The sequence below is a fragment of the Mobula birostris genome, chromosome 4 (genome assembly GCF_030028105.1).
Source record: "Mobula birostris isolate sMobBir1 chromosome 4, sMobBir1.hap1, whole genome shotgun sequence".
Taxonomy (NCBI): Eukaryota; Metazoa; Chordata; class Chondrichthyes; order Myliobatiformes; family Myliobatidae; genus Mobula; species Mobula birostris.
In genome coordinates, this window is record NC_092373.1 from 177,834,635 (window position 1) to 177,906,723 (window position 72,089).

Sequence of the window (72,089 nt, forward strand, 5' to 3'; positions counted from 1 at the left end):
AATCCAGTACCTGAGCAAAGCAAAACAAAGATCAGAAGCTTGGTCTATTATAATTGGTGAAGAAATAAAAACAGAAAATTCTGGAAACATTGAGCAGTTCAGCTGGTGTCTATGAAAAGGGAGATAGAGTCAATGTTTCCGGTTGATGATACTTTTCTTCTGTTTTTATTACTTAGAGCAGGACAAGCTTCCTTGCACACTAATGTGATGGGGCCAAGTAATCTGTTTCTTTAATGTTGATTGGTTGTCTGTTGTATCTGACGAAGACAGAGAAACCTGTGTGGGAGAGTCTTTAAAATGGAAAAGCCATTGAATTGGGGAAGTTCCACTCTCTCGACCTTGGAAGTCCAGAGCTCCCAATAGTCATCACTACTGGGGTCTTCCTTGGTTGCAGTGGATGGCCATGACTTCTTCTGTGCCTTGTCATACCCTCTGCTCTCCTTAAAATGTCACAGAACCATCCTTCTTGGTCTTGGATCTCACTGTTGATCTCATCCGTCCAGTCTGCTGGAGTTGACTTTGCATGCTAGGACAGATATGTCCCTAATTCACCGGGACCTGAGGCCCACCGGCCTACCTCACCTGGTTTAGCCTACCTGTTGAAGCGGTGTACTGGGGTGTGGCCAGTGTCACGTGCAAACAGTTACTTGGAGCCATAGCTGAGAGTTGTCTGGTGAGGACGGTAAATGACCAGGATTCTGAGGACTACATTCAGCTCACCATCTGGTCTCTTGCACCTCTCTGAGAGAGCAGACAGCCTTGACTGAAGATCTCACGTGGAGATAGTGTAGCACTCTCTCAGTGCAGCAATGCAGCTGAGGGTGCCAGCACAGATAGAGCGTATCACTTCCCTTCGTTGCACTGGGAATTTGATGTTCTCAGTGACTATCTCACTACACCTGTAATCCACTTTGATCTGTGATAACTGTTTCCAGTATTCCCACAAAACAAAATATTCAGTCAGGAAGGAAATGCTCATTAAACTGCGATGTGACACGTTTTGACCCTAATCTGATAGTTTGTGGTGTGACGAGAATACAGATAAATTAAGATGTTAGCTGGCCTGTGCTGGCACCAGTGGGATCAGCAGTTGGTCTGCCACCTGTCTTCAGGAGAAAGAGAGATAAGGAAAACAATGGAGCAGCATTTGGAGATGTTAATGAAGGGACGGGAGAGAGTAACGGAAGGAGAGCTGTCAAGATCGGTTCCCCCTTTGAACCCTGAACTGTTTGAAGTGATGGACAGGCGATACCCCAGCAGGGGGAAAAAAAAGGGACAGGTTCGCTAAGGCAGGACACACACGACACCCCGAGGTAACGAGACCCTGGAAGCGGTGCGTCTCCCACAAGTTGGTGGGAAGTTTTGGACAGCTGGTCGCGGGATCAAGCCATAGACGCTCAGGGTGGAAAGGCACGATCAGCGGGAACCTGGTGTGTGTCCACCCTTGCCTGGGTGCCAGGTTCACCGCAGAGAAACGATCGTATCTGGAAACGGAGGGGTCACGGTCGGTGACCTCAGATGACATCACAAAGGGCTCGCACGAAAGCTGACTGCGAAGGTCTGTGTGGAAGCCGTTTGAATATTCATTCGTTTTGCTCTCTCTCTCCTTCCCCCACACTGTCCAACTCCCACGGCAGCAATTACTGTGAACTGAACTGAACTAAATTGAACCGAACTTTGCGTCACCTTGAAACTGGTCATTTACCCCTAGACAACGATAGAGCTTGATTGATCCTGTTATCTTAATTCTGTGTACATGTGTGTTTATCATTGCTGAACTGTTGCATTTATTATCCTTTTGATTAGAGTACTGTGTTGCTTGTTTCTTTAATAAAACTTTCATAGTTCTAGTAATCCAGACTCCAACTGAGTGATCCATTTCTGCTGGTTTGGCAACCCAGTTACAGTGTACGTAACAATGGCCAGTATGAAACAAATTTAATTAGTCAAGTAACACAGAGATTCAGAAAATATTATAGGGCAAAAGAAAAACTATCAGTCTACTAGATCTCTGAAAGACTCACAAACCCCTGCTCTTTTCCACAACTTTAATATTTTGTTTTACAGAGTTAGACTTTGTGTTTTCTACTGTTACTGTTGTTTTGGTAAAGGTTCTGAAAAGAAATTAAACTTTTCTGATTGCGTTGTTTCGCTCCTTCCTCTGATCATTGCCTCTGATTTGTGTGAATCCTAACCAGACCATCGTTCAAGTTTGTCTGTTGCACTAACCGCACGTGAAGCTAAGGCCAGTGTCTGGCCCACGCTGTCACAGCGCCCCCCCCCCCCCCCCCCCCCCCCCAGGCCTGGATATACCAGGGCCTGACCTACACTATCACTCCATCTGGGACCTGTCACGGTATGTCGACATTGAACTGAGTGCAGCCTCTGAGTGTGTGTACACACAAGTGCGATTTTTCTGGCTTTTCACTCTCCTCTCAACCATCTGGACAACACAAACTGATACTTCAGCTGCTGTTCATTGACTACAGACTGCCATTCAACACACGCATCCCATCCAAAATCATCATCGGGCTTGAAGACCTGGCACGCTGTACCTCCCTCCGCACAGTCGGAGTTCAACTCCTGTCACTGCCTGTACGTTCTTCCTGTGGGATTCCTCAGACTACTCCTGCTTCCTCCTACGTCCCAAAGGTATACAGGTTGGAGTTAGTAAGCTGTGGGCATGCTGTGTTGGCGGCAGAAGCATGCCCACACCTTCTGCCTGCTCCCAGTACATCCTCGAACTGAATTAGTCGTTAACACAAACACTTTTGTTACTGTATTCTTCCATGTTTCGATGTACATGTGACAAACAAAGTTAATCAGTCTTCCTCATCAACAGACCTCAGTCAGCGAGGTTTGGGAGCAGCATCTCCGCCGTGCTGACCATCAACACAAGTGCACCTCAAGTCTGTGTGATTAGCCCCCTGCTCTACTCTCACCACACACATGACTGTGTGGCTAAGCACACCCCCAATGCCATCTTCAAATTTGCCTATGACATTATTGTTTTTGGGTGTGTCACAGATGCTGGTGAGCCAGCTCAGCTGATTAAGTGGTGCCACAAAAAACAATATCTTGCTAAACATCGGCAAAACTAAAGAGCTGATTGTTGACTTCAGGAAGGGGAGAGGGAGAAGATCTTCCAGTCTACATTGGGTGATCAGCAGTGGAGAGAGTCAGCAACTTTAAATTCCTGGTCATTAACATATCGGATGACCTGCTCTGGGCACAGCACATAGATGCAATAGTAAGGAAAGCACTTTTTGAGGAGGTTAAGGAGGTTTTGCTTTTCTTTGGAAGCTCTAACAAGCTTCTACAGATGTACTGTTGAAAGTATCCTGACTGATTACCTCATGGTCTGGTACAGCAAGTCGAATGTGCAGGAACATCAGAAGCTGGAGAAAGTAGTGGGCTGAGCTCAATATATCATGGCTTCATCCCTCACTACCATTGGTAGTATCTACCGCTGGAAAACAATGCTGGAGAGGTAGTAATGGGGGACAAGGAAATGGTAGACGAACTGAATCAGTATTTGAGTCACTCTTTACTGAGGAAGACTTCAGCAGGGTGGTGGAAGTTCGAAGTGTCAGGGGTCATAAAGGGCGTGAAGTTACCATAACTAGAGTGAAGGTTCTTGGAAAACTGAAAGTAGATAAGTCACCTGGACCAGATGGTGCACACCCCAGGGTTCTGAAAGAGGTGGCGGAAGAGATAGTGAAGGCATTAGTAATGATCTTTCAAGAATCACTAGATTCTGGAATGGCCCTGAAAGATTGAAAAACTGCAAATGTCACTCCACACTTCAAGAATGGAGAGAGGCAGAAGAAAGGAAATTATAACTAGTTAGTCTGACCTCAATGGTTGGGAAGATGTTGGAGTCGATTGTTAAGGATATGGTTTTGGGGTACTTGGAAGCACATGATAAAATAGACTGTAGTCAGCATGGTTTCATCAAGGGAAACCATATCTGTGGAATTTGTTGCCACGAGTGGCTGTGGAGGCCAATTCATTAGGTGTATTTAAGGCAGAGATAGATAGGTTCTTGATTAGCCAGGGCATCAAAGGATATGGGGTGAAGGCAGGGGAGTGGGGATGCCTGGAAGAATTGAATCAGCCCATGATTGAATGTCAGAGCAGACTCAATGGGCTGAATGGCCTACTTCTGTTCCTATTCCTTATGGTCTTATGGAAAATCTTGCCTGACAAATCTGTTGAAATTCTTTTGTAGAAGTAACAAGCAGGATAGAAAAATGAGAATCACATACAAGAGAAAATCTACAGATGCTAGAAATAATCCTACATCAGTCCTGCCAAAGGGTCTCGGCCTGAAACGTCGACTATACTTTTTTCCATAGACCTTGCCTGGCCTGCTGAGTTCCTCCAGCATTTTGTGTGTGTTGCAAAGGAGAAGCAGTTGATGTTGTGTACTTGGACTTTCAGAAGGCCTTTAACAAAGTGCCACACACGAGGCTGCTTAACAAGCTACAAGCCCATGGTGTTACAGGAAAGATTCTAGCATGGATAAAGCCGTGGCTGATTATCAGGAGGCAAAGAGTGGGAATAAAGGGAGCCTTTCCTGACTGGTTGCCAATGACTAGTGGTATTATTATATTTCAATAACCTGGATGATGGAACTGATGGCTTTGTTGCAAGGTTTTCAGATGATATGAAGATAGGTGGAAGGGCAGGTAGTTTGGAGGAAGTAAAGAGGCTACAGAAGGACTTAGACAGATTAAGAGAATAGGCAAAGAAATGGCAGATGGAATATGGTGTCATGAAGTTTATGGCCATGCACTTTGGTACAAAAAATGAAAGGGTAGACTATTTTCTAAATGGAGAGAAAACACTAAAAACTAAAACACAAAGGAAGTCCTTGTGTAGGATTCACTCAAGGTTAATTTGCAGGTTGAGTCTGGTGAGGAAGGCAAATGTGATGTTAACATTCATTTCAAGAGGATTAGTATATAAAAGCAGAGATGTAATGTTGAGACTTTGTAAAGACCTGGTGAGGCCTCATTTGGAACATTGTGAGCAGTTTTTGGCCCCTTATCTTAGAAAGGATGTGCTGTAACTGGAGAGGGTTCAAAAGAGTTTCACAAAAATGATTTCAGGATTGAATGGCCTGTCATTTGAAGAGCATTTGATGACTCTGAGCTTGTATTCACCGGAATTCAGAAGAGTGAGGGGTGACCTCATTGTATAGTGAAAGGCCTTGATAGAGTGCATGTGGAAATGGTATTTCCTGTGGTGGGAGTGTCTAAGACCAGAGGATACAGCGGCAGAATGGAGGGGCGTCCTTTTAGAATGGAGATGAGGAGGAATTTCTTTAGCCAGAGAGTGGTGAAACTGTGGAATTCTTTGCCACAGGCAGCTGTGGAAGCCAAGTCATTATGTATATTTAAGGCAGAGGGTGATAGACTCTTGATTGGTCTGTATATGAAGAGATACGGGGAGAAGGCAGGAGACTGGGGATGAGAGGAAAATTGAATCAGCAATGATGAAATGGTGAAACAGACTTGATGGGCCAAATTCTGCTCCTACACCTTATGGTCTAATCTACATAAGGTGTTGACTTAATCAGACAACATCCCATCTATCATCAAAGGTACTCACCATCCCGACGCTTGATTCTGGCATAATCCTGGAGGACTAGAAGATTGCAAATGTCACTCCACTCCTTAGGAAAGGAGGAAGGCAAAATAAGGCAAATTATAGGCCAGTTAGCCTAACCTCAGTGGTTGGGAAAGTGTTGGAGTTCATTATTAAGGGTGAGGTTTTGGGGTACTTGGAGACTAATGATAAAATAAGTCAAAGCCAGCATGGTTTCTGTAAAGGGAAATCCTGCCTGACAAATCTGTTAGAGTTATTTGAGGAAGTAACAAGCAGGGTGGACAAGTGACAGGCAGTGGATGTCATTTATTTGGATTTTCAGAAGGCGTTTGATAAGGTGCTGCACATGACGCTGTTTAATAAGATAAAACCCTATGGCATTACAGGAAAGATACTGGCATGGATAGTAGAATGGCTGACAGGCAGGAGGCAGTGAGTTGGAATAAAAGGGTTATTTATCTGGTTAGCTGCCAGTGACAAGGAATGTTCCTCAGGGGTCAGTATTGGAACTGTTACTTTTCACATTGTTTGACAGTGATTTAGATAATGGAATTGATGGCTTTGTGGCAAAGTTTGCGGATGATACAAGAATAGGTGGGGGGTAGTTAATGCTGAGGAAGCAATGGGATTGCAGCAGGACAGACAAATTGGAAGAATAGGTGAAAATAATGGGCAGATGGAATACATTTGGGAAATGTATGATAATGCATTTCGGTAAAAGGAGCAATAGTGCAGACTATTATCTAAATGGGGAGAAGGTTCAAACATGGTGCAGAGACACAGGAGTCCTCATGCAAGACTCCCAGAAGGTTAATTTACAGGTTGAGTCTGTGGTTAAGGCAAATTCAATATTAGGATTTATTTCAGAGGGAATAGAATATGAAAGCAAGGAGATAATGCTGAGCCTGTATATGACACCAGTCAGGACACACTTGGAGTATTGTCAATAGTTTTGGGCCCCAGATCGCAGAAAAGATGTGTTGCCATTGAAGAGAGTCCAGAGGAGGTTCATGAGGATGACTCCAGGAATGAAGGGGTTAATATATGAGGAGCATTTGGGAGCTTAGAATTTAGAAGAATGTGAGGGACCGCATTGAAACCTACCGAATGTTGAAAGTACTAGATTGGGGGAAGTGGAGAGGATGTTTTCTGTGGTGGGGGTATCTAGAACTAGAGGGAACAGCCTTAAAATTGAGGGGTGACCCTTTAGAACAGAGATAAAGAGGAATATTTTTAGACAGAGAGCAGTAAATTTGTGGAATGCTCTGCCACAGACTGTGGTGGAGGCCAAGTCTGTGCGTATATTTAAGGCGGAAGTTGATCGTTTCCTGATCGAGAAGACAGGTGTATGGGGTTGAGTGGGATCTGGGATCAGCCATGATGAAATGGTGGAGCAGACTTGATGGGCAGAATGGCCTAATTCTGCTCCTATGTATTATAGTTTTATGGTCTTATGCTATCTGGTATAACCTAATGCCACCTTCAAGCACAGAAACCTGAAGTCCCATATCACTAGGCTCAAGAATAGCCTCTTCTAGCTCATGATCTTCTAGCTCTAGCTATTCATATCATGAATAACTCGTGATAAAATGGTGGAGCAGACTCGATGGGCCAAATGGCCGACTTCTGCTCCTTTGTCTTATGGTCTTCTCTTCAACCATTCAATTCTTGAACCAAATGGCAAAACCCTTATTACTACTGTTTGGCAACACTATGACCATTTTGATCACTGTGCACTAAATTGGACATTTTTTGTTCTAGCAACACACAGAAAATGCTGGAGGAACTCAGCATACCAGGCAGCATCTATGGAAAAGAGTAAACAGTTGATGATTCAGGCCAAAACCCTTCATTGGGACTGGAGAAAAAAAGATGAGAAGTCAGAGTAAGAAGGTGGGAAGGTGGGGTGGGAGGAAGAAATCACGGCAGTAGAGGAGGCCATGACCTGACATGTCAGAATGGGAGCGGGAAGAGGAATTGAAATGGGTGGCCATTGGGAGATCCCCTTTTTTCTGGCAGATGGAGCGTAGGTGCTCAGCGTAGAGCGTAGGGTCTCCCAATCTACATTGGATCTCACCGATATACAGGAGGCCACCCTGGGTGCACCAGATACAGTAGATGACACCAGAAGCACTGGATACGGTAGATGACTCGCTGGTGATGCGTTGCCTCACCTGGAAGGACTGTTTGGGGCCCTGAGTGGTAGTGAGGGAGGAGGTGTCAGGGCAGGTGTAGCACTTGTCCCACTTGCAAGGATAAGTGCTGAGAGGGAGATCAGTGATCTCCTCTACTGTCACAATGAGGCCACGCTCAGGTTGGAGGAGCAACACTTTATATTCTATCTGGGTCGTCTCCAACCTGATGGGATGAACATAGGCTCCTCGATCTTCTGGTAATGCCCCCATCCCCCACACCCCCCTCCACCATTCCTTATTCCCTCTCTCTCCTTATTTCCTTACCTGCTCATCACTTCTTTCTAGTGTTCATCCCCCTTCCCTTTCTTCCATAGCCTCTTCCTCTCCGATCAGGTTCCCCCTCGCCAGTCCTTGATCTTTTTCACCATTCAGCTTCCCAGCTCTTTACTTCCCCCCTTCCCCCCACCCCCTCCCGGTTTCTTCCTTCCCTCCCCCAATATTCTTTCTCTGACTTCATCATTTTTCTCCAGGCCTGATGAAGGGTCTCGGCTGGAACGTCAACTGTACTCTTTTCCATAGACGCTGCCTGTCCTGCTGAGTTCCTCCAGCATTTTGCGTGCGTTGCTTGGATTTCCAGCATCTGCAGATTTTCTCTTGCCAGTGATTTTTTTTTGGTTCTAATTGTTCCATTTCTCAAAGTTCAAAGTAATTTATTATCAAAATACATACGTATATGTCTCCATATACATCTCTGAGATTAATTTTCTTATGGGCATGCACAGTAAATGAACACAAAGGATTGAAAATGCACACGCGAGACCGATACATAGTACAACCAATGTGCAAAAGACAACAAACTCTGCAAATGCAAAAAGAAAAAAAACAAAAAACCATAATACTTAAGTAAGCAACAAATATCAAGAGCATGAGTCCTTGAAAATGAGCTCATAGGTTGTGGGAACATTTGAGTGTTGGGGCAAGTGAAGTTGAATGAAGTTATCCCTTCTGGTCCAAGGAACCGGTGGTTGAGAGGTAGTAACTGTTCCCGAATCTGGTGGTGTGAGTCCTAAGGCTCCTGTACCACCTTCCTGATTACAGTAGCAAGAGGAGAGCATCACCTGGGTGGTGGGGATCCCTGATGTTAGATGCTGCTTTCCTGCGGCAGTTGACAGTTCTTATAAAACTTGTGTTTAATTTATATTTATTTCCTGTTTCTTTTTGTGAATACTGTTTATATAATGCTATGCGCTTGTGTACCTGTGCTGACATCATCAAAGACTCCCACCATCCAGGTTATGCTCTCTTCTCACTGGCTCTGTCAGGAAGGAGGTACAGGAGACTTGGGTCCTATGACACCAGGTTCAGCAACCATCCAGCTGCTAAACCCCACAACCATCCGGCTCCTAAACAAGCAGGAATAATTTCATTTACCTCAACTCTGAACTGATTCCACAACCTATGGACTCACTTTCAAAGACTCTACAACTCATGTTCTCCGGTTTACTTATTTATTTGGTTTTTGCACAATTTGGATTATTTTGCATATTGGTTGTCTGTTTATGTATAGTTTTTCATTAATTCTATTGTACTTCTTTATTTTCCTGTTAATGCCTGCAAGAAACTGAATCTTTAGGTAGTGTATGGTTATATACTACCAGATCATGCTTTGATAATAAATTTACTTTGATTTGTGCAGATGGAAAGTTGACTATTACTGTGACCATTTGCACGTTGCAGCTTGACGACTATATTTGGAGTGACTTTGGTTTGGAGGGGACACAGGGAGCTGGGATAGGTTCCCATTTATCCTGTAGGATAGTTCCCCTTCAGCAGGAATCTTTTTAGAAGTGAGGTGGAGTACTGTGTGGACATATTGGATGAAGACCCAGCCCCACCTCTTCAAACAAAGACGATGTGTCTTTAAGAAGAGTTCCCTGGTACGCTTTCACCATGATTGGCATGGGATGGCTTTCCCTGGAGATGGTGATTTAGCAAATTAGCCTCCCTTTTGGCAGCGAAGCAGAGATGTACCTCCTCAAGTGCTTGGTGGCTCATTGTGCCTTGTTGACGTGCTGGCACATCTCTCGGACAGTGAGCTGAATGAGCCCGTTCCCTTCTTCAGCTCCAATTGACCAAGCACATCCTGCTGCTTCATCGCTTTCTCAATGACTTTCTTTGAATGATCTCACGGGGCTGGCCTGGTGTTGACAGGCGGGTCACTGCAGACAGCCTCGGAGTGGATGGATGTGGAACCTGGCACAGAAAGGCTGCCAAAAGGTTTACTGAAGTGCTTGTCTCGGTTGCTTCTCCTGTGGATTATTTTATATTGATTCCTTGTCTGGAGGGTGCACATATTTACTAACATCAGTAAATATTTACCACCACAATCTTCAGGAATACTTTCTAAATAAAGTCACATGAATCCTGGGCTCTTTGCTCCTTATCTATGGACTCTATCTTCCTTAGTCCACTCAACATTATATGATGCCTTAAGCAGAACCAAGCTGATTGTTGAGCAATAGATTAAAAAGGAAATAAGACATGGGAGCAGAAATAGGCCATTCAGCCCATCGAGTTGGTTCCACCTTTCCGTCATGGCTGATTCATTATCCTTCTTGACCCCATTCTTCTGACTTTTCTCTGTTTCCTTTGATGCTGTTACTGATCAAGAAACCATCAACTGCTTTAAATATACCCAAGACTTGGCTCCACAGCTGCCTGTTTCAATGAATTCCACAGATTCACCACCCTCTGGCTAAAAAAATTCCTCATTTCTATTCTGAAGGGATGTCCTTCTATTCTGGGGCTGTGCCTTCTGGTCCTAGACTCCCTCACTATTGGAAACATCCTCCCCACGTTCCATCTACCTTGGCCTTTCAATAAGTGCTGTTGATAGTACAGGCTGCAGCTACACCTTGCCCATTACTTTGAATGATTAAAGAAGCGTTAATGCTTGGAAACTAAGACAAGATCATTTGTAGCTTCCTTTTCCATTTGCCCTTCGCAGTTACGTTTCTCTATTCTTTCAAAAATTTGGTGAAATGTTTTGTGAGAGTTGGCACAAGCACTGTGGGCTGAATTACCTCATTCTGTATACCACGTGTGTCATTATATTTATCCTTCACATTCTTATGCCAGCTCCTTGAGGTAAAAGATGAACTTTTGTGACTTCTGAGTGAGAATAAATGGCTCCTTCTCAGGTCGGCAAGCTGTGGCTAGTGCAGGGATTGGTGAATGGGCCCCATATTCACAATCCACTTCAGCAGCTTGGCAGAGGGGAGCTAAGTGTCATTTTGCCAGGTTGTTTCACAACCGCAGACACTGCCGCGGATTCAGGGCGCTCTGGCAGGGTGGGCAGCTGAAAGAAGGCAGCAATCACACATGCCAGAATGCACACATTCCAGCCAATTAGCGTTTCTTTGTAACTGTATTTAACTCTCTTCCTTTTTTTTTCCAGCCTTGTCAGGTGTAGATTTGAGGCATGGTGAGAACAATGCTACCTGGTACCCTTCGTCCATGTCCCGGGAAAAAGATCAGTGATTTATGTAGGCACTGTTAAAGGAGCAGTATTAATTTAGTTCTAGATTATTGCTTCTGAGCCGTGGCGAATGCGTTATTTTTTAGTCAGTGTCATCACAGAGATTGCCAGAGTGAAGTTGTAAACAACATCAAACTGCCTTAGGGACCCCAGCTCCAGATTTCTTCCTCAGGGTTTACTCCTGAAGCCTTTCCCATGGGTGGGTATGGCCACAAGGCAGCGGAGGTTTTAAAATCAGAGTTTTCCTTCTCCTTGCACAGGTCGTACATATGTGTAAATGAAAAGCTTGCTTACAGCAACTTCACAAGCTCATAGCATTATATAAGCAGCACTCACAAGAAAAACATAAATGTGTCATAAATGATAGACAATTTTTAGGAAAAAATCACAAGCTGAATGGAAAAATAACAAAGCCTGTTCTAGTACAAGGATTGTTCAAGATTTTGCCAGTTGGTTCAATAACTGAATGGTTGAAGGGAATGAGCTGTTCTTGAATCGTGTGGTGTGGGACCTTAAGCTTCTGTACCTCCTGCCTAATAGAAGATGTGAAGGTATGGCGTGGCCTGGATGGTGGGGACATTTGAGGGATGCTACCTTTTTTTGGAAGCGATTCTTATAGATACTACTAATGGCATGGAGGCAAGTACTCGTGATGTACTGGGCAGAATCCATTATTTTCTGCAGCATTCGAATTGTTCTACCAGGCCATGATGCAACTAGCCAGGATACATTTAATAATACAACTGCAAGTTTGTTAGAGTGTTTGACAATAAAACCAGCCTCCCATGAAAATAAAGATGCTGATGTGTTTTCCTTACGAGTGCTAAGCCCAGAAGTCCAATATGTTAACACCCAGGAAATTAAACTGCTGACTCTCTCCACTGCTGATCTCACAATGTAGACTGTTGCATGTTCATCCTCCTCCCCTTTCTGACTTCAACAGTCAGCTATTCAATTGTGTTGACGCTGAGCAAGAAACTGTTGCCACACCACTCCACCAGGTGACCTACAGTAAACTGACTCATTGTCATCTGTGATTCATCCAACAACAGCACTGTCATCGGCAAATCTGAAGGTAGTATTGGGGCTTAGCCATACAGTCATGTGTGTAGAGAGTACAGCAGGGTATTAAGCATGCAGCCTTGTGGTTGAGGTCTATGCTGCTGGTCAGAGAAGAGGAGATGTTGCTACCAATCCTCACTGACTGAGGTCTGCACTGAGGGAGTTGAGTATCCAGTCGCAGAGGGAGGTACTGAAGTCCAGCTCCTGAAACTAGGTCAAGTCACTGAGTATGTAGGTGTGCCAAGCAATTAGGAAGGCTATTGTTATGCTGATTTCTATTACATGAGAAATTGAGAACAGGAGTAAAGATTACTGTGATTATGTTGGGTGTTGGTGAGGCTGCAACTGGACTAAGTAGATTCTAGATAATTGGGACACATCGGGTCCAGTACATTTTGACCCAATTAAGCGGCTGCCTCAACTAACCAAAGTTTCATGGGAATAGTTAAGACCATAAAACAAAGGAGCAGAAGTTGGCCATTCTTAAGAAGGGATTAAAAATGACAAACTACCATTTAACTGAGTAACAAATTATGTATTTAAACGAAGTACAGAACAAATTAGAGCACTACCAATACTACTGGTGGTTGTTGGTCATATCTGATAATAACAGGAAACCTGTGTGGGAGAGTTTTTTTTAAGTGGAAAAGCCATTGCACTGGAGTAGTTCTCTCCTCTTAACCTCAGAAGTCTGAGTCCTGTGGGATGTGTAGACATTACAACTGGGGTCTTCCTTGGTTGCGATGGATGACCATAACTGTGCCTTGTCATGCTCTTCACTCTCCCTGTAGTGTTGCAGAACAGAACCACCTTCCTGACCACCGGATCTCACTGTAGATCTCATCCAAACAGAAGGGTATCCTGGCTACTTTCTCGATTCAGTTTGTTCTTTAAGAGTTGTCCCAAATAAACAGCTGCTCTGATTAACTGATGGCCCAGTTAACCAAAATCCTCTGTATTTTGAACAGTTTTGCTCTCCTTACCCAACAAGAGACATCCTTGCCACAAATGGGGTGCTTTGCAGTGAAGATTACCTACAGGGATGTGAGATGATGAGGAGACGTGATTAAATTTCAGATTCATTTATTTATCGCATATACGTCAAAGCATACAGGGAAATATGCCATTTGCGTTAACAACTAACATAACCCAAGGATGTGCTGAGGGCTTGTGGGTAGCCCACAACTGTCGCCACACATTCCAGCACTAACGTAGCACGCTCAGCAAAACACCACAAGCAACAACGACACAACAACAGCAGCTGAAGAAAAACAGCAAAGCAAGTTCCTTTCCTCACCGCTAAACTCACATGTACAGACAGGTCAACCCTGGGCCTCCTGCCTCAAGTTGCCTCACAGACGATGGGTCTCTGACTTGCCCAGTGGACTCACAGATCCAGAGCTTCGGTTCTTTTGCTTCTCAAACACTTAGGTAGTGCTTGATGAATTCCATCAGGATTAAATTCTCTAACCCACATGACCATAATATAGAACATAGAATAGTACAGCACAGTACAGGCCCTTTGGCCCACAATGTTGTGCTGACCCTCAAACCCTGCCGCCCATATAACCCCCCACCTTAAATTCCTCCATATACCTGTCTAGCAGTCTCTTAAATTTCACTAATGTATCTGCCTCCACCACTGACTCAGGCAGTGTATTCCATGCACCAACTACTCTCTGAGTAAAAAATCTTCCTCTAATATCCCCCTTGAACTTCCCATCCCTTACCTTAAAGCCATGTCCCCTTGTATTGAGCAGTGGTGCCCTGGGGAAGAGGCACTGGCTTCCACTCTATCTATTCCTCTTAATATCTTGTATACCTCTATCATGTCTCTTCTCATCCCCCTTCTCTCCACATCCTTCCTATAGTGAGGCAACCAGAACTAGACACAGTACTCCAAGTGTGGCCTAACCAGAGTTTTATAGAGCTGCATCATTGCATCACGACTTTTAAACTCTATCCCTTGACTTATGAAAGCTAACACCCCATAAGATTTCTTAACTACCCTATCCCCCTGTGAGGCAACTTTCAGGGATCTGTGGACATGTATCCCCAGATCCCTCTGCTCCTCCACACTACCAAGTATCCTGCCATTTACTTTGTACTCTGCCTTGGAGTTTGTCCTTCCAAAGTGTACCACCTCACACTTCTCCGGGTTGAACTCCATCTGCCACTTCTCAACCCACTTCTGCAACCTATCAATGTCTCTCTGCAATCTTCGACAATCCTCTACACTATCTACAACACCACCAACCTTTGTGTTGTCTGCAAACTTGCCAACCCACCCTTCTACCCCCACATCCAGGTCGTTAATAAAAATCACGAAAAGTAGAGGTCCCAGAACCGATCCTTGTGGGACACCACTAGTCACAACCCTCCAATCTGAATGTACTCCCTCCACCACCACCACCCTCTGCCTTCTGCAGGCAAACCAATTCTGAATCCACCTGGCCAAGCTTCCCTGGATCCTGTGCCTACTGACTTTCTGAATAAGCCTACCGTGTGGAACCTTGTCAAATGCCTTACTAAAATCCATATAGATCACATCCACTGCACTACCCTCATCTATATGCCTGGTCATAATGCAGGGAGATGCTGGTAATCGCTTCCAATCCCAATTGTCACTATTTCCCAAATGCAATTTTACATCAATCTTACTTTTTTTAAGATAATGAAGACACGCAGTCCTCTTTTATTGTCATTTAGTAATGCACGCATTAAGAAATGATACAATATTTCCTCCGGTGTGATATCACAAAACACAGGACAGACCAAGACTGAAAAAACTGACAAAACCACATAATTATAACATATGGTTACAACAGTGTAACAATATCATAACTTGATGAAGAAGTCCATGAGCACAGTAGAAAGTTCAAAGTCTCTCAAATGTCCCACATCTCATGCAGACAGGAGAAGGACGAAAAACTCTCCCTGCCATGCCCGACCACGGTCCGTCTCTGAGTCATCCGAAAACTTCGAGCCTCTGAATCAGCTCTCTGACACCGAGTACTGAACACCATCTCTGTCCGAACGATTTGACCTCAATCTCGGTCGCCAACAGCAGGCAAAGCCAGAGACTTTCAGGCCTTCCCTCCGGAAGATTCCCGACCACGCAGTAACGACAGCAGCGAATGAGCATTTCAGAAATTTTTCCAGATGTTCCTCTGTGCTTTCACGTCCGTCTCCATCAAATCAGAATTGTCCACCGCCCCTATTTAACGGATATGATATAATTTTTCACCAGAGGGCTGCGCACGTGCGGCGCGCTGCTCTCTCTCCTCCCGCTGCTTTCTCTCTATTTCCATCTGAAATCTGCTTTCCTACCGAAGGAAACCACAATCAAAATTAAAATGCATGAAAAGGCAATTGTATGCTCCCGTATGAGAAGAATGTAAAGTTATCTCATTAAATTTACAGAATTCTCACAGGGCTCAGCAGGTTAGATGCAGAGAGGATGGTTCCTCTGGCTGAGTAATCTGGAAGCAGGAATCAGCATGTCAGGACTTTTAGGGCTGAGATGGGAGAAATCCATCCTTGCAGGCAGTGGTAATTCTTTGGAATTTTCTACCCTGGAGGGCTGTGGATGATAGAGCATTGAGTTTGTTCACAGCATAGATCAATAGATGGCTGGATATGAAGAGATACGGGAATAGTTCAGAAAGTGGTATTGAAGTGGAAGACCAGCCATGATCATGATGAATGACAGATCAGACTTGAAGGGCCAGATAATCTTCCCCTGTGTCTAATTCTTTTTTTCTGTGGAATGCTACTGAACTGGTTATCGACACAAACCCTCAGCCCTATCGTCCTCACTCCCCACCCTGCTTAAGGATATAAGCCTTAAAGTATTGATCACAGAGCTGCAGGATATTGCCAAAATCTCTTGATCAACAACCTGGCAGATGTTATCTAAAGTGGTGAGTACACTTAGCTGATGATATTTCCCTCAACTTAATTGTACAGTATTTATCTGAGAGACAAGCAGAGACCATAATCATTAGAGACAACATTATTGCGAATTTCATAGAGGGCGCTGGGAAGACCAAGTCAGTAAATTTAATTAAAAAAATAAACAAGCACAGTGCCACCCACCCCCACTTTACAAAGGGATGCAAATCTTCTTCAGTTACAAACATTCTGACTGTCAAATTGAAGCCTTCGCTAGATCAAACAGTAACAATACCAGGAAGAGTCTGAAACTTCTCTACAAGCAAACAAAAATAAAATGGAGCTGTACTTGTAACCATAGGCAACTTGAGAACCTTAACAAAGCCCACTTCTGGCCAGTGATAGAATGTTAAAGTCCTATTTGGCAGACGGTGAAGAACACCCATCTAGTGTCTCAGACAGATTCCCAAACTAACACAGAGCAGATGTTGTGAATACAGAACCACTACATTACAACATAAACCGAATATTGCTTAATATAGGTTTCAGCTTGTTGCAAACATGTAAGTGCTAGATAGTTGCCACAGTAAAAGTGACTACTGAGGTGAACTTATATTCAATCTCACTGTATTTCCCTTCTGTGCATGTGTATGTGAATTAGGTTCAGAACAAGAGGGCCAAAGGCAGAATGATTGACCATGCAGCATATGAACAGACTGACACGATAAAATTAAAGGACTTTGAATTTTGAGTGCAGGCAAAGGAACTCTTCTGTACGTATTAAGGAAAATATTATGTGCTTTGTCAATATACACTCAAGTTAAATTTTCACTGAAATTTTATTGACATTGTTACACTTTTGCAGCATAATCTGTCAATAATCAGTTATCACTTTACAAAACTGCCCTTGAATGGAGTATGAGACGGCTCCAGTTGTGATTTACGGGAGGTGGCCTATCCTCTACAAGTATATTACTATTAAGATCAGGGCTCCATCTACTGCAAGTATCTCATTAATCACCACAAATTGCTCTCAGATTTTTTGCCTAGAGAATAATTAATATCTATTTTTTCTCTCCAAAATGCCACGCCCCAAAGCACTAATCTTTTGCAAATAAAACTTTGAAAACGGTGAAGAACAAATATAAAGACTATTTATTGTAGAGTGATACTTCATTCACTCTTGCCACTATTTAACTAGCTTGCCTTTCCTGAAGGGTATTTTTCAATTCTTCTTTGGTAGATCCAGTAAGACATTATACCTTGGACCGGAGTTTGTGTTGCAGTGTGGTCCCTTAACTTGAAAGAAATCACACAAATTATTCAAAGAGTATGGTCTTCCCATAATCTATGAGCTTAGATGATTATTTGACCTAACATCAAATCTGGTGAAGGGTAGTGTCTGTTTAACATTGACAGGCACCACTTGGCTGAATAAGCCTTTCTTTTTAATGCTGTATGCTCCATCCTTTAAGGATCTTAACCTTCACTTTCCTTGGCTTCATTTAGCATAAACCAATTCCAGAATGGCCAGCAATTATCCATCCAAAATTGGATGGATCGCTAGAGTTTCTGCAGTATTAATCCAAAAATAGCAGTTCATATCCCACACTGGGAACTGGGGAAATTAAAATGAAGTTATTGAATAAACCTGGAATTTAAAGGAAAAGCATGTATCAGTAATAGCAACCAGGAATCTAATAGAAATTTTGTCCACATCGGCCTGGTTCACTAATGCCTTACTCAAAAGGAAATCTGCCATCTTTACCTGGTCTGGTCTGTACATGACCCGAGACCACCAATGTGGTTTTCTATTTATTCAGAGATATGACATGTGACCAATTAATCTATTGGCCCTTATGCCCTTGCGGGAGGGAATCAAAGCACCCAGGGAAACCCACGCAGTCATGGGGAGAAGGTACAAGCTCCTTACAGGCAGCAGAGGGAACTGAATAGGGGTCACTGGCACTGTAATAGTGCTATGCTAATCGCTATACTACAGTGTCGCCTGATGTTTAATTACCTCCGCAGTTTGAGGGTTCAAGGTTCAAAGTAAGTTTGTTATCAAAGTAATGTCACCATATACGACCCTGAGATTTGTTTTTTTTTTAAGGGCACACTCAATAAATCCAATAATCATAACAGAATCAATGAATGGCTATATCCAAAAAGGCAATCAGTGTGCAAAAGACAACAAACATAAAAGGAAAAAAGTTAATAAATAAGCAATAAATATCCAGCACATGAGATGAAGAGTCCTTAAAAGTGAGTCTATGGGTTGTGAGAACAGTTCAGTGATGGGGCAAGTGAAGTTGATTGAAGCTATCCTCTTTGGTTCAAGAACCTGATGGCTGAGGAGTTAGAGCTGTTCCTGAACCTGGTGGCGTAGTCCCTGAGGCTCCTGCACCTTCTTCCTGATGGCAGCAGTGAGAAGAGAGTATGACCTGTGTAGTGACAGTCCCTGATGATGGATGCTGCTGTCCTGCAACAACCCTCCGTGTAGATGTACGCAGTGGTGGGGAGGCCTTTTACCATGATAAACTGGGCTGTATTCATTACTTTTTGTAGGTCTTTCTATTCAAAGGTCTACACCAGACTGTGATGCTGCCAGTGAATACACCGTCCACCATACATCTATAAAAATTTGTCAAAGTTTTAAAAGCCATGCTGAATCTTTGTAAACTTCTAAGAAAGTAGAGGCTTTTTCTGTGCAATTGCAGGACAGCATGTCTAAATCTGAAGAGAGCATCACTGAAGATGCTTATTATAAATTACTATGATTGCACATTGCACATTTAGATGGAGACACAACAAAGATTTTTACTCCTCATGTATGTGAAGGATGTAAGAAATAAAGTCAATTCAGTTCAATTCAGGATTATGGGAAAATGCTTAGAATCCATTTTTTTTTCTCTGTGCCACAGCAAATGGCCATTGTAGTTCCTTTAACCCAGCGAAAATGTGTTGCTTTTCTATCCAATGTGTTTACAGTTACTTCTGCAAACATGGGGTGGTTTTGAAATTTGCATTGAACTCCTGAACCTGTTAAAGATCTCTTGAAAGGTTCTCACTGGATTCCAGAAAAATAAAGGATATTGAATGAGGTGGTCAGCATAAGCTCAGGCTATTTGAAATTCAAAGGTCAAAGTAAATTTATTATCAAAATATATATACTACCCTGAGATTAACTTTCTTTCACATCAAACTCGATGGGTATTTCAATACATTTTGTGTCATCTGCTTGGCTTGGTGGTGTCTGGGAGCACTAAAACTGAACGGCAAGATCTGAAAGTAGCTGGATAGGTGAATGAGAAGCATGATCATCTTCAATCTAAGAGAACAGATGGAGAAGCTTGTGGGCAGGGGTGGAGGAGATGTAATCTGCTTCATGAGGCACAAACTGAAACGCAAAGGGACTTGGGAGTCCTTGTGCAGGATTCCCTAAAGGTTAATTTGCAGATTGAGTCTGTGGTGAGGAAGGCAATGTGATGTTAGCATTCATTTCAAGAGGACTAGAATATAAAAGCAAGAATGTAATGTTAAGACTTTATAAAGCACTGGTGAGGTCTCACTTGGAGTATTGTGAGCCGTTAGAAAGGATGTGCTGAAACTGAAGAGGGTTCAAAGGAGGTTCATCAAAATGATTCCAGGATTGAATGGCTTGTCATGTGAAGAGCATTTGATTGCTGTGGGCCTGTATTCACTAGAATTCTGAAGAATAAGGGGGGGGGGGATCTTTTAGAAACATTAAATGTTGAATGGCCTTGATAGAGTGGATGTGAAGAGGATGCTTCCTGTGGTGGGAGAGTCTAAGACCAGAGGCACTGTCTCAGATTAGAGGAGCATCATTTTAGAACAAAGGTGAGGAGGAATTTCTGTAGCCAGAAAGTGGTGAATCTGTGGAATTCTCTGCCACAAGCAGCTGTGGAGACCAAGTCTTTATGTATATTTAAGGCAGAGGTTTATAGATTCTTGACTGGTCAGGGCAAGAAGGGATACTGGGAGGAGGCAGGAGATTGGGGCTGAGAGGAAAATTGGATCAGCCAATGATGAAATTGTGGAACAGACTTGACAGGCCAAATGGCCTAATTCTGCTCCTATACCTTATCATCTTATGGTCTATGATCTATAATTGTTTCTTTCTCTTATAATGTAAGTGGTTTTCTCAGCTCATTTTCTCTGCCAGATGTTGAAGCCATCCTAAGTTAATTTCTCTGTTCAAACCCTCTTCCATTGTAATTTAATCTGCCCCAAAATTTGTTCATTTTTTGGTGGGTTCTGGGTGTCGAGGCATTTCTGTCCATCCCATTTTGTCTTTGAGAAGCTGGAACTGAGCTGCTTCTGGAACTGTTGTAATTCTTTTGGGGAAGCTACTTCAATAATGCTGATTGGTAGGGAATTCCATTGATGATACACTACGAGTTACATTCCGTATGTAGTCTGATACCAAAAAGCACGCATTTAAGGTGAGGGAAAGGATAAGTTCAAAGGTGTTGTGGGGAGTAAGTATTTCACACAGAGAGGTGCGAGAGGTTGGAAGGTGCTGCCTGAGGTGGCGGTGGGGGAGCATTCAACAGGTCCTTAGATAGGCTAACTGTGCATGATATGGACATTGTGTAGGCTGAAGAGATTAGTGGGCACTTGACGAGTAATATATTTAGTTTGACACTGCGTTGTGGGCAGGAGCTCCTGCTCCTGTGGTCACTGTTCATTGCTTTATATTTCCGAGTCAGGTTGGTGTGACTTGGAGGGGTGGTGTTCCTCAGGCAACTCTTGTCCTTCTTGATGGCAGAGATTGTGCTCTGAGAAGTGCTGCCAGAGAAGCCCATGGGAATTACTACAGTGCACTTTGTAGATGGGACAGTGGCAGAGGGAATGAAGGTTTGGGGTTTTCCCAGACTGGGATCCACGGACACCTTGATTAGTGGTAAGGCTCCATGGCACAACAAAGGGTGGGAACCCCTGCTTTGGATAGGGGAATAGCTCTGAGGTGTCACAGAATGAATCACTTGCCAAAGGATACCCAGCCTTTGCCCTGCTCTTGTAGCCACAGTATAGTCTCCAGCTGTTGGTGGGCGATGGCAAATCCAGTCAGTTTCAAGGATAGGTGGTAATGGTCATTGTGCTTATTGTCTGAAAATCTTATGTCACAAATGTCATTTGCTATATATCAGCCCATGGGTGATTGTCGTCTGTGTCTTGATGCTTCTTTGATGAAGATTTGCAGATGGAATTGAACATAGTGAATACTTCTGATTTTATGATAGAAGAAGATTATGGAAGCTATTTGAGCCAAGGACACCACTCTGAGGAGCTCCCACAGTGATGATTAAACGCCAGTAATTAAAAACACCTTCCTGTGTCTGTAGCAAGTAATGCCCATTACTTCAGTTCTACAAAGACTCCTTAATTCCATACTCCAATATCAGGAGCAGTTGCCCTCACTTTATCATTGACATTCTTTGTGGAATTCATTGCCATAGACAGCTGTTGAGGCAAGGTCATTGGATATATTTAAGGGGGAGTTTGATAAGTTCTTGATTAGTAGGGATGTCAAAGGTTATGGGGAGAAGGCAAGAGAATGGGGTCAAGAGGGATAGTTAATCAGCCATGATGGAGTGGCGGAGGAGACTTGATGGGCCCAATGGCTTAATTCTGCTCCTACATCTTATGGTTGTATGGCATTCAGCTCTTTGGTCTACATTGGGCCAAGATCATGATGAAATCTGGAGTCAGACTGGAATCAATGATCAAGTTATTGGGTAAGTGCATCTTGATGGCATTGTCCTTGACACCGTCTGTCACTTGCTAATGGTTGAAAGCAGACTGCCTTCATGGTAATTAGCCAAACTGGATCTACTCTGCTTGATGTGAACGGGAGCTAAGCAATTTTCCACGTTGTTATGTTGATGCTATTGCTGGATCTAAAAACGAGCAACTATTTCTGGAGAGCAATTTTTCAGTATTAGAATCAGGATGTTGTGTGGTACCATAGCACAAGCTGCCAGATCCTTCACGAGTCTCTCCCACTTAGCATCACGTAATATCCGTATTGTGTGAGGGTGTATTTATTGCGGACGTTCTTTCAATAAAGTTTCAAGTACATTTATTATCAAAGAACATATAAATTGTACAACTTTGAGATTTGTCTGTTCACAAGTGGCCACAAAGCAAGAAACCCGAAAGAAAGAATAAAAATAAAAATAAAAGACCAACACTCGATGCGCAAAAGAAAGGAACAAAATACAGATCATGCAAATAATTGAAGCAAACAAAGTAGCATCACTTCTACCAAAGCATGACAGACAACTGCATCTGCAACTGGAAGATGGTTGAGGAGGCAGTCAAGTAGCTTTCAGTACCTGTCACCGAAGCAATCTTCAGCACTTGATCTATGGTGGCATCAATGAAACACTCTTGCTGATGGACACTAAAGCTCCCATACAGAACATATTCTGTGTCACGGCTCCTTTCAGTTCTGTTTCCAAGTCTTGTTCAGCATGAAAAAGAAATGATTCATCAGCTGAGAACATACAAACACACAACAAAATAGGAGCAGGAATAGGCCCCTCAGTCTGTCAAACTTCCCCAGGCATTGAATAAGATCATGGCAGATCTATCCCAGACCTCATCTCCCCATCTGTGCCAGTTCCCTGTAACCATGAATTCTCTGATCTTTATCAACATTTTTTTCCTTGAATAGCCACAGTGATTCAGGCTCCACAACTCTCCAGTGTAGATAATTCCAGAGACTCACCATCTGCTGTGAGAAGCTCCTATATATCTCAGTTTAAGATCATGCTCCATTCTTGAAGCAACGTTCCCTACTTTGAGATTCTCCCACTAGTGAAAATATCTCAATATTTACCCTACCATTCCCTCCAGAATATTTTGATAAAAAACACCCCTTATTTCTCTAAAGTCCAAAGGACCTATATCTCATTTTTTTGTCTACCTGCAGCCTTTCTCCAGAATCAGAAACAGGTCTATTATCACTGACATAAGTTGTGAAAGTTGGTGTTTTGTGGCAGAAATACAGTGTAAGACATACAAAAAAGCTGCAAGTTCCAATAAATTCTAAATAAAGATAGTGCAAAAGAGGAATAGTAGGTTCAGCATCCTTTCAGAAATCTGATGACAGAGGGAATGAATCTGTTCCTGAACCACTGAGTGTGGGTCCTCAGGCTCCTCGACCCCTTCTCTGATGTAGGAATGAGAAGAGAGCATGCCCCGGATGGTGAGGATCCTTAATGATAGCTGCCTTTACAGAAGAGCAGAGCTTCACTCTTTCCCCCATTAAACTCCATTTACCAAGTTTTTGCCAACTCACTTAACTTATCTATATCCTGTTGCAGAGACAAAATGTTCTCATGGCAATGTGCCTTCCCAGCTAATTTTGTGTCATTGGATATCTTACACACTGCCCCCTCCTCCAGGCCAATAGTGCAGATCTAAGTAACTGAGGGTCAGATCTTATCCTTGGAACATTCCACTAGTTACATCCTTGAAGCAAGAAAATAGCCCATTTGTTCTCTTTCTCTATCTTCTGTGTGGCAATTATTCTTCAATCCATGTTATCATATTTTCCCCAAATACTGCGGCTCGGGTCTTGTGCACATTGTTAAATGCCTTCTTAAAGTACATGCTATGCCTGCCTTTTTGTTGGCTTTGTGGAACAATCCATGTTCCAAGCCTATACTGGTATCTGTTCCCCACTTTTCCTTCGCTACATCAACGACTGCATTGGCACTGCTTCCTGCACGCATGCTGAGCTCGTTGACTTCATTAACTTTGCCTCCAACATTCACCCTGCCCTCAAATTTACCTGGTCCATTTCCAACATCTCCTTCCCCTTTCTTGATCTTTCTGTCTCCATCTCTGGTGACAGCTTATCTACTAACGTCTCAAATGCATCTCTCCCATTTCACGCACATCTGCTCTCACACAATCCTCCCACCACCCCACCAGGGATAGGATTCCCCTTGCCCTCAATTACTACCCCACCAGCCTCTGGATCCAACATATAATTCTCCATAACTTCTGCCACCTCCAATGGGATCCCACCACCAAGCACATCTTTCCCTCCCCACCCCCCCCCCTTTTCTGCAGGGATCGCTCCCTACGCGACTCCCTTGTCCATTCATTCCTCCCATCCCTCCCAGCACTTATCCTTGTAAGCGGAACAAGTGCTACACATGCCCATACACTTCCTCCCTCACCACCATTCAGGGCCCCCAGACAGTCCTTCCAGGTGAGGCGACACTTCACCTGTGAGTTGGCTGGGGTGATATACTGCGTCCAGTGCTCCCGATGTGGCCTTCTATATATTCGTGAGACCCAATGCAGACTGGTAGACAATTTCGCTGAACACCTACGCTCTGTCCGCCAGAGAAAGCAGGATCTCCCAGTGGCCACACATTTTAATTCCACGTCCCATTCCCATTCTGACATGTCTATCCACGGCCTCCTCTACTGTCAAGACGTAGCCACACTCAGGATGGAGGAACAACACCTTATATTCCGTCTGGGTAGCCTCCAACCTGATGGCATGAACACTGACTTCTCTCATTTCTGTTAATACCCCTCCTCCCCTTCTTACTCCATCACTTATTAATTAATCAATTAATTAATTTTTTAAATTCTTTCCCCTTTCTCTCTTTTTTCTCCCTCTGTCCCTCTCACAATAACTCCTTGCGTGCTCTCCATCTTCCTCTGGGCTCCCCCCCACTTTCTTTCTCCCTAGGCCTCCCATCTCATGATTCTCTCCCTTCTCCAGCCTTGTATCCCTTTTGCCAATCAACTTTCCAGCTCTTAGCTCCATCCCTCTCCCTCCTGTCTTCTCCTATCATTTCAGATCTCCCCCTCCCATTTTCAAATCTCTTACTGTCTCTTCTTTCAGTTAGTCCTGACGAAGGGTCTCGGCCCGAAACATCGACTGTACTTCTTCCGATAGATGCTGCCTGGCCTGCTGCATTCCACCAGCATTTTGTGTGTGTTGCTTGAATTTCCAGCGTCTGCAGATTTCCTCGTGTTTGCGTTTTTAAATTCACTACTGCGAAGCCTCTTCCAGTGATGCCTACACTGAAGAAGTTTAATTCTTCTCTTCGATGGGAGTTTAGTGAAACCCTCTCTCACTGCACCCCATCTAAAATTTCTTTGGCCCTTCTACTTTTCGACCATATTTTGACCCAGACTCACTACTACAGCCATATATCCTTCCTTGGAACGTGCCTCCACTGCCAACTTACTCAGGATTCATATCTGAGCCTCTCAATTTGGACCTTCTGAGGATCCCAGGTACCCACACTTAATTGACTCTGCCTCCCATTGTTTCTCCCTTCGAGCTCTGAAGGTGACCCTCTCCACCATGAGAAGGTACTTGACGTCCCTATCCCAGTCCCTTCCACACCTCTGGGACACTTTCTTCACAGTTTGTAATGGACCTGCCCATTATTTCATCCTCCGTCAGATCCATGTGTGCAATTGCTGTTTCTTTGACCTTGTCATATTAGGCAAGGATCACAAGATCTTCCACCTGCTGGCTCTGTCGTACGGTTGGTACTGGGAACGGACCCAAATGCAAGGCACAGACACTGAAGTACTGGGAACTGGACTGGACTAGAGTTAGGGATGGGACTGGACACCGACTAGGAGCTGGGACAGGAACACAGTCTTGGGCTAGGAAAGCAGGACCAGGATAAGGAACTGGGAACTAGGAGCCTGGGCTTGGACTCCGAGCCAGAGACTGGACAAGGACCCAAAACCTGGGTCTTGACTTGGGCTCGGACCCCGGAACTAGGCGAGGACAGGGTTCTTCAAGGCTTGGGTTCTTTGAGGCTCAGCTCGGTTAGGCCCCTGAGTACAAAGCCAGGACTCCTCCTTAGAGCACAGGGCCGGTCCCCTACCTTGGACGCCGGGCTGGGATACTTACTAGAATGCGGGGCTGGGATGACTGCCAAGGAAACTGTCAGGGATTCAGATGGAGAGGGGAAGGGAACAGTCCAACCTCAGGTTAACGGCAAAGATGGCCTGGCTTACCTAACGGAGGCAAGGACAGGAAAGGACCGATCCAACCGCAGGGTAACAGCAAGGACGGCCTGACTTACCCCATGGAGGACAAGAAGGGAGTTCAATCCGGGGTGACTCAGAGTCTCAGGGTGGCCAACAACCTTTGCTGGCCCCGGAAACACAATGACTGCTCCAACTAGAGACAACAAGGCTCCATGAAGTGATGGTCCTCCAACCAGGGCTAGAGGTCACGAATGGCTGCTCTGGCCTTCCAGCAGCAGGTTGCTCCAAAGGGCTACTGACAACACAAACCAACACACACACCCCGGCCCCAAGACGAGCGTCAGGTGCCTACGATTAAGCCCAGCTGAAACAAGGGACAGCCAGAAGACCCGGAGTCCGGATGTCCCTGGACCGGACCGTGAACCGGAACGTGGACTTCACGGACCAGACCATGACAGGTTCTGACGCTAGCAGGCATGAACTTCGGATTGCGGCCCCCGCCACTGATCTCGGCGGCTCCAACACCTCAGGGCATATTCAAAACCCGGACTCCAGCACCATCAATGTGGGTTCCAACGACCATGGACACCTTCACAGCGATTGTGCAACCACCAGCTGCGACTCCAGCCTTGAACTCCAGGCCGGGTCTTCATGTGCTGCTATTGTGACTCCCGTCTCCCCTTCCCCCACCAATACTCTGCAACCCTGTCTCCTTCAGATCCCATCGTCAGCTCCTAGGTCCTCAGAGGCTCCATCTTCCTCTCACCCCAACCCTCCCCTCTCCGTTGACACCCCCAGCCTCCCCCCTCCCCCCTCTGATCCCACTTCTCATCCGTATTGGGTCTTTACCACCCCCTCTGACCTTCAACTCACAGAGGCAGAGAGCTCTGTTCTCAGTAAGGGCCTCACCTTAGTCCCCCTTCGCCCACACCTCAACGAGTTCCGTGTGCACCATGACGCTGAACTCTTCTTCCGCCGGCTCCATCTTTGAGCCTACTTCTTTGGCAAGGACTCTCCCACCCCATCGATGACCCCCTCTCCCGTCTTCAACCCTCCTCCTCTTCATGGACACCCCCGCTCTGGTCTTCTGCCTGCTCTGGATCTCTTTATTGCTAACTGCCGACGGGACATCAACCATCTTGACTTCACTGCACCTTGTTCCGATTCCAACCTCACTCCTTCCAAACGCTCCGCTCGCCACTCCCTCCGCACTAATCTTACTATAAAACCCGCCGATAAGGGGGGTGCTGTTGTAGTCTGGCGTACTGACTTCTACCTTGCCAAGGCACAGCGACAACTCGTGGATACCTCCTCTTATTCACCCCTCAATCATGACTCCACTAAGGAGCACCAAGCCATTGTCTCCCACACCATCACCAACCTTATCAGCTCTGGGGATCTCCCATCCACTGCCACCAACCTTAGAGTTCCCACACCCCGCACTTCCCATTTCTACCTCCTACCCAAGATCCACAAACCTGCCTGTCCAGGTAGACCCATTGTTTCAGCTTGCTTCTGCCCCACTGAACTTATTTCTGCATACCTCAACACTGTTTTATCCCCCCTTGTTCAATCCCTTCCTACCTATGTTCGTGACACTTCTCACGCTCTGAATTTTTTCAGTGATTTTAAGATCCCCCGGCCCCCACTGCTTTATTTTCACCATGGATGTCCAGTCCCTATATACCTCCATCCCCCACCAAGAAGGTCTCAAAGCTCTCCGCTTCTTTTTGGATTCCAGACCTAACCAGTTCCCCTCCACCACCACTCTGCTCCGTCTAGCGGAATTATTCCTTACCTTTAATAATTTCTCCTTTGGCTCCTTCCACTTCCTCCAAACTAAAGGTGTAGCCATGGGCATCTGTATGGGTCCCAGCTATGTCTGCCTTTTTGTTGACTTTGTGGAACAATCCATGTTCCAAGCCTATACTAGTATCTGCCCCCCACTTTTCCTTCGCTACATCGACGACTGCATTGGCGCTGCTTCCTGCACGCATACTGAGCTTGTTGACTTCATTAACTTTGCCTCCAACATTCATCCTGCCCTCAAGTTTACCTGGTTCATTTCCGACACCTCCCTCCCCTTTCTTGATCTTTCTGTCTCTATATCTGGAGACAGCTTATCTACTGATGTATACTATAAGCCTACGGACTCTCACAGCTACCTGGGCTATTCCTCTTCCCACCCTGTCTCTTGCAAAAATGTCATCCCCTTCTCGCAATTCCTCTGTCTCTGCCTCATCTGCTCTCAGGATGAGGCTTTTCATTCTAGGACGAAGGAGATGTCTTCCTTTTTTAAAGGAAGGGGCTTCCCTTCCTCCACCATCAACTCTGCTCTCAAACGCATCTCCCCCATTTCACGCACATCTGCTCTCACCCCATTCTCCCGCCACCCCACTAGGAATAGGGTTCCCCTGGTCTTCACCTACTATCCCACCAGCCTCCGGGTCCAACATATTATTCTCCGTAACTTCCACCGCCTCCAACGGGATCCCACCACTAAGCACATCTTTCCCTCCCTCCCCTTTCTGCTTTCCACAGGGATCGCTCCCTATGTGACTCCCTTGGCCATTCATCACCCCCATCCCTTCCCACCGATCTCCCTCCCGACACTTATCCTTTTAACCGGAACAAGTGCTACATGTGCCCTTACACTTCCTCCCTCACCACCATTCAGGGCCCCAGACAGTCTTTCCAGGTGAGGTGACACTTCACCTGTGAGTCGGCTGGGGTGATATACTGCGTCCGGTGCTCCCAGTGTGGCCTTCTATATATTGGCAAAACCTGACGCAGACTGGGAGACTGTTTCACTGAACACCTACGCTCTGTCCGCCAGAGAAAGCAGGATCTCCCAATGGCCACACGTTTTAATTCCACGTCCCATTCCCATTCTGACATGTCTATCCACTGCCTCTTCTATTGTCAAGATGAAGCCACACTCAGGTTGGAGGAACAACACCTTATATTCCGTCTGGGTAGCCTCCAACCTGATGGCATGAACATTGACTTCTCTAACTTCCGTTAATGCCCCTCCTCCCCTTCTTACCCCATCACATTGATTTATTGATTGATTGACTTATTTATATTTTTATTTTTTCCGCTTTCTTTCTCTCTCTTTTTTCTCCTTCTGCCCCTCTCACTATAACTCCTTGCCTGCTCTCCATCTTCCTCTGGGCTCCCCTCCCCCTTTCTTTCTCCCTAGTCCTCCCATCCCATGATCTTCTCCCTTCTCCAGCCTTGTATCCTTTTTGCCAATCAACTTTCCAGCTCTTGGCTCCATCCCTCCTCCCTCCTGCCTTCTCATATCATTTCGGATCTCCCCCTCCCCCTCCCCCTCCCATTTCCAAATCTCTTATTATCTCTTCTTTCAGTTAGTCCTGACGAAGGGTCTCGGCCCAAAATGTCAACTGTACCTCTTCCTATAGATGCTGCCTGGCCTGCTGCGTTCCACCAGCATTTTGTGTTTGTTGCTTGAATTTCCAGCATTTGCAGATTTCCTCGTGTTTGCGTTCTTAAAATCCATGTTCACTACATCTAGTTTCCTTCTACAGACTCTGCTTTTTATATCCTTGTAGAACTCTAGCATATTTGCAAAACATGCTTTACACTTCATAAAAGCACATTAGGCTTCTCTAAGTGGCTATATCTTCCTTGATTATTGCTTTCAGCATCTTGCCTAAAAGAGATGCTAAGTTAAAATTTTTTTAAATGTGATGCTGGAAACTCAATATGAGTGCAGAAAATGCTGAAAACATTCAGATCAGGCGGAGGGAAAAGAAACAAAGTCAAAGTTTCAGATTGAAGGATTGAAGAGACAAAAAACTGTTAAACTGCAGGGAGGGTGGAGATGGGAAATGTTTCTGATAGGGTGTGGGGATAAACTGAAATAGGTTACCTGGTCAATGAGTTAACTGAAGTGAGAATGTAGGAAAAAGAATGTGGGAGTAGGGAAATGCAGAGTAGGGGCATAAGCAGCTGGTGACAGTGTGATCTCTGTCTTAGAGAGCCGGGTGAGCTGCCTCAACAACTATTGTCGGGAGAGATAATTGGTCATGGCTAGAGTTAACTCCTGCCTGAGCAAGGACCTGGATCTGCTGCAATTTGCCTATCACCGCAACAGGTTTGTAGCGGATGCAGTCTCACTGGTTCTCCACTCTGCTTTGGAGCGTTGTCACTGGAAAGCAGCATCCGTCATCCAGGACCCCCACCACATAGGTCATGCTCTCTTCCTACTGATGCCATCAGAAAGAAGGTACAGGAGCTTCAGAACTCGCACCACTAGGTCCAGGAGCAATTATTACCCCTCAATGATCAGATTCTTGAAACAGAGAGGCTAAACTTCACATGGCCCATCACTGAACTGTTCCCACAACCTATTGGCTCACTTTCAAGGACCATTCACTTCGTGTTCTTGATATTTATCATTCATTCCATTTAATTATTTATCTATCTATCTATTTACCTATCTATTTATTTAGTGAAGCTATTCGCATGGTTTATTTATTTATTTTTAAATTTAATAATATGATCTGTTAATTAATTATTTCTTTTTTTTGTATTTGAACATTGGTTGTCTGCCCTGTTAGTGTGGCCGTTCATTGGTTCTATTGCATCTATTGGATTTATTGACTATGCCCGCAAAAAAAGAAATGTCAGGGTTGTATATGGTGATATATATGTACTTTTGAACCTTGAACCTAGTAAGGCATCCGTTAGTCTTGCGAGACCGTGGATCTGCGCCTGGAAGGTCTTCACTCTCCAGGGTGCAGGCCTGGGCAAGGTTGTATGGAAGACCAGCAGTTGCCCATGCTGCATCTCCCCTCTCCACGACACCAGTGTTGTCCAAGGGAAGGGCATTAGGACCCATACAGCTTGGCACCGGTGTCGTCGCAAAGCAATGTGTGATTAACTGCCTTGCTCAAAGACACAACATGCTACCTCGGCTGGGGCTCGAACTCACAACCTTCAGGTCATTAGTTGAGTGCCTTGACCATTTGGCCACGTGCCCACCTTGAACCTAGACAACAGCAAAACATGTCAGTCTGCTGCTTATTGATTGCAGCTCGGCACCATCACCCCCCTCTGCAACTGGATCTTTGACTTCCATATCAGGAGACCACAATATATCTTTGATCTGGAGTAGTGAGTGTAGCTGAAGGAGAGTTTGTTCAATATGAGAACAAACTCAGCTAGGTGACTGGGTGCATTGCTGGAGAGAAACATGTTGTGTCTTTGTTCAGGAAAAAGCAGAGAGCTCTCATACAGATGTAGGAAAGAGGTGCAAAGAGATTGTACATCCAGGGTAAAGGTGAGTCTGTTGGGACCAGGCCATTGGAAATGCTCAACGTGCCGGAGGGTAGCTGAGGTGTGATGGATGAAAGTGGGAAGGGACTAGACCAGAGGAGAAAGAATAGAGTCAAGGTAGAATGAAAGGCGTTTTCTGGGGTGGAAGTAGATTATAAGGGTGGGTCTACCAGGGTGGTCCTGCTTCTGGATTTTGGATAGGAAGCAGAAGCTGATGAGTTAGCAAGCCTGTAGTTACCAGAATTTTGTCTTCCTCACTTACTGAGTAATTTAGAGTGCTTTCAATCCATTGATACCTCCATAGAGGGTTTAGAAAAGCTTCAGCCCAGTGTCTCAATTATTTTTGAAACTGCTTCCTTTAAGTGAGTAGTTTCAGGCCCCTTATCTAAGAAAGGATGTGCTGACATTAGAGAGGGTCCATTAGATGCCTCTTGGCCTGTACTCACTGGATTTTAGGAGAATGAAGAGAGATCTTTGGAGCATAGAAAAATAGAGGGCTATGGGTAAGCCTAGTAATTTCTAAGGTAGGGACATGCTTGGCACAACTTTGTGGGCCGAAGGGCCTATATTGTGCTGTAGGTTTTTCTATATTTCTATCTCATTGAAACCTATTGAATATTGAAAGAGCTGGAGAGGGTGGACGTGGAGAGAATGTTTTCTATAGTGGGAATTCGAGGACCAGAGGCCACAGCCTCAGAATAGAGGCCCATCCCTTTAGAACAGAGAAGAGGAGGAATTTTTTTAGCCAGAGGGTGGTGAATCTGTGGAATTCATTGCCACAGATGCCTGTGGATGTCAAGTCATTGGGTATATTTAAAGCGGACATTGATAAGTTCCTAATAAGTAAGGTTGTAAAAGGTTACTGGGAGAAGCAGGAGGATGGTGTTGAGAAGGATAATGAATCAGCTATGATGTAACGGTGGAGCAGACTCAATGGACTGAATGGCCTTATTCTGCTCCTATATCTTATGGTCTATGCAGGTCATTGGGACCCAGTGACTAGTCTGTCTTTAGTCCCATTCGTTTCTTCAATATCTTGCCCCTTGTGATAGCAATTGTTACAAATTCATTCATCCTGTTTGAAGCTAGCCCATCAGATATCCTTGAGATGTTTGCAATGTTCTCCATCATGAAGACAGCACAATGCTTTACGGTTCAGATGACCCAGGTTCAATTCCCGTCGCTGCCTCTAGAGAGTTTATTTGTATGTTTTCCCTGTGTCTGCATTGGTTTCTTCCAGGTTCTCTGGTTTCCTCCCACAGTCCAAAGACATACCTTTTGGTAGCTTAATTGGTCATTGTAAATTGCCCTGTGATCAGGCTAATGTTAAATCGGAAGTTGCAGGATGACACGATTCAAAGGGCCGGAAGACCCTAGTCCTCGCTGAATCTCAATAAAATAAAATAAAAATTATTGCTTCCCCAGGAGTACCATAAATACCTCAATTACCTTCATTTTTTTTCTTTTCATTGCAGACCTTGATATTACACACCAGGTTTTTCTCATAGTCAACTTCATCTCCCTTTGTTAATTCTCTAGTCGCTTGCTGCTAGTCCTTAGAAAGTTCCCTGTCCTCTGGACTATCGAAAGACCTTGTTACTTTAGGTGCTCTTACCTTTGATTTAACATTTTCATTGACCTCTTTCGTTAACCACTTTCTACATCTTTGTCCTGGCGTCCCTCTTTCCAATTGACATAAATTTCTGCTGAACGCTGTGAATTGAACATTTAAATATCTGCCACTGACCAAACCCTTAGACTATTTACCCAGTCCTGTGATTAATGCTGAGGAATGAGGCCTGAGGGTCAAGTTGGGAGCCTAGATGTTGAGGCCCATTGACCGGAGCCGGGTCTGTGAATCTCTACAAGTCCACTGGGATGGTCAAAGCCCAATTTCTGCAGGCCCAAGTTTGAGTCCCCTGGAGGCTGAGGGCCAGTCCTGGGGTTAAAGGGCTGTGTACGTGGGTGGGTGGGAGTGAGGTTCAGGGGTAGTTTTACTCTTGTTTTGTTGCTTGTTGTGTTCTGTGTTTTTCTGCTGATCATTGTGGGCATACTATGTGTAGGCGCTGGAATGCGCCACATCAGTTGCAGGCTGCCCCCAGTACACCCTCGGCTGTGTTGTTTGTTAACGCAAACAAAACACTTCACTGTATGTATTTGAAGATGCAAATCTTATACCTTTAGATTGTAAAACTTTACCATAGCGAGAAAAGCCTTTAAAACTCATCTTGCCTATGTCAAACTTGTTTTTTTATTGCATGAGTCTAGCAGATTTTAAATCTCTGCTGTCCAGTGCTGGGCTTATAGTAGTAAGATAAACAATCCAGTTAAGTCTACTATCAATCTAGTTGAGAGCAGCTAAGTCAGCATAGACTAAGAATGGAACCTGAGACTTCCTTGGCCTCTATTCATTTCTGTTTTGGCATTATAACTGAGCATTTGGGGAACAAAAATAATCTATCATCACAAAGGAAAATCCACTGGGTCATTCCTTCACCCGTTGTGAAGCCTCCAAACAAAATTAAAAATAAACGGGGTAAACTAAACCCTTGGGAACCAAGGTTTTTACTTTTTTGTCTTAGTGCTACCCAGGCTCCAAGATGGCTTAATGATTAGGGCGAGTGATTTGGAATGGCATTAAACCTGACCACAGACGCTGCAAAGTTCAGATACACATTACTGCAATTTGCTCTTTAAATGCTGCTGAGGGCCAGCGGCAGGGAAAATGCTGGTTCCTGTGCAGATTCTGGGTGATAACAATCCGGTTGCTGAAACAGTTCACTTGATTTGTAGATGAGACTCTACACTGGAAAGTGTATCAGAAAAATAAATCAAGTCGGGGCATTGTAATGACATCTGCCATGGGACGACCTCCTCTGTGAACCAGTAGTCAAAATTGCACTCAGTGGCCACTTTATTAGGTACACCTGTACACCTGCTTGTTAATGTAAATATCTAATTAGCCAATCATGTGGCAGCAACTCAATGCATAAGAGCATACAGACATGGTCAAGGGGTTCAGTTGTTGTTCAGACTAAACATCAGAATGGGGAAGAAATGTGATCTAAGTAACTTTGACCATGGAATGATTGTTGGTGCCAGAGAGGGTGGTTTGAGTATCTCATAAACTACTGACCTCCTGAGGTTTTCACACACAACAGTCTGGGGTTAACAGAGAATAGTGTGAAAAACAAAAAAAAAATCCAGTGAGTGGTAGTTCTGTGAGTGAAAATGCCTTCTTAATGAGAGAGGTCAAAAGAGAATGGCCTGACTGGTTCAAGCGGACAGGAAGGTGACAATAACTCAAATAACCACATGTTACAACAGTGACTTCTGGTTTGGTTGCCGGCCGCTTGACCATGGTTTTCAGTCAGGTGCCGGATGCACGGAGAGATTTGGCGCGGGGACGGGTGCCCGGTGCTCGGCTGGGGGCCGTGGTCGAGTGGTCGGCGACTTGGGCCGGCTCCCCAGCTGGACTCAGTCTGGTGAGGAGGGTGTGAGGACACCCAGCAGGACTAAAAAAACAAGACCTGACAAAGGGCTGATGAGTTCCTTGTGAGCCAACGGCCATCTTCCGTGGAAGAGATTAAAGCCTCACCACGTATCTACAAATCGTATGCTATGCACCTAGTTAGAAGAGACATGATGAACTTGGGCGCTGCACTGTGTGCCTGGACCTGCCCGAGGCCTCCGCCTAAGGAAGGACCGAGCTCGAAGAAGCGGCTGCGGCTGGAGGCTGACACGGCCTCGGACATGAGTTCAGCGAGGGCGGTGGCGGGTGGTGCCAAGGCTGCCAGCAAGAACAAACTGAAGGAGAGGCTGTACTCGGTGCTGTCGCAATATCGAAGAAGATGGAGGTGCATAGCCACCAACCCCAGATTCGGGACGGCACCCACCGACTGACTGACTGATAACAATGATGTGCAGAATAGCATCTCTGAACGCAGAACACGCTGAACCTTAAAGTGGATGCACTACAGCAGTAGAAGACCATGAATATACACTCAGTGTCCACTTTATTAGATACAGGAGGTACCTCATAAAGTGGCTACTGAGTGTCATGTCATGTCACAGGATGCCATAAGGTCTTCATTGATGCTGTTGAGTAGCAGCACTGGCTGGCTACAACATAAAACCTCAACTCCTGTTACATGGGTCACAGCTGAAATAGATACAGGCAAAGTGAAGCAAGCAATGTATGTTTAACTACAAGTAGAGCTTTATTAGCTTCACTTCAACCTCCCCACAAGTCTTCTGTACTGTATAAACTGCAGTTGAGCAGACTACAGGTACAAAGGTGATTCATGATATTTATAGACAAAGTCATAAAAACTGGCAATGGAGCTAGTCATTAAAACCTGGCACTCAGGATTGCTCACGAAATGGGTTCTGGTACTGAAACACAAGCTGGATTTCTCACCCTGAACATTTTAGTGGAATTGAGTTGCCTATATATAGTTTTTTTAACAGTTCTAAGGACGGGCACTTCAGATCAAATGGAAGAGGCAAGGGGTAGTAGAGTCTGCGGGATCTGTCCATCATGCAGGGAACTCATTGCTCCCTTCCAGTACTGCAGAATTGTAATCACAGGCTGCAAGGAAGGAACCACACTCTGCTCAAAACGTCACCAACACGGTGGTTTACTATGGTCACAAACATAAGAAATTCTGCAGATGCTAGAAATCCCGAGTAACACACACAAAATGCTGGAGGAACTCAGCAGGTCAGGCAGCATCCATGAAAATGAATAAACAGTTGACGCTCAGGTCCTGAAGAAGGGTCTCTGCCTGAAATGTTGACTGTTTATTCAGCTCCATGGATGCTGCCCGACATGCTGAGTTCCTCCAGCATTGTGGATATATTATAGTGACACTTGTGAGCTGTCGCCAGTACATCGTCAGTGCAAATGATGCATTTCACCATATGTTTCAATGTACATGTGACAAATAAAGTTAATCTTTAATCTCTTTAAAACAACCAAGAATGAAAAATCATCAGCTTCATAAACCCAACCCAAAAGTAAAGGATATTTATTTGTTTAGGGAAATACTTCTGTGAGATTTGCTTCAAGAGTGTTTCATTTCACAGAAAAAAGTGGGGGGATGATTTCTGTGTCATTTCAGCCCGGAGGTATGGTGGAAATGAGAAATAATACATAAGAATCCACATGAAACAGGAGCAAGAGTAGATCAATGGCCTTCTGAGCCTACTAAACTGAGGGGGGGGCAATAGCATCAGGAGAAGTGGGATGGGACTGTCAGTCATACTCAGCCACTTTTCTTGCCAAGACTAAAATAGTTCTTGCTCCCATCCCACGCAATGACTTGCCCACCTGTCTGGTGAATACGTCATTCTGTTTTTCTAATTGGAGCCCTAATGACATCAAGTTTGGAGAAGAAGAAATGGAATGGAATAAGCAAACTCACCTGCCCTGCCTGGTGACTATTCAGTCCAAATGAAGGGACGCTGCCCAAGAATTCAATTGTTTATTTCCCTTCAAAGATGCTGCCTGATCTGCTGAATTCTTCCAGCACTTTGTATGTGTTGCTCCAGATTTCCAGCATCTGCAGAATCTCTTGTGTCTCCAAGTTCCTGATACCCAGAATTGATCTGCAAGACCCCACACCACAAGCCAGGTTGACTAAGCCCATCTAGTAGTGTAGGCTTGAAGCTGTCATCCTCCCCTTCTTCAGCCCCTGCATCTGATTAATTTTAAACATCTCAAGCTCTTGTTCAAATTTCATTATTCCCAACTTCTAAATCCTCCTCCTGACCCTATGGGATACACTCAGTGGTCACTTTATTAGATACACCTGTATACTTGTTCGTTAATGCAAATATCTATTCAGCCAATCATGTGGCACCAACTGAATGCATAAAAAACATACCAACATAGTCAAGAGGTTCAGTTGTTATTCAGACCAAACATGAGAATGAGGAAGAAATGTGGTCTAGGTGACTAACCACATGTAACAAAAGTGGTATGCACGTCAAACTTTGAAGTGGATGGGCTACCTCAGCAGAAGAGCATGAACGTAACACTCAGTAGCCACTTTATTAGATACAGGAGGTACCTAATAAAATGGCCACCAAGTGTACCAGCCAGTATCCAATTCTTTTCACTCAAGTCATCTCTAAAGCTTTCTGTGGTCATACAGCACAGAAACAGTCCTTTGGCCCAACATGACCAGATTGACCCCATCAACAGTAAAGCCATTTACCAACACTTGGTCCGTAAACTTCCATGCTCTGGTGATTCAAGTGCACCTCTAGAAATTGAGAGACTATCTGCCTCTACCAAATCTGCCACCCCTTCCTCCGCTCCCATCGCCAATCCCAAACAGCAGTGTACTCCAGATCTCAACCATTCTCTTGGGAAAATGTTTCCTTCTCTGTTCCTCGCTCACCTTCTTACCACCCAATAGGATAAACGGTTAGGAGTTTGAGCAGCAAAGAGGCATACTTTAACTCCCCTGTCATTGGATATTAAAAGAGGAAAGTGAGGGATACTAAGACCTGGCAGTAGACAGAAAAGGAAGAGAAGAGGATAGAAAATAGGATCTATTTTATTTTAGAAACAGGGTTCCTGCAGATAAATCTGGGACCATATCAGTTCTGCTTTAAGGCAGCTGGTTAACCCTGCAAGAGTCCTAACTTGGGGATCCTCACTTGAGCCTTGTTCCTCTTCTCTCCTCCTTTAGTTTGTTTCTTTATGCCAAATTGATGCAAGCTTTTGTTTGACTACTCTAATCACTCCTTACATGCTCAGTGTCAAATTCTGCTGTATAATGCTCCTGGGATTAATACTTAACAGTGCTATAAAATGCTGGCTATTTTTCTGCATAGTAATCCTGCACGGGCGATTTTTAAGAGAAGTTTAGATGAATGTGAGGGATATGGAAGGATATAATCATTGTGTAGGAGGAAGGGATTAGTTTATTTGGCTACTTGATTAATAATTTAATTGGTTTGGCACAACATTGTGGGCCGAAAGACCTGTTCCTGTGCTGTACTGTTCTATGTTACATAATGAGCAATTAATGTAGTAATTTCCCTGCACGAAAGAAATTCAGAATGAAAAAAGGAGTTAAGGTCTGTTGTTTTACTGTGCTCTTTCTTCAGTATGCCCATGCAATGTGAGCCTCATACAATGAGACCTCCCTGTGTTGCTGTACTCATCTACCCCACTGCTCAAATTATTAAAGATAAATAAATACCTTAATTACTGGGAATGCATGGGGCAAGCTCTCTCTGTTCCTGATATTCAGCAGTATCAGACTCACTGGAATCCCTTTATTGGATTTGGAGCCCAGCTGGTGCTGTATTCGGAGTGTGTATTTAAGAGAGGATACTCTGGGAAACCGGTGGTTTATTGAAACTGATCTGCACCAAGTCAAACAATTTCACATCATTTTGAAAGTTGAGTTAGGATGGATTAATCTGTACGGCTGAATCAAGATGCATCTTAGGACCTGATGATCTGTATAAAGTTAAGACCATAAGACTTAGGAGCAGAATTAGGCCATTTGGTCCATCGAGATTTCTCTGTCATTAATCGCTGATTTATTATCCCTCTAAACTCCATTCTCCTGTCTCCTCCCCGTAATCTTTGACACCCTTACTAATCAAGAACCTATCAATCTCTGCTTTAAGTATATCCAATAAATTGGCCACCACACCCTCCTGTGGCAATGAATTCCACAGATTTATTACTCTCCGGCTAAAGAAATTCCTCTGTATCTCTGTTCTAAAGGGATGTACTCTGAGGCTCTGCCCCTGGTCCTAGACTCTTGCACCATAGCAAATGCCACCTTTTCAATATTCAATGCACTTCAACAGGTTAAGTGACATCCTTCACTCTGGGTTTCATCTGAGAGGCAAAAACCAAAGAAATTAGCATGGAGGAAGGATTTTTCTGGATATTTAGAGTGCTTTATGAAGATTTATCCCAGTCGTATTGTAACAGGTTTAATTAAGAGTTGTGGGGAGAGGTGGGAGAAATTGCTGGTGAGGCAGAGGGGGAGGAAGAACTGAAGCCAGACTTGGCTTCTGAGGCAACAGTATGCTGAATGAGCCAGGCTAGTCAGTGGAGAGATGGTCAGTAGCAAATGTGTCCAGAATGGCAGAGCAAGGGATAAAAAGTCAGTCTCAAAGACAGCCAAAGATAATGATTTTGTATGATGCAAACCTTTTCCTCTATCTAATGGATCCCATGCAGGACCAGGCTCTGAGAGGAGCTGCACAGCCACTGCCCGCACTGAAACCTACATATTGCTGCTGCCCCTGTCCTGAGAATTTAGTGCTTTGTACCTCATTGCTTATTCCCATGCCTGGTTAATTATGCAGGTGGCTGGTGCTAACTGTATCGATGGCATGGCTTCTCCGTTTTAGTTTCATAAACATGCTGTCCTACCTGCTTTATCTGCCACCAGGACCAATCCTGTGGAAAAGGGAATGGGGAAGGTGAAGGAGTCACAACTGTGCAATCATCAGGTCGAGTATGATGTTCCCCTAAGGGGGTGTCTATTAGTGATGGGAGAGACCAATCTGGCAACCACATATTTTGGATTAGGGTAGATTCCCTTACTGAAGAATGCTTGTTTTTGTTTAACGTGGGGAACCGATTCATGGGTAGCCGCCATATGGCAGATCGAGGTCAGGGTCCAGCAGCATGAAACGCAAGGCAAATGGGGGCCCTTCACTTCTGCAAGCTTCCTCTGCCTTCACTGCTGTTGTGATGTGTCATCATCTTCTGCTAGCTCCATTGATGAGGTCTTGGTTGGTTTGCTCTTTGTTCTGAATGTCCCCCTCGACCTCACTGCCATGGGCAATTCCACCAGGAGCTAAGCACCAGATGGCTAAATTCTAGGTGGCATCATTCTCGGGATCTCAGGAACTGGCAAGCTTCTCCCCCATGACAAGTCGATAATTCTCAGCAACGTGAAGTCATACTGCATAGAGTCATATGGTGTGGAAACAAAGTGGCTGACACAACTCGTCCATGTCGCTCAAGATCCCCTTTGAATTAAGTCCTATCTGCCCATGTTTGACCCCTAAGCTAAACCTCTTCTATCCATGTACCTGTCTTTTAAATGTTGTTATTTAAGATATCAGGAGATGATAGCATTCAGTCTGGTGAGACTGAGGCAGAATAGCTATGGGACGATCATTGCCATGTTTGCATGTCCCTCCCGTGGCCATCAGAAACCCCCGCTCCTGGTGGCTGTTCCACACATCTTACCGCCATGCTATTTAGAGATTCAGTGTGGTAACAGGCCATCACAGCCCAAAGAGCCGCACTCTGCAGTTACAACCATGTGACCAATTAATCTGCTAACCCATTTGCCTTTGGAATGATGCAGGAAACCTACACGGTCTTAGGGAGAACATACAAATTCTTTAACGAGAGCAGCGGAATTGAACCTGGGTCGTTCACGCTTCAATGTTAGGCCAAGTGCTATGCTGCCATTCCACCCACAAAGTTATTTTCAAAGTTCCCTCAAGAAGTGAAAAAGTGCATGATACAACATTTTTTGATGATCAAAAACAGAAGCTAATTTACAAATCTGCCTCAGCATTAGCAGAAAAATCTGGCCGTTGGCAAAGCTTTTTCGATTCTGGGATATAAATAGGAGCTGAAAGGACCACAGTGACTACACACACACACACACACATACACACACACACACACATACACACACACACACACACACACACACACACACACACACACACACACAAACAAACACACACACGCACACACACACACACACACACACACAAACAAACACACACACAACAAACACACACACAGACGCGCACACACACATACATACGCACAAACGTACACACACAAATGCACACACACACACATACACAACAAACACACACACACACAACACACACACAGACGCACGCACACACATACATACACACAAACGCACACACACACACACACATACACAAACGCACACACACACAAATGCGCACACACACATACACACACACATACATACACACAAACACGCACACACACACACAACACACAGACGCACGCACACACACACATACATACACACAAACGCACACACACACACATACACACACATACATACACACACACATACACACACATACACACAAACGCGCACACACACACATACATACACACAAACGCACACACACATACAGACACACACACATACACACAAACGCGCACACACACACATACATACACACAAATGCACACACACATACAGACACACACATACATACACACAAACGCGCACACACACACATACATACACACAAACGCACACACACATACAGACACACAAACGCACACACACATACACACAAACGCGCACACACACACAAACGCGCGCGCGCACACACACACAAACAAACGCACACACATACAGATGCACATCACTCACACATACGCAAGATGCGCAGATACTGTACAGACGCACATACGTTTGTGCATTCGCGCACACACATACACAATTGTAAACCTGTGACTTTCCATGTCAAGAATGGCAATCTGTAAAGTTACCGCCTGTTTGATGCGATCTATAGCCTGTGAACTTCAGCCATGATGCTGAGTCCTTTGGTAAACATGTGTTAATATTAGTTCTGGCTGCTGCCTAAGACTGTTTTATGAAGAATAGTAGCTCAATTCATAACTGTGCGCAGTAGGAACCTGGAAAGGTAACATACTGATCTCCTTATAACAGGCTTTATGAATTGCGAAGGCAGTAATTTGTATCAGCGGTGAATGACCATTAATGAATGCGTGTGTGTCTTGGCAGTTTAGTGTAACTCAGGGAGGGTGGAGGAGGTGGGTGGGGGAGGGGCTGGGGTTAGAGACGTTGCATGGAAAATGTCTGAGATCATTTTTCATTGCCCACTTCCTACACTTCTGATTTACGTGCAGCTGGAGCGTTTACTAAATTAAACGATGCTGTTCGCTCCAAGGTCTACAGCTTTGACCACTGGTGTTTCTAACCACACTTTATAAAACTGTACACAATAAGCTTCATGCAGCATTGTAAATCATAACGTGTCACAGGGTAATTTTATAATCTGACCTGCGTTTATTGACGGACAGTAAAGGATTGTAAATCTCTGAGGTGTTTTTCTTTTTTTTAAAGCTGCACTAATCTTTCCACCACACACCATCCGTAATGAATGCTCGCTCGCATACGGCTCGGTGACCAAGCACGTATTACGCGAAGGTGAGCTTCGTAAGAGTGCACGCTCAGATTGACCCTATTCTCACCTTTAAACCCACATTTATATCGTGTCTTTCATGATTTTAGGTTGTACTTACAGTGCCAGAACTAATGAAGTACTGCTGAAGTGTGACCATTGATGTACTGTGGAAAAGGTCACAGACGATGATGCATGGCTAGCTCCCACAGACACCGATGTAATAACAGTAGGACAGCAAGTTTGTTCTCTGGCAATGAAGTCCAGGAAATGAATTTCAGAAACATAGTTCATCCAAACCTTCTGGTTGGAGAACACGCTGAATGATTTTGTGGGAACACACTCGTCTACGAGTGTTTTTTATAAAGTCTGTGACAACCATAGTCCACCAACCCATAGCTGCTCCTCTGCCCCCTGCAACCACCTCTTTGTTGTCCTAATCTCTGGAGCTTTGCTCTTTAGCCTCTGCCTGTATGCAGGTAGGAAAAGGACATCCAGGTGATTCTATTTCCTGAAATGTGGTCTGGCATGGCAGGGTAGGCATTCCTTATCCAGGTGGACTGTTTTCTGTTTGGTGACTTTTTAACATATGCGAATTTCTAACAGATATAAATTTCTAGGCGAATTTGACCCACCCATTTCAATGCATTGCAACAGCCTGCGAATGTTGTCCTAAGATTGAGATCTTTCACAGGACAGCACTTGAAGTTGAGAACTGCAGATCAGAAACTCTGATATAAAAATAGAAAATTCTGGAAATACTTAGTAGGTGAGGAGGCATCTGCAGAGAGGGAAACAGAGTTAAGGTTGATGGCCCTTCCACAGAACAACACTTAGGTTTTCCAGAATAACACTGGCTGGAACGAAAATTGTCAGGTTGTGTTGATTAATCTGTTTCAGTGATACTGGTTGGGAGGACAATATTGACTGGGACACTGTGGATATCTCCCTTACTCATCATCAAAATAAAGCTCTACAGAGATCTTTTCTATTCTCATGTTTGAGAGTAGACAAGCTAAGACATGACAGGTTCTCTGTGCTGCCCTCTAGTGTCTCACTAGATCTTGTGCTCAAGCCCCAGCATTGGATTGAAATGAAGACTTGTTGGATAAATTTCATCCCTAATGTTTTCAGAAGAGGAGAAATTCTGTTCATTGGAAGATGAAAAATAACTAGCAGCATTGATTATATGAAAAAGGAAACTAATCCATTTTGGCAGGAGATTTTAAAATCTTATCTGAATGGTGAAGCTTTGACATGTAGAGGAATCCGGGTTTCCTAGTACATGGCTCACGAAGGCTGGTATAGAAGTAAGATGGATAATCAGAAAAGCTAATAGAATGTCATAAATCCTAGAAGAAATGAATGCAAAGTAATAAGGCTATGATTCAGTTATAAAGGATATTGGTGAGGCCACATCAGGACCATTATGTAGAGTACTTTTCTCCTTAACTAGGGAAGGATGTTAATACACTGGAAACAGCCAAGAGGGGGTTTATTGTTCTAATACCTGGAATAGGTGGGCCAAATCATGGCTGGACAGATGAGAACTGTATCTACTGGAATTTTAAAAGAGTTTCAAGGAGCTTGATTAAAACAGATAAGACCCCGAGGAGTTTGACAGGGTGCATATGGAGCTGAGGTTAAATCAGATCAGCTGTGATCCAAGTAGACAAGTACTTACTACTTACTGTTTGTCCCACTCCCATCAGGGGGGAGGCTATGTAGCATCCATGCCAGGACCTCCAGAATCAAGAACAGTTACTTTCCCCAAGCAGTAAGACTGAGCAACACCTCCACCCACTAACTCTATTATTTCCTGTCAGTCACCTGATGTATAGCTTAGCATCACTTCATGGACACACAATCAATGTATATAAGCTATCCTATGTATTTATACTTACTGTCTTTTATTATTGAATTCTTTATCTGTTGTTCTTTTTTTGTGCTGCATTGGAACCAGAGTAACAATTAATTTGTTCTCTTTTGCACTGTGCTCAAGAAATGACATTAACAATCTTGAATCTTGAATCTTTATTTATTATTATTATTATTATTATTTGTATTTGTTCAGTTTGTGTTCTTTAGCATATTGGTTGTTGTTAGCCTTTGTTTGTAGTTTTTCACTGATTCAATTGTATTTCTTTGTTCTGGTCTGAATGCCCACAAGAAAATGAATCTCATGGTGACATATATGTACTTTAATAATAAATTTACTTTGAACTTTGAAGAAAGCTCACCAATGCCTGTACTCTCTCAGAAGGCTAAAGAAATTTTGCATGTCCCTGTTGACCCATACCATGTTTTATGGATGCATATCTGGATGCATCACAGCTTGGAATGGTAACTGTTCTGCACACACCTACAAGAAACTGCAATGTTGTGAATACAGCTCTGGCACATCATGGAAACCAGCCTCCCCTTCATGGGCTCTGCCTGTACTACATACAACAAAATGAGATGCAAACTAGTTACCCTTGCTTAAACAGATTATTCTTTACAGAGCCACCACCAGGAAAGTTAACATTTATTCCCAAGCCACAAAAGCCAAGGGAATTGCTTGGCCATTTCTGTGATTGGTTAAGGGTCAATGATATGGGACATTTACTTGGAATGACATGAAGTAAAATCAGGTTAGGACCAAAGTTCTCCTTCAGTGAAGGGTATTTGTTTTCATGATGAGTCAGCAGTGTTAGCATTACTTTAACCAGCTTTTCTATTCTGATTACAATAAAATGAAATAAAATTCTCAAACGGTTTAAATGGTTATTTGGCTTGTAACCTCTGAATTGCTGACCAAGGCCTCTGGATTTTTGGTATATCCACATAAATATTACTAATTCAGTTACATTGATTCAGCAATGAATGTTGAACAAAATACCAGGAAATCACTACACTCTGCTACTATAATATCCTGGATAGACAAAACTATGTTTCAGTATTTCATCTGTAAAAAGGAGGCTGCAGGGTCCTTTAGTACTTACCTGGGTCATGATTAATTCTCTGCAATGTGGCTTGAAACCGCAATCTTTTGATTCTATTCACATTCATGACTCTTCTCAGTTTGTCTTATGTTTAGCTACAAGATGGCTTCATTCTCTGACCTTGTAAGGAAACAGCAAAAGTGTTTGGTAGTATCTGGGAGTTGAAATAAAAGGTAGTGACTGTGACTCCAATCTCCTTGGTAGTATTACCACCAGTTGCCAACCAATAAAAAGCTTGTGTTATTTTATATATGCCCCAAGCTTGTAACTCAGAGCTGTTCCATAAATCCTTGAAATGAACAGTTGTGCTTTAAATAAAATACCCTTTTGTTTGTCTTCTGCCCCCACACATTAATTATCTTCAAACAATTTTGCTGGTCCTGAGAGTGAGGAATTAATATATAACCTTATCTTTTAATTTTATGGGACAGACCTAAAATGAAGTAAAATATCTCGCAGACTCTGACATTAATAATATGTCAGGCTAGACATCCTTTAAATGGGGAGGATAGATGTATTTGGCCAACAAAGACCTCCTTGAATTTGTGAATGAAGCAGCTTGCAGACTTGAAAGAATGGAAAGTTATAACTAAGCTGCATGAGATGAATTGCCACATAGTTTATATAATGGCTTTGTAAAGGTGTATTTATGTAAGGAAGTCATGCTGAGATTATGCAGGGCTTTGATAAGTCCTCAGCTGAAATACAGTTTTGGATTTCTTCCCAAAAGAAAGAATTTCCTTGTTGGAGTAGTATTGGTTCACTGGGGTGGTTCCTGGAATGAGGTGGATGTTCAATGCGGAGGGATTAAGAAAGATTGCCCTAAACTCATTGAAGATTAGAACAATGTGAAGATCCTGTAAGGAAATGCAAGAATGTGAGAGCCAATGGCCTTGTAAGAGCCAAAGGTCCTCTTTTCTGTTGTAGAAAAATCTGAACCAAAGGCGATGTTTCAGGTGAAGTGGCCACCCATAAAAACCTAATTTCTTTACTCAAAGTTTCATAAGTGTTTGAAATCCACAACTTCAGAAGGCTGTGATACCCTGTCAAGGGGTATCTTCAAGCTGAGATAGATTTCGGGAAGAGAATGTATGGAGATCAGGCAGGAAAGTAGACAAAGCCCTAAATAAGCTATGATCTTATTAAATGGATTGAGATTAAGGAGTTACGTGATCTATTCTTTCTTCTATTTCTCAAACCAGCTCCTTGCTTTCAGACAGGTTGAGCGATTGAATATTTGGTCAAGTACATTGATACTGGTATTTCTGTAGGCTGTAGTTTGACATTGATGTCAATTCTGTTTCAGTGGTTGTTTGGAAAGAGGTCATTTCAAGAGGTCTAGAATACAAGAGCAGGTTTGTGATGCTGAGGCTCTATAAGGCACTGGTGAGGCCTCACCTTGAGTATTGTTTTGGGCTCCTCATCTAGGAAAAGCTGTGCTGCATTGGAGAGCGTTCAGAGGAGGTTCACAATGATGATTCTGGGAATGAAATGGTTATCATACATGGAACGTTTGATGGCTCTGGGTCTGTACTCATTGGAATTTGTAAGGACGGTGGGGGGGAATCTCATTGAGACCTTTCGAATGTTGAAAGGCCTAGACAGAGTAGATGTGGAAAGTATGTTTCCCGTGGTGGGGGAGTCTAGGAGAAGAGGCACATCCTCAGGATAGAGGGGCATCCATTTAAAACAGAGATGTGGAGAAATTTCTTTAGCTGGAGGGTGGTGAATTTATGGAATTTATTACCACAGGCAGCCGTGAAGGCCGGGATGTTGGGTGTGTTTAAGGCGGATCTTGGTAGGTTCTTGATTGGACATGACATCAAAGGTTATGGGGAGAAGGCTGGGGAGTGGGCTGAGGAGGAGAAAAAAGGATCAGCCATGATTGAATGGTGGAGCAGACTCGATTGGCCAAATGGCCTAATTCTGTTCCTATGTCTTATGGTCTATGGTTTTATGGAAAATGATATTCTGAGCATTGATTTTAACTTCAATGACAGTTGGCACAGTAAGTGTTATGCTTCCTGAGGTTCAGGCTGGTTTAGATATGTTCCCCCCAATGCATCTGAAGATCATTATCGACTATTTCTCTGGTTTAACGCGTGAAGCCTCACTGACCAGTCGATAGTCATTACTTCAAGTTTGGCATCCAACTCCTGTCCAGGGAAGTTGGGAATGTCTTCTGTTTGATGCCTGCCATTTGTCAGATGATCTTGGGTGGGTTAAAGTGACAACTTCACTGATCAGTATTTTCCTGGAGAACTCACCCGTGAACTCTAAAAACGGAGTGAGCAGCCAGTGGTCAACTTGATGAAATAGCAAACAACCTATTGATGAGACAAATAGTCCTCATCTACTTGAGCATCCTGATTTTCTTTCTGGGTTGTGTATGTGAAACCAACGCTGTTGATTTGTAAGCTCTGAATCAGGAGTAGAGGTGATTGGAGGTGGCAGGATGTTAGAAGTAAAAGTTGGGAATATTCTGCTCATTAATGTCGAAGGAGAGGAAGAGAAGTGGCAGAATCACAGTAGTTTATAATAACTGGTGGAAGTAAGACTGTGAGGTGAAAACCCCATGTCCAAATTTCCATGAAAAATTTATCAATTAACTTGTTTTGGGCTCATCCCATTAGAGTTATCAGCTTGATGCATTTTTCATCAAAGAAACTTGCAATGACTGTAGGATCTATCACTGAAAGGAATTCTGCTGAGCTGAGCATTTTTTTCTCGACAAGAGAGAAGTTCTAGCATTTTTTCAAGTCTCCTTGAAGAATTTCTCAAAGAACTTTACAAGTAACGATTTGCTTGTGAAATTGAATGACATCAGTAAAAGTGGGAGTTGTTTTATAAACTCCCAGATCTCACAAGTTACATTGAGGTGGGAAGCTAATTAATAAAAACAGAAATGCCATAATTACTCAGCAGGTCAGGCAGCACCTATGGAGAAATAAAGATTTTACATTTGCAGTAGGTGGGTGGCCGACTGTTTATGCTGGACTACCATTAACTGCTGCACAAGGTCTCAAGGTTATCAAAGCCATCTCATATGCTCCTCCTCCACATTAAGCAGCCACAGTCCTAGGAGTCGATGAGGATATTGCTTTTTTGCAAGGAGATTCTGAGAAACTCCTTTAATCATTTCCTTTGTATCCCTGGTAGACTCTTTCCATTTAGCCAGAGGATAGTGAATCTATGGAATTCATTGCCATAGACAGCTGTGGAGGCCATTTGGGTTTATTTAAAAAGAGGTTAATAGGTTCTTAGCTATTAAGGGTGCCAAAGGTTCTGGGGAGAAGACAGGAGAATTGGGGTGAGAGGGATAATAAACCAACCATGGTAGATCAGGCTCGATGTGCCTGTGCCTATGTCTCATGGTTTTATGAGTTTTCACTTGCCACTTGCAGAAAGTCACGTTTGCTCAGGCTACGTGTTGAGAGCGAAAGTTGGTCAGTAAGGTTTACAATTTGAATAACGCTGGCGCCAGATATGCTCAGATTTGATTTTTTTTTGAAGAGGCGAGGAGGAGAACAGGATGGGATCTGCATGGGAACGATAAATAATAGAGAGTGGGTGTGAAATAGTGGTGCTTGAGTAATCTGTTTATCATACCTGTCCTTCTTTGCATTTTCTTCCATGCTTGCCTGATTTGAAAAATGATTTCAACGGAATATAATGCAATGCACCATTGAAGATGGCAGTCAGCCATAACAGCCGTGTTTAAATTAATGGTGATGTTTTCTTTTTTTAAGTTTAATGAATAAAAACTTGCACACAGTGAGAAAGGAGGCAGTGTGCTGTATACATTTAGAATCACTTTCACGTCCAGGCTCCCCCTTGGCTGCCAAATAAGGAATATCAACCCAATAAATAGGATATACTATATAAATGTGAAGCCTGAACTGCATCTGAACCAAAACCAAATAGGGGAAAAGTATGTCTTTAATGTACACTTACACTCCATTTATATGAGTTCTGAATTCATAAAGACTCTAAATATGTGTGTGGTATAAAAACACCAGTGTAACACACAGCAATCTTGTTCTATGGGGTAAATGAATGTGGACAAAGAAAAGCACTATGGTAGCAGATGTGTTTATAACAGAACTAATTATCCTATTAGTGTGCCGACTAAACCTGCAAGAATTTGAGAGCTTTGGTAAATGGAAATGTCCTTGTGTTCAAGTCGGACACGAAGCGCTTTGATCTATGAATATATCTTTCCTTTCACATCGCAAAGTCATGCTAAGCAATTTTGGGGAGCTATTCTTCGGCAAAAGCAAGGTTCACATGAAATGCCGTATTTATTTTGCATAGAGAGACTTCAAATGCAAATATTTTCTTTAAGTGATTCACTTCAAGGCTGGCATGCACATTCTAATTTCAAATTCATCTTAAATCTGTCGGAGTAAACATTCTTGTCTACACAGGCTCTCATGTCAATCAAATTTATTAATGTAAAAGAAATGTTCACTCTCGACCTCACTAATAAATATGATAAAGCACCTATTCTAAGATGCCACTCAATGTGCTAACTCCTGATCTGCTTCTGAGTCTCACACCATTGTTTTCAAACTCTGACTTTTACCTTTTGGATTGGATTAGATGAGTTTATTGACATAAACACCAGGGTGCAATGACATTCCTTGCTCACATGAAGGCCACAGAGTAACCAGTGTCCATGGTAATAATAAACGCTAACAGTAACTAGGACAAGCACGAAGCAACAGAATGGTTCAAAGATTGAACGGCAACCTGAAGTAGAAACGCAAGAGTAGAGGGAGATTATCTTTAATTGTCACACGCACCGTGAAATACGTGGTTTGCGTCAAATCAAATCAGTGAGGATATGCTGGGGGCAGACTGCAAGTGTGGATACCAACATTGCTTACACACAATTTACTAATCCTAGCCTGTACACCTTTGGAACGTGGGAGGAAACCGGAGCACCCGGAGGAATCCCATGTGGTCGTGGGGAGAATGTACTGTTACATTCCTCAAGGAGATCTGTGTTTTTTTTGGGAGAATGATGTAATGGTCTTTCGGAGGTCACCTGATGTAATTTTCCTGCCGATGCGAGGTCACGTGATGACATGTGCACCACGGGTATGTAAGGGAAGACCCCAGATGACGCAGTTAGTTTTTAGTTTTTAGATTTCCAGCTAGAAAATACTGTGTCTCCGTTTCTGTTTGCGTATTTGTTTTCATGATGCAGTTTCATTTTTAAAACGGTTGTTACGTTCTGTTGCAAGGTACAATAGTGCTGGATTGGCAATTTTTGCTAGATGTGTTGATGTACCTTATTCCAGCAGTAGTACGGGAGAGTGAAGACTTTATCGAAGTACAGGACCCGAAGGATTGAGAGGAGTCGGCATCATTCGACAGTTTAACAAAGGATCGACCTTATTGAGTCTTCGTTGACCTGCATCGAAGATAACTCTTGCCAAAAGATCAAGGAGTTCATGCGGGATTTGCTCTCCAGAGGAATTTAAGGTCAGTTGTTTTAAACTGTTTACTTCCCGCATCGTGAATCCTGTGGACAGAACCAGCAGGAAAGTCGCAGCTATGAAGAAATCCTTCTCCAGAGAAGTCTCTCCCAATTGAACGTATAAATCTGTTGGACTTTTGAATTTACCATTTTAAGAACTACATCTAACTTTACTGCTTTAAGAACTGTTTTCACATTTAACGCTTTCAGAACCAGTGCTGAGTGATGATTTGTTGAACGGCTGCATAGCAGTTAACTTCCGGTTAAGGTTTTCGTTTTTTAAAATTGTTTATCCGTGTTTAATAAATGTTTGGTTGTTTTTATATAACCTGTCACGATTGATATTCATTGTTGCCGGTTACGTAACAGTACAAACTCTTTACAGACAGCAGTGGGAATTAACCCCAATCTTAGAGCTGGGGTTGTAAAGCGTTGCACTAACCCCTACGCTAACATGCTGCCCAAGTAACAATAGCAGACTAACCGAGAGGGGTAGAATCGAGTATGAAAGTCTGGTAACACCAGTGGGAATAGGATGAGAAAGAGGTAATTGGTTCAGAAGTCTGATAGCACTGGGAAGGAAGTTGTCCTCGAGTCTGGACGTCTGGGTTTTCAAGCTCCTGGATCTTCTCCCAGAGAAAAGGGAATGGTCAGGTCGAAGAAGGCTTTTATCCACCTGGAGAGTGTCTGTGCACTAGTCAGCTCTTCAGCTGTCTGCCGAGCCTAATGCAGGAACCTGCTATGCCCAGGAATCAGAACGGGAAGCTAGAAGGTTATAGCTCCGTATAATGGTATTCAGTAGTCTCCCCATACTGGTGTCTGAATGACCTACTCATTTTACTGATAACTGCTATATGATGTTTGAGAGCAACGGTTGAACATTTACAATGTGAACTAGCTTTCATTCATCTCGTACATCCACTGATGTGTCGATAGTATGAGTTAAAGCTGTGTAAGTGGTAAGAAAAACTTGTCTTGCATAGTCCATACAGATCAATTCATTACATCAGTGCACTACGGTAGTGCAAGGTAAAATGATTTCAGAATGTAGAATCAAGTGTTACAGTACAGAAAAAGTTCACTGCAGATGGACAATAAAGTACGAGATCATAATGAGGTAGATTGTGAGGTGAAGATTCCATCCTTTGTGCTAGGGAACCATTTGACAGTCTTACGACAATGGGGTAGAAGTTGTTCTTCAGCCTAGTGGTACGTGCTTCAGCCTTCTGTCCAATGGGGATGAAAAGAGAATGTCTGGTGTTGGTGGGATCCTGTTATACTGGCTGCTTTATTGAGGCAGTGAGACATAGACAAAGCTGATGGAGGAGAGGCTAGTTTCTATGATGTGTTGAACTATCTCCACAACTCCATGGTTTCTTGAGGTCATGGGCAGAGCACTTGTTATACCAACCTGTGATGATTCCCAGTAGGATGCTTTCTATAGTGCCTCGATAATAATTGTGAGGGTCAAAGGGGAAATACCGAATTTCTTTTAGCCCCCTGAGGAAGAAGAGGCATTATTGACCTTCCTTGGCCATTGTCTCAACGTGGTTGTACCAGGAGAATGTACTGGTGATGTTCTCTCCTGGGTACTTGTAGCTCCCAGCCCTCTCAATCTCAGCACTATTGATGTAAACAGGAGTGCACTCTCCACCGCCCCCCCACACATTTCTGAAGTCAATAGACAGCTCTTTTGTTTTGTTGACATTGAGAAAAATGTTATTGTCATGACACCATGTCACTAGGTTCTCTGCTTCTTTCTGGTACTCCGACTCATTGTTATTTGAGATACACCTCACTTCAGTGGTATCATCTACAAACTCGTAGATGGAGATAGAGCTGAAACTGACCATACACTGATGAGTGTACAGGGCGTACAGCAGGGGCTGAGGATGCAGCCTTGTAGGGCACCAGTGTTGAGAATAATTGTGGCAGAGGTGTTGCTGTTTATCCTTACTGACTGCGGTCTGTTAGTCAGGACGTCGAGGATTAACACCAATACCAAAACCAACACTTACACCAACAAAGATCGTACTTGTTGCTGACCCCAAAGATATGTCCTTTCTTTTCTTTCTTTTTAAATCTTTTTATTAAATAAGTACACAGAAGGTAAGCCATATAGGCACTAATACACTGTTAGAATATAATATATTACAGGAAATATTAATACAGAAAAAAATTAATACAAACAGTGCAATTTAAACATAAAATAACAAGGTAATATAATAGTATACTAATTTTTATATATATCAATAGAAAAAGAAAAAAAAAACCAAAAAAACCTCCAAAAAAACCCCCACTGTGTAACTAAGCTAAAAAGCAAAGCAAAGCAAACAATGGGCTAACTAGGAAACAAGTAGAGTTAAAGATATGTCCTTTCTTGAACATGCTCTTGATCACAACACCTCTGGGCTCTACTAGGGTCCTTTTCCTGGCTTGGGAATGATCTTTGGATTTATTCCTCTCGGCTTGCTTTTTGAAATTCTGCGAGGATTCAGTTTGCTCCTAAGATCTTGTTGTCTTTCAGTGAGTGTGTGGGCAAGGTTAGAGAGGTAACCAGCCCTGCTGATGGAACACTGTGAGAAACTCCTTAACTGTTGATGCATTGAAAACTACATCCCATGCACCACCAACCTCCAGGCCATGTTGCTCAGGGATTGTGCTAATATTACTTTGTGACTGTCTGTGCCATGGTAACTATGTGCGCTGTGTGTGACTGTCTGCACTTGACCCCAGAGGAACATTGCTTTGTTTAGCTGTATACATTTTTATGGTTGAATGGCAATTAAACTGAAACAAACTATCCCACCATAAATTTCAAAGAGCTAAAGTAATAGCATCCAATGACAGCATGCTCAAAGGGTAGCTTCCCTATAGAAAATCAAGATCAGGTCCTAAAGTTCCAGTGGATGTAACAATCCAGTGCATACTGAGACCCAGCAATATGAGTTTGCCCTACAATAAACCCATGAGGAAAAGATACTGCAAATCATATTTTGCAAACAATGCACAAAAGGTCTTGGTTTACTTGGAATGTTTATAACAAAGTATGAAATTAGAGGGTGACATGGAAAACACTGGCTGTAAAAATACTTGGCTCCTTTTCATGACATTTGTTATCATTATTTTTTAATTACTTAGTTCTTCCAAAATAAGCCTTTGGTGAGAAGGAGATTGAGGAAAAGCACTTCCACTTTGCATTTTTATAAAATCATTGCAACAAGCACAGGAACTCAGTAAGCCGAGCAACATCTGAACCTTCTTGAGCTGCATCACCCTGTACAACATGTTTTCCGGGAACACGCCTCTTTCCTAACCTGAGGAGAAGGTGTTGTGAGTCAGTGTGGTGTGATCAGGCTGGTGGGATGTTGAGTCTGTCCACACCACTGTTAGGTTGTGTCGAATCCTTGGGTGGAGATGTAGATCAGTAGGCCCCTATTTGTTGCCTGTGGGCTAAGTCTGGGCCAGGAGCTCTTTTAAGTTCAGGTCTGTCTGAGCAGAGGCCTTTGAGTGGGAACCTCTCTTCAAATGTCTGGTCAGAGTCTGAGATGCATAGGACATTCTGAGGAAAAGTCCATACAGTCTTCCATTTTCCAACATTGACAGCTTCTTGTTTCTCCATTATAAAATGCTGCAGTTTTTTTCTTCAACCATTGATGATCATCAAATGCCTTAAATGTCCTTTTCTTATTCAATATTTTTAAAAGTACCATTACTATAAAGAATTTTAGAAGAAAATGACAATACATTAAAGTTCAGACAAAGTTCAATTCAATTTAACAATTCCCTACTGGAACGAGTGACAAAGTGGTTGTGAGTGTCAGAGGAACTTTGTTGTACATTGGCTGCTCATTGTCAACAAAGATAGTAATGGAGTCTCAACAGATGAGACAGCAGTTAGGAGATGGATTCAGCTTTGTTCCTTCCCTTATGTCCTTTTCCCTGTCACTAGCTTCATTCACTCTGCTCTATCAGTTGCTGAAGAATCAAAGCGCTTGTTCAAACAAGCTCTTGAAAACCCCTGAAGAGCCCATTCTGATCAAGATAAATCAAGTACAGCTGCAGTACTGTAAGGACACAGCTGGAGTGGGTCTGTTTGTAAGACCACCCACCAACCGAGGTCTTCCTCCAAATTGCATACTTTGCAATCTTGGAAATGTATCGCTGTTCCGTCATCTTTGCTGAATCAAAACCGTTGATCTTCTTGTGTACCGGGACTTTCCCCATCTCCAGAAGGACAGCACTGGGTCAAAAAGATAGCCAGCAACCATCTATTCACGGGTAGTAATGGATAGGCAAAAAATACTGGCCAAGTCTCACTGATGCCCACAGAAGAACAAAGCATTAAAGTTTAGTCACCTAAAATGGTGATGGAAAACTGTAAAAAAAAACAACAAACATAACTTAGAAGGAAACCACTGAATCTGTGACAGTCAGCATGGAGGTACTGTATCAAGAAGTCCATATATATGAAAGTATCAAGAAATTTATCAGGAAGGCCATACGTACGTACTTGATGTCTCAGGGCCTTTAGTTGCTGGAGTTTAGAAGAATGAGAGGGGATCTCATTGAAATGTATAGACTATTGAAAGTTCTAGATAGAGTGGACTTAGAGAGAATGTTTCCATTAGTGGGAGAGTTCAAGACCGAGAGGCAGAGCCTCAGAATAAAAGGATGTCCCTTTAGAACAAAGATGAGGAGCAATTTCTTTAGCCAGAGGGTGGTATATCTTTGGAATTCATTGACATAATGACTGTGGAGGACAAGTCACTGGGAATATTCAAAGCAGAAGTTGATAGGTTCTTCATTAGTAAGGGTGTCAAAGGTAATACGAGAGGGCAGGACAATAGGGTTGAAAGGGAAAATAAATCAGCCATGATTGAATGGCAGAGCATACTCGAATGACCTAATTCTGGACCTATCTCTTTTGGTTTAATTATTTTATGTATGTTAAACTTCCATCAGCCGGTGGTGTAGTGGCATCCACACCAGACTTCGAGGCGATTGGTCCTGGTTTCGAATCGGCTGGCTCCTTGGACTCTTTCCATCAGTGCTGGGTTGAGTGCAGAGCCAGCGACTCAGCCTCATGAAAAACAGACAAATGCTAAGGAAATGGCAAAGGTTGCCGCTCGATGCACCACAAGGCGTGGAGAGGAACAGCAATATGTTAACCTTAACATTATGGAGATAATAAGGATTTGTAGGTTTTCACAGGGTGTTTCTAAGATCCTGCTTAGCCTATTGATCGTGAAAATAAAATGGCATGGCAAACTGGAGTCAAAATGCAAATAAAATAACCCCACCAATAGGCCCTTCAGCCCAAATGGTCCATGTTGACCATCGCATCCTCCCTTCTGGTCCTAGCTGCCTGTGTTTAGACCAAGATCCTCCATACCCCCCCCCACCAGGTCCCTATCCAAATGTCTCTAAAATATTGCAATTGTACCTGCCCTGACCAGCTCGATCCAGGTACTCACTACCTTCTGTGTAACAAAGTTACTTCCCAGGTCCCTTTTAAATTCCTCCCCTCTTATCTTGCATACATGCCCTCCAGTTTTGGACTCTCCAGTGCTGGGGAAAAGACTATAACTGTCCACCTCACCCATACCCCTCATGATTTTACGAACTTGTTGGGAGGATTCAAAATGATTTCAATGGGTGAAAGTTTTTTTAAGGAAGTATACTGAATATTTGCCTTAAGCCAAGGCAATAGATGACAAAATGGTGGGTTGTACTGTAATCAGGAGCAGAGGAACCCGTGCATTTTTCTGGGACACTCACTGCAAGGAGGGTAGACAGCGCTAACTAGAATGAGTACAGAGGAAATTTATGGGGGTGTTGAGAAGGCAGAGAAATTTCAGTGGTGAGAAGAAGTTGTCTGGGCTGAGATTGATTTCTCTGAATGAAGGAAGACTGAAGGCAGATTTAGTTTAGATGTATAAAATTATGACTTGCCTAGATACGATGACCAGTAAAGATTTATTTCTCTTAACAGATATGTTAATAACTCGGAGAAATATAGATTTAATTTAGTTGGTAGAGGGACTGGAGGGGAATTGAAGGAAAAAATTTACCATGAGGGTCGTGTGAATCTGCCACTATTGGTAATTAAATTGTGTCTGGCAAGTGTTTGGAGAGGAACTATTTTGTCCTCTCACCGAGAGTCGTACATCTTCGCTCAGCGTGTAAAAACTGGATACAATTGAAGTCACACTGATGAGGACCCCACTTTCTGACAGGGCTTGCACTCCCCTCTCCCCTACAGCCCCTCAGGATTTTACCCATACACAGCTCATGTCTTCAACAGAGTATCGGGTCTCTTACGTGATTATACATACTGTGCTGTAGGCCTTTACCCATGGTTCAGGTGTAAGGGATGACTCACTTTTCTTTTGTTTGGTGGGTGTCGTTTTTAAATCTTAGCAGCATTATCAGCACCGGAAAATGAAAGGTATCATATCTAACTCAATTTAGCTCCAAAATTTTCATTACACAACTAACTATTGGCAAGTAAATACATAGGAGTAACGCACATAGAATACTGGAGGAACTCGGCAGGTCAGGCAGCATCTCTGGAGAGGAATAAATAGTTGACGCTTTGGGCCAAGCCGTTCATCAGGACCCTTGAGCACAGGAGTTCAAAGGGTAAAATAATAACTGCTATAAACCTTTCACCAATACATACAGTCAGGACCACAGTTACCTGTATTCAGTCAGGAGATGTGGACTGCAATGGCAGAGGCGACACTTACTGCAAAGTGTATCCCTAAAGGTCGCTCAACAGAGACACTTGATGGATCCTTTTAGGTCTAAGTGTCTACCACATATTTGTGGGTTAAGAGTCACACGAAGGTCAGGTAAGAACAACAAATTTCCTTGTTTGAAGAAGATCAATGAACCAGGTGGGGTTTGTGCTAAGCAGATTTTTTATGTGGTCCCCGTGAATACAATCCTCATCAATCGTAACTAACTTCGTTACTTAATTAGCTACGGAGGCACCAATGCACAGGATGACAGAAAGTAGCAGAGGTTTGCAAACTCAGCCGACTCCATTATGGACACTCTCCTCCCCACCACTGAGAACATCTTCAGACAATGTCTCAGGAAGGTAGTGTTCATCGTAAAGGACCCCAACCATCAAGGACAAGCCTTCTCATCACTACCATCAATGTGCAAGTACAGGAGCCTGAAGGTGCTTTAGGAATAACTACTTCTCCTCCATCATCAGGGCTGATGAACATGTGAAAAAACTACCTCTCTTTTTTTGCTCTCTTTTTACACAATTTATTTGTTTTTAATAATCCTTATTGTAATTTATGGTAATTTTTATTTATTACAATACAAATTAGTACAATACATATGTCAGAGATAATAAATCTGATTCACAGTCTGAATTTAAATACTTTCTGCTACCACGGTAAGGTTTGAATTCATATCTCCTGATTGCCAGCACAGTCACAGGAACCACCATACCACATTGCCAAGGGTCTCAATGTGGGTGTTAGATCTTTTGCAAGAATGCCCATGTTGCAACCATTTCATTGTTCACCTCAATTACCTGGAAACGAGCCACTTAACCTTTGTAAACAAGTCTAGCATTGTGATTGCAGATGGTTGCAATTAGCAAACAGAGTCACAAACAATATAACAAAAAAACCACGCATCACGGGGGTCTATTTAGAATTTCTAGCCAAGAAAGTTTGAAAAACAGAGCAGGAAAATCGGTTTGACTTTTGGTTCTCAGGCCAATACCTACTCTGGTGGATCATGTTCCTGGGGGTAGGGGCCAGATGAAGGTGTTGGCTGGCTGGAGGGAGAGGGAAAATAACTCATGGTCAATTACTGTTTCTGGGAATCAAAACTGATTAGGATAACCTAATTGAGAAAGACTTAATTATGTTAAAATGTCAAAAAAAATCAAAGTACTGTCAAACAGATGAGAAGAGTTGTAGGAGGCAAAGCTCCCAGTGCCTGGGGATATTCAGCCAAGCAGAAAGGAATAAGATTCAATTGGTTTCAGAGATTTTTGAGATGCTGGGTTAGAAATTTACCTGAATTGTTTATCTGCCATTAATATAAGACCTTAAGACCATAAGACATAGGAGCAGAATTGGACCATCTAGCCCATTGAGTCTGCTCCGCTATTCAATCATGGCTGATCTTTTTTTTTCTATCTCATCCTCAACCCCAGTTCCTGGCCTTCTCCAATGTAACCTTTGATGCCATGTCTAATCAAGAACCTATCAATCTCTGCCTTAAATACAACCAACGACCTGGTCTCCACAGCTGCATGTGGCAACAAATTTCACAAATACACCACCCTTTGATTAAAGAAATTTCTCTGCATCTCTGTTTTGAAAGGGCGCCCCACTATCCTGAGGCTGTGCCCTCTTGTCCTAGACTCTCCCACCATGGGAAACATCCTTTCCACATCTACTCTGTCTAAGCCTTTGAACATTCGAAAGGTTTCAATGACATTCCCTCTCATCCTTCTGAATTCCAGTGAGTACAGACCCAGAGCCATCAAATGTTCCTTGTATGATAACACTTTAATTCCTGGAATCATCCTTGTGAACCTCCTCTGGACTCTCTCCAATGCCAGCACAACTTTTTTAAGATGAGCGGCCCAAAACTGGGCACAATACTCAAAGTGAAGCCTCACCAGTGCCTTATAAAGCTTCAGCATCACATCCTTCCTCTTGTATTCTAGACCTCTTGAAATGAATGCTAACATGGCATTTGCCTTCCTCACCACCGACTCAACCTGCAAGTTAACCTTCAGGGTGTTCTGCACAAGGACTCCCAAGTCCCTCTGCATCTCAAATTCCTGGATTTTCTCCCCATTTAGAAAATAGTCCGCACATTTATTTCTACTACCAAAGTACATGACCATGCATTTTCCAACATTGTATTTCAATTGCCACCTTCTTGTTCAATCTCCTAATCTGTCTAAGTCCTTCTACTTCCTACCTGTGTCCTCAACACTACCTGCCTCTCCACCAATCTTTATATCATTTGTAAACTTGGCAACAAAGCCATCTATTCCATCATCTAAATCATTTATATACAGCATAAAAAGAAGTGGTCCCAACACCAACCCCTGTGGAACACCACTAGTTAGTTGCAGCCAACCAGAAAAGGATCTTTTTATTCCCACTCACTTCCTCCTACCAATCAGCCAATGCTCTAACCATGTTAGTAACTTTCCTGTAATACCATGGGCTCTTAACTTGGTAAGCAGCCCCATGTGCGGCACCTCGTCAAAGACCTTCTGAGTGTCCAGATATACAACATCGACTGCATCCCCTTTATCTATCCTACTTGTAACCCCCTCAAAGAATTCTAACAGATTCGTCAGGTAGGATTTTCCCTGAAGGAAACCATGCTGACTTTGTACTATCTTGTCCTGTGTCACCAAGTACTCCATCACCTCATCCTTAACAATTGACTCTAACATCTTCCCAACCACTGAGGTCAGGCTAACTGGTCTATAATTTCCTTTCTGCTGCCTTTCTCCTTTCTTAAAGAGTGGAGTGACATTTGCAATTTTCCAGTCCTCTGGCAGCATGACAGAGTCCAATGATCATTGGAAGATCATTTCTAATGCCACCACAATCTCCAACGCTACCTCTTTCAGAACCCTAGGATGCAGTTCATCTGGTCTGGGTGACTTTTAGGTCTTTCAGCTTTTTGAGCACCTTCTCTCTTGTAACAGTAACTGCACCCACCCACTTCTCTTCCTTCACACACTACAACATCAGGCATACTGCTGGTGTCTTCCACAGTGAAGACTGATGCAAAATACTCATTTAGATCATCAGCCATCTCCTTGTTCCCCATTATTATTTCTCCTGCCTCATTTTCTAACGGTTCTATATCCACTCTCTTTTATTTTTAACATATTTGAAAAAACTTTTACAATCCACTTTGATATTATTTGCTAGCTTGCTTTCATATTCCATCTTTCCCTTTCTAATGATTTTTTTAGTTGCTCTTTGTATTTTTTTAAAAACGTCCCAATCCTCTGTCTTACCATTAATTTTTGCTTTGTTGTATGCCCTTTCTTTTGCTTTTACAATTGCTTTGACTTCCCTTGTCAGCCACTGTTGTGCTATTTTACCATTTGAGTATTTCTTCATTTTAGGAATACATGTGTCCTGCACCTTCCTCATTTTCCCCAGAAACTCACACCATTGCTGCTCTGCTGACATCTCTGCCAGCAGCTCCTTCCAATTTACCTTGGTCAACTCCTCTCTCATACCACTGTAATTTCCCTTACTCCACTGAAATACTGCTACATCAGACTTTACTTTCTCCCTATCAAATTTCAAGTTGAACACAATCATATTATGATCACTGGTTCCTAAGGGTTCTTTTACCTTAAGCTCCCTAAATGCCTCTGGTTCATTCCATAACACCCAGTTTGGTATGGCTGATTCCCAGTAGGCTCAACGACAAACTGCACTAAGAAGCTATCTCTTAGGCATTCAATAAACTCACTCTCCTGAGATCCATTACCAATCTGATTTTCCCAATCAACCTGTATGTTAAAATCTCCCATGACTACCATAGAAACACAGAAACATAGAAAACCTACAGCACAATACAGGTCCTTTAGCCCACAAAGTTGTGCTAACATGTCCTTACCTTAGAAATTACCTAGGGTTACACATAGCCCTCTATTTTTCTGAGCTCCATGTACCTGTCCAGGAGTCTCTTGAAACACCCTATCGTATCCGCCTCCACCACTGTCGCCGGCAGCCCATTCCACGCACTCACCGTTCTCTGTGTGAAAAACTTACCCCTGACACCACCTCTGTACCTGCTTCCAAGCATCTTAAAACTGTGTCCTCTCATGTTAGCCATTTCAGCCCTGGGAAAAAGCCTCTGACTATCCATACGATCAATGCCTCTCATCATCATTACATTGCCCTTTTGACTCGCCTTTTCTATTTCCTGTTGTAACCTGATGGGAGGCCTGTATATAACTGCCATCAATGTCCTTTTACCCTTGTAGTTTCTTAACTCAACACATAAGGATTCAACACCTTCTGATCCTATGTCACATCTTTCTACTGATTTGATGCCTTTCTTTACCAGTAGAGCCACACTACCCCCTCTGTCTACCTTCCTATCTCTCCAATATAACTTGTAACCTTGGACATTCAGCTCCCAACTACAACCATCCTTCAGCCACAATTCAGTGATCGCCACAACATCATACCTGGCAATCTGTAATATTGCAATAAAACCATTCACCTTATTTCTTATACTACGCGCATTGAGATACAACACCTTGAGTACCGTATTTGCTATCCTTTCTGATTCTGCATCCCTAATAATTTGATACTCAGCCTGTTGGCTGCAACTAAGTCCCATCACCTGCCAGCCCTTCCTGACAATCTGACTGCACACTATCTTTACTTTTTTACCATCCGTCCTATCCTGAGTCCCTTCACTCCGGTTCCCACCCCACTGCCAAGTTAATTTAAACCCTCCCCAACAGCTCTAACAAACCTGCCTGCAAGGATATTGGTCCTCCTTGGGTTCAATGATCCAAGAACCTGAAGCCCTGTCCCTGCACCAGCTTCTCAGACATGCATTTATCTGCCAAATCATCCTGTTTCTACCCTTACTGGTGCGTGAGTCCAGAAATTACTACCCAGGAGGTTCTGCTTCTCAGCTTTCTACCTAGCTCTCTAAATTCTCTTTTCAGGACCTCATTGTTTTTCCTTCTTATGTCATTGGTACCAATATGTACCAAGTCATCTGGCTGCTCCTCCTTCCTCTCCAAAATGTTGTGGACATGATCTGAGACATCCCTGACCCTGGCATCTGGGAGACAACATACCATCCGGGTGTCCGGTTCACGTCCACAGAGTCTCCTGTCTGTTTCCCTCTCTGTCGAGTCCCCTATCGCTACCGCTCCCTTCTTCTCTCTCTTTCCCTTCTGCACCACGGACCAATACTCAGTGCCTGTAACCCGGTTGCTGTGGCAATCTCCCAGGAGGTCATCCCCCACAACAGTATCCAAAGCAGTATACTTGTTTTTGAGGGGAATGGACACAAGGGTACTGCGCTCCAACTGCCCATTTACATTTCTCCTGACAGTCAGCCAGCTACTCGCCTCTTGCAACTTTGGGGTAACTACTTCCCTGTAACTTTGATCAATTATATCCTGGGTCTCGCGCACAAGCCGAAAGTCATCCAGTTGCTGCTCCAGATCCCTAACATGGTCTTCAAGGAGCTGCAGCCGGATGCACTTCACGCAGATGTAGTTCCCCAGGAGACTCTGGGTCTCCCAGTTCTCCAAAATCTGGCACAAAGAGCACACCACAGCCATTTAAATGGTACTGTAAAAGAGGAAAAAAAACAAAAAGGAAACCTTAACAGATGCTTTACACAGAACCAATGCCTCTTCATAGCCAAAGACTCTTTTTAAATAACTGCTGCCGACCTGCGAGAAATACCTCTTGGTAGAGCTCTATTGACGCCACTGATAGGCCATGTACAATGGACAAATGCCCGCAAAAGCTCTCCTTTTTAAATAAACCTTTAGAGCAGTGCAGGAACGCATGTGAGTGGTACGTGAGACATCACAGATGCTGGGGAGGATCACCTTGCAGAAGTGCAGCCTTTGTGTACAGTTGCAAGAAAAGGTCTGTGAACTCTTTGCAATTACCTGGTTTTCTGCACTAATTACTCATAAAATGTGGTCTGATCTTCATCGAAGTCACAATAATAGACAACACAGTCTGCCTAAACTAATAACACACAAGCAATTGTACTTTTCATGAATTTATTGAATGCATTGTTTAATCATTCACAGTCCAGGCTGGAAAAAGTATGTGTATTTAATAAGCGGCAGAACCTCCTTTAGCAGCAATAACCTCCTCCAAATGTTTCCTGTAGCTGCTGATCAGACTTACACAACAGTGAGGAAGAATTTAGGCCGTTCCTCCATACAAAACTGGGAGACCTTGCATGAACCGTCCACTTCAGGTCAGGCCACAGCATCTCAATTGGGTTAAGGTCTGGACTCTGACTTGGCCATTCCAAAACATGAATTTTCTTCTTTTTAAACCATTCTGTTGTTGATTTATGTTTCGAATCATTGTCTTGTTGCATGATCCAACTTCTATTAAGCTTCAGGTGGCGGACTGCTACCCTGACATACACCTGTAAAATGTCTTGATTAGATTTTGAATTCATTATTCCCTCAATGATTGCAAGCTGTCCAGGCCCTGAGGCAGCAAAGCAGCCCCAAACCATGATGCTTCTTTCACCACCCTTCACAGTTGGGATGAGGATTTGGTGTTGGTGTGCAGTGCTCTTTTTGGCAGTGTGTATTTCTGCTAAAAAGTTCAATTTTTGTCTCATCTGTCCACTGAACATTGTCCCAGAAGTGTTGTGGAACATCTAGGTAGTCCTCTGCAAACTCTTTTAGAGAGAAGTGGTTTCCTCCATGATGTCCTTCCATGAAGAACACTCTTATTCAGTGTTTTTCTTATAGTGGACACATGAACAGAGAAGTTAGCAAGTTCTAACAATTTCTATAGGTCTTTTGTGGTTATCCTTGGATTCTTTTTCATCTCTTTCAGCACTGCATGTTGTGCTTTTGGTGTGGTCTTTTCAGGATACTCACTCCTAGTAGCAGCAGTACTGAAATCCCTCCATTTGTAAATAATTTCTCTTACTGTGGGCTGATGAACAGTCAGGTCTTTAGGAATGCTTTTATAGCTTTTTCCAGCTTCATGCATCTCTACAATTCTTCTCCTAAGGTCCTGTGAAAGTTGTTTTGATCGAGGCACGGTGCCCATAAACAGATCTTTCTTGAAAAGAGCAAGCTTTGCCGATAACCTGAGTTTGTGTGTCCTTTTTATAGAGCAGGAGATCTACAACCCACACCTCCAATCTCATCTCATTGATAGGAACACCTGACTCCAAATAGCTTTTGTAGAAGGCATTACCCCAGAAGTTCACATACCTTTTTGAATCTAGACTGTGATAATTTCAATGGTGTACTTAGTATTGACAAAAAGAAGTGCAATTGTTTGTGTGTTATTAGTTTAGGCAGATTGTGTTTGTCTATTATTGTGACCTAGTTGAAAATCAAACCACATTTTGTGAGTAAAAAATGTAGAAAACCACATAATTGCAAAGGGTTCACAAACTTTTTCTTGCAACTGCATATTGTTCCTGTGGTAAGTGTTGATTAGAGGTTCTCTGGCTGTGAAGCCCAGCTTGAGAAATTTTCTGGTTCCATCTCTTTGGTCAGATGTTTTTACTCAATTCTTATCCAACAAGCATGGAGCCACATCTCATTCTGCAGGACATTTTGGGCCATATTTCCCATCGGGAATCTGCTGAAACCACTAGGGTTGTGGTGACGAGGATGCTGAATTGGGTCTGACTGCTTGAGGTTTCAATTGCAACGAGTTATGCAACCCCTCACTGGAGAAATATATCTGATCATTAAATAGCATTCAATAGAACAATAGCAGAATAGTAAATCATTATTTCAGTTCATTTTTATCAGAGAGATAGAACAAGTAGCAGTGGTATTGAATCATAAAATAAGTGTACAGTGCATCCAATTACTTGGGTCACATCAGGGCCAGTACATTTTGGCCCAATTAAACTGCTGCCCCAATTAGCCTTCTTGTCTATTTCATGGAAATAGTTAGAAAGGTATAAAAAAAGACAAATTACCATTTAACTGAGTAAAAAATATGTATTTAAATGAAATAGAGAATAAATTAGAATACTACCAAAATTATTACAGTACTAAAAACCTGTCTATTAGTTTCTAACAGTTATCAACCATCCAGGAAGTGGTACCACAGCATAAAAGCCAGGGCCAACAGGCTTTGGGACAGCTTCTTCCACCAGGGCATCAGACTGCTCAATTCATGATGACACAACTGAATTTCTATGTTATATTGACTGTTCTGTTGTACATACTGTTTATTACAAATTACTATAATTTGCACATTGCACATTTAGATTATGAAGATACGCAGTCCTCTTTTAGTGTCATTTAGTAATGCATGCATTAAGAAATGATACAATATTTCCTCCGGTGTGAAATCACAAAACACAGGACAGACCAAGACTCAAAAAAACTAACAAAACCGAATAATTATAACATATAGTTACAACAGTGCAACAAAACCATAACTTGATGAAGAAGTCCATGAGCACAGTAAAAGTTCAAAGTCTCTCAAATGTCCCACATCTCACGCAGACGGGAGAAGGAAGAAAAACTCTCCCTGCCATACCCGACCACGGTCCGACTCTGAGTCATCCAAAAACTTTGAGCTCTGATCAGCTCTCCGACACCGAGTACTGAGCGCCATCTCTATCCGAACGATTCGACCTCCATCTCAGTCACCAACGGCAGGCAAAGGCAAGGATTTTGAGGGCTTCCCTCCAAAAGATTCCCGACCGTGCAGTAACGACAGCAGCGAACAAGCGTTTCAGAAATTTTTCCAGATGTTCCTCTGTGCTTTCACGTCCATCTCCATCAAATCAGAATTGTCCACGGCCCCTATTTAACAGAAGCAATATCATTTTTCACCGGAGGGCTGCGCACGCGTGCCGCGCTACTTCTCTCTCCTCCTGCTGACAAAGGACAGAGATGTAAAGATTTTTTCTCCTCATGTATATGAAGGGTGTAAATAATAAAGTCAATTCAATTCAATTCAATTTCAATTTGACAGATGAATTCATCCAGTGTATGCTGACGTGTTCTTTTGATTGACAATACTGTAAATGAACAAAATTAGTGCAGACACCTAGAAAGGTAGTGGACAGCTTCAAACAGTGCTTTTGTCAATTGCATCCTCCAAATCTTCATTTTATTTGTAATATTCAGGATGATTGTTAATACTTTCAAATTCTTTGCAGTTCCCAACTTGTTGAAATCGTGAAATCTGTTCATTTTCACTCCCAGTCACTTCTGGCATTTCCTAGTCTGAATGCTTGAACCACAGTTCTGAATTGTCTAACTGCTGATTACTCACAAAGTATCAGTGAGAAAATCACTGCTTTTTGAACACAAACACACAAGTGACACTACTTAAAAACTGTTCAATCTAAGTGTTGTGTCTAACAGGCACATGATATGCACATGACTGACATTAGTTAGAAAATGTTTGGCAATAGTCGTCGGCCCCAGGTAAGCAGCACAGTGTCTCAAACAAACAAATGGAATCCCGGCTGCATTCTCGATTAGCTTTTGTTCTTTAAGAGTTGCCCCAAATAAGCAGCTGCCCCACTTAACTGATGTCCCAAATAACCAGAATACACTGTACAGTATTTAAATAAAAGTTGGAATATACTATATAAGCTATTGAAACTCAGGGAGGATTTTAACCCCAATCCAAAGAGATTGCACCTACACATTTTCTAATCAAGAAATGTCATTACTGTGAAGGGCATGGAGGTAAATGGTAAACTGGTAAACTGGACTATTATTGTCACATTTACCAAGGTACAGTGAAAAACTTGTCTTGCATACTGTTCATATAGATCAATTCTTTGCAATAGAGCATTGAGATAGTACAAGGTAAAACAATTACAGAGTGCAGAATGAAGTGTTATAGTTGTAGAGGAAGTATATTACAGGTAGATAATAAAGTGTATGGTCATAACAAGGTAGATTATGTATCCAGTTTATCGTACTGTGGAACCAATCAATAGTCTTATAATAGCGGGATATAAGTCGTCCTTGAGCCCGGTAGAATATGCTTTCAGGGTTTTGTATTTTCTGCCTGATGGGAGAGAGAAAAGAGACAATGTCCAGGGTGGGTTGGTCTTTGATCATGATGACTGCTTTGCCAAGGCAGCTAGAAGAGCTGACAGAGTCCATGGAGGGGACGTTGGTTTCCATGCGCCTACTAATCTCTGCAGTTTCTCGTGGTCAGGGGCAGAACAGTTGCCATACCAAGTTGTGATGCATCAATAAATATTGGTGAGGGTCAAAGGGGACATGTCAAATTTCTTTTGCTTCCTGCACTCCCACACAAGAGTTTTGCAAAATCTTGGTACCCAGGGAAGAGTAGATATCTTACATAATATTGATGTTTACAAAGCTTGGGGTGAGGGTGGAGTGGAATGGATGTACAGAGCACGTCCAAGGAATTACAAATCAGCTCGCTATGCATTGGTGATAAGTGAAATAATGGGAATGCTATTAAATTGGGGGATCCTAACACGGACCCTTGGTTAATGGTAGGGATCCATGACATAAAAAAGGCTGGGAACCCCTACATTAAAGGAGAGAATAATGAATAGTCATTATTTTTTTGCCACAGTTCTTTCATAATGTTACTTTAATTTCAATTTCAGTCACAAATTTTGCTTAGTAATGCCTCCATGTAGTGCTACACTCTAGCATGTAAATACAAATTGCTGTGGCTACGTTAATCAAATGTTTCTAAGTTTGTAACAATTGCAGCTTTCTCAAACCACAATGTTTTTCAGTACTTTTTGTTCCAGATACTTGGCTAAGTTTAAGGTTCATAGACAGGAATTAACTGCACAAATACCACCAGCAATGTTGAGACCGAGGCTTAGATTTTACCATCAGTGGGAACATACTTTCACACACTAACCTCTGTGCTGCTACCATTTTCTGTTGCACAATAATAAAAAGGAACAGTTCAGATAGTTCTCTATAAAAGGTCTCCTGAAGCTGATGGGTCATTGGCAGTAGAGTGGCGCAGCAGGTAGTGCTGCTTCTTCATGGCTTTTGCAACCTGTGTTTAATCCTGACTTTCGGTGCTAACTATGGGCCATCTGCAATTCTTCCTACGGACTTGCGGGTTTCCCCCCAGCACTCTAGTTCCATCCCACATCCCAAAGCTGTGCTTGGACGACGGGGTAACTGGCCACAGTAAACTTCCCAGAGTGCAAGGGAGATCAGAGGAGTTGAAGCATGGGGGAATGGGATTGAAGGGATTGCTCTGAGAACTGACATCGACTCTATGGGACAAATGACTTTCAAAGTTGTGAGAAATATGAGATTCGAAACATTATCTCTGTTCCTCTCTCTACAGACACTGACTGATCTCTGAGTGTTTCCAGCAATTTCTGTTTGATTCCTTAATCAAAAGACCAGAGGTATTGATTAATCTGCCTCCTCTGATACGTTCTAATGTTACAGGAGGCAGAGATGGTGAATGCCTCCAATTTACTCCAGCAGCACCAGCATTGGAAATGAAGTGATTGCAAAGTTTGAAAAACTGTTGTATTGTGTCATAAAGTCAATGCACAGGAGAATGACACTTGTCCCAATGTTCCTGAGCTGTCTCTTTGTAAAGGCCATTTACTAGGTTTAGCTCACTTCTCTTTCCTGAAACACTTCTCCTCTTTGGATTCTTACATAATTCTCTTTTAAAGGTCACTGTTTAACTTCTACCTCTTTTTATAGACAGTTCATTCCAAATGATAACTAATGGCATAAAAAACCAATTTCTTTTCATCTCACCCTGTAATACTTTTGACAATGACCTTCAATTTGTGTCCTATAATTGCAATTGCTTCTGTTAGTGAGAACTATTTCTCCCTATTTATCCAATCAATCTACGTTTTGTTTTGGGCACATCTGTTAAATCTTCCATCAGCCTTCTCTGCTTCAAAGAGATACCCTATGTTTCTCATGTTTCTGTACATGAGTGAAGTTTCCGATATCATTCTTACTTGCTTTCAAAAATTTGGCATTATCCCTAAAGCATGATGTCCAGAATATGTGAATTAGGTGCAAACTTCTTTCAGCATTGGCAGATCTCATGTCCTAAAAATGGGCCTATTTAGGAAAATGACTTGTACCTGGCTGTTTCCCTTGGCTTCTCCTCAACCTGTTTTACATTCCTCCGAACAGAAAATCTGTCATAAACCAGTTCTACTGTAAAGAGTCTTTGAAGATCATTTGAAGAGAATAATGGTTTTGCCTTGCTAACTGTGCCATAACTTCATACAATTTCATTAATACAGTAGGTGAAAAGTCACTGAAGTATGATGTTGGGCCCTGATTATAGATGGCGGATTTGAATGCAACTGTTTCCTGTACCCCCCTGGTTTTTTAGTGTATCCTTGACCTGTTCACCCAGTGGAAACATGTATAAGTGTAAAAAGTTGTAATACAAGGATCAAGGGTCAAGGGTCAACTTTATTCCCCCTGCCCCCCCCACACAAATTACATGTATTCAGAATTTGCTGTGGTGTGTTGGCATGAAAAAAAACAATAAGATTCAACAATTATAAAGAATAAAGAATTATATAAAATTCCAAGCAGTATTTCATGTTATCAGTATTATTTATGTTTGTTTATTATTATTTTTATTATTATTATTATTATCAGTCAGTTTGTCTTCCTTTGCACGTTGGTTGCTTGTGTGCGGGGCATTACCAGAAGCTTATTTGTGCAGGGCTGACTCAAGTACGCACTGAGAGGAAAATGAACTTTCCCTCGAGTTATTTTCAGCTTCCCTGATGTATTTAGATGGATTTGCTGACTGTTATCAAAAAGTTGTGCTTAGCTAAGTATTGTGTTTACTTTCCTTTCTTTTATTATTATTAATATAATAGTTATGCTTTTAAGTAATCGTACATGGAATTTTAACCATTATTCTTTTGCTTTTTATTAATTTAGAGATGATTACATTATGATAGAAATTAATAAATACAATTTGAAGTAGTGAAATGCAAACACAAGGAATTCTGCAGATGCTGCAAATTCAAGCAACACACATCAAAGTTGCTGGTGAACGCAGCAGGCCAGGCAGCATCTCTAGAAAGAGGTACAGTCGACAGGCAGCATCTATAGGAAGAAGTATGCTGCCTGGCCTGCTCCGTTCACCAGTAACTTTGATGTGTGTTGCTTGAAGTAGTGAAAGTTGCTTTGATGGTAACCCACTGTAAAAAAGTCATCTGACTTATGCTCTGGATTGTAGTTACAGGCAGCACCAGCTTTAGTTGCAATTTTACTCAAAATGCTGGGCAAATTCAGCAGGTCAGGCAGCAACTATGGGAGGAATAAATAGTCGACATTTCGGGTCATTTTGAATTCTTCCAGCTTGTGTGTGTTACTCTGTAGTTCCAGCATTTGCAGAATCTCTTGTGTATGTTATAGAAACATAGAAACATAGAAAATAGGTGCAGGAGTAGGCCATTCGGCCCTTCGAGCCTGCACCGCCATTTATTATGATCATGGCTGATCATCCAACTCAGAACCCCGCCCCAGCCTTCCCTCCATACCCCCTGATCCCTGTAGCCACAAGGGCCATATCTAACTCCCTCTTAAATATAGCCAATGAACTGGCCTCAACTGTTTCCTGTGGCAGAGAATTCCACAGATTCACCACTCTCTGTGTGAAGAAGTTTTTCCTAATTTCGGTCCTAAAAGGCTTCCCCTTTATCCTCAAACTGTGACGCCTTGTTCTGGACTTCCCCAACATCGGGAACAATCTTCCTGCATCTAGCCTGTCCAATCCCTTTAGGATTTTATATGTTTCAATCAGATCCCCCCTCAATCTTCTAAATTCCAACGAGTACAAGCCCAGTTCATCCAGTCTTTCTTCATATGAAAGTCCTGCCATCCCAGGAATCAATCTGGTGAACCTTCTTTGTATTCCCTCTATGGCAAGGATGTCTTTCCTCAGATTAGGGGACCAAAACTGCACACAATACTCCAGGTATGGTCTCACCAAGGCCTTGTACAACTGCAGTAGTACCTCGCTGCTCCTGTACTCGAATCCTCTCGCTATAAATGCCAGCATACCATTCACCTTTTTCACCGCCTGCTGTACCTGCATGCCCACTTTCAATGACTGGTGTATAATGACACC

At 43.1% G+C, this 72,089-nt stretch overlaps 1 long non-coding RNA gene across 1 annotated transcript; it reads right to left on the reverse strand.

The window, feature by feature from the left end:
- Positions 1-12,947: 12,947 nt before the first annotated feature.
- On the reverse strand, positions 12,948-43,037 carry LOC140196083 (uncharacterized). Its single transcript, XR_011885609.1, has 3 exons — positions 42,890-43,037; positions 22,605-22,732; positions 12,948-13,382 (listed from the first exon to the last, which is right to left on the reverse strand). It is a non-coding gene; the product is annotated as an uncharacterized lncRNA (long non-coding RNA).
- Positions 43,038-72,089: the final 29,052 nt, after the last annotated feature.